Raw genomic sequence first — 72,089 nt, forward strand, 5'->3', positions numbered from 1 at the left:
TGACTTCGGGAATAAGAATAATTTGACGAAGACATTAATTACGAATAATTATTATAATTATTAATATAAAACCCTAATTAGGTTTTAATTAAATAATTATTTTAGTTTTTATTAATATTTTGTTTAATTAGTTTAATTAATTTGTAAAATTAGTAAGTTTTAATAAATAAATAATATAAAAATAATATTTTTATAAAAATTGTACTTTTTACAACTTTTTATATATTTTTATATTTTGTCCCTTTTCAATCATTTTAACGTAATATTTGTATTTTTAGCTCATATTTAGTTTTAAACTTAGTTTTTGCCATAGTTATTTTTACTTCTAGATTTTTAGGCTTTGCCGTAAAATCCCTTAAGTGCTTTTTATTTAGACTAAGATTTAGGTGCTTTAGAATTTTGCGACGCCTTTTTAAGTTTTAGTTTCTTTTTAAGTTATTTCCATTTGGGATATAGTTTTTCCTGTAAGCTTTAATATTTTTAGACACCTTTTACTATGTATCAATTATCATTCCAATTAGTAATCTCAATTTGCGATTATAATTTTAAGTTAGTTGTAGTAATAAGGTTAGGTTAGTCAAGTATTTTTAAGTTTTATAAGTTTCTTTTATTTTTCCGTCACCTTTTATTTTTCAACCATTTTTCTTTTTCGATATTTTTCCGACGAACTCTTTTTCTTTCTTATTTCTCGCTATTCTAGTTTTTAAGACATAGATTTTTATTCTACTTCTTATCTAATTTTCTTAAAATTACGAAAATTTATTTTAAGTGGTTAAATTGATAGACATCAAAATTTTCTGGTTCGTAGTAATAGTTGGATTTGTACGTGGACCGGGTTATTGGAGCCAAACAGTCCTCAATTATATTGAGACCAAACAAATCCTGCCCCTCTGCTGCATCTTTTGGCTATTCGAAACGTGGGCAAAATCAGAAAAGTCTATTGATTGGATAACTTATTATAATTTTTCTTTCCTTTTAAAACTAATAGGATATTCAGTGAATGCACCGAGCAAGACGATCACCACCTTTTGTACGTTCACCACCTGTAACTAGATCAAGACATTTAGCAAATATTACCGCCATTGATTTCTCTTTAGAATCGTCATCCAGTCGACCAAGTACTTCAGTTTAAATTTCCGATAATCCATTTTTTGAACCCGACCTCACAATTGAGAATCCGGAGAATATTCAGGAACGGTTCGTAGATCCTGAACCACTAAACTTTCCCCCGGAACCACCAATCATTCAAACAGAGATTGTTGAGGAACGAACCACTAAATCATAATCCTCTAGTGATTCCGATTCAACAAATTCAATTATGGAGAATCTGGAACCTTTAAGTATGGAAGACCGAATGAGAGCTAAACGCACTGGCCAAGGTCACGCAATTACTCATCCAGACATTAATGCGCCAGATTATGAAATCAAAGGACAAATTCTACACATGGTGACTAATCAATGCCAATTTAGTGGTGCGCCGAAGGAAGATCCAAATGAACATCTACGTACCTTTAATAGAATCTGCACACTATTTAAAATCCGAGAAGTGGAGGATGAACAGATATATCTCATGTTATTTCCCTGGAATTTAAAGGGAGAAGCCAAAGATTGGTTGGAATCGTTACCTGAAGGGGCGATTGATACATGGGATGTTTTAGTTGACAAATTTCTTAAACAATTCTTTCCTGTATCTAAAGCCGTAAGACTTCAAGCAGAAATTGTTACGTTTACACAGAAACCGAATGAAACTCTATATGAGGCATGGACTAGATATGGAAAGTTGTTAAGAGGATGTCCGCAACATGGTTTAGACACCTGTCAAATAGTACAAATATTCTACCAAGGATGTGACATCACTACAAGGAAAGACATAGATATAGCAGCTGGTGGTTCTATTATGAAGAAAACCGAAACTGATGCTTACAAAATTATTGATAACACTGCTTCCCACTCACATGAGTGGCACCAAGAAAAAGATATCGTTAGATCATCTAAAGCAGCTAGAGCCGATTCTAGCCATGACTTAGATTCCATTTCCGCAAAGATAGATGCTGTGGAGAGACGAATGGAAAAGATGACTAAAGATATTCACTCAATACGAATTAGTTGTGAGCAGTGTGGAGGACCACATTTGACAAAAGATTGTCTCGGTATTGAATTAACAATGGAACAAAGAGAGAATATTTCATACATAAACCAAAGGCCTGGAAATAATTATCAGAATAATTATCAACCGCCAAGACCGATTTACAATCAAAACCAGAGTTATAACAGAAATATTCCATACAACAACCAACAAGGTCCTAGCAATCAACAAGTATCCAATAATACTTACAATCAGCAAAGACCTAATTTTCAAAACAAACCACCACAACAAACCGATGATAAAAAGCCGAATTTAGAAGATATGATGACAAAGCTAGTTGAAACTCAAACACAGTTTTTCACATCTCAAAAACAAACCAATGAACAAAATGCTCAAGCATTTAGAAATCAACAAGCTTCTATTCAAAATCTGGAACAAGAAGTAAGTAACCTAGCAAGGTTAATAGGTGAAAGAAAACCGGAAAGTCTACCTAGTGATACAAATGCTAACCCCCGAAATGAAACAGCTAAAGCCATTACCACAAGAAGTGGTACAACACTTAAACCACCTGAAATACCTGTAACTTCTGATGAAGCTATTCCTACTCCACAAGAACCACAACCTAATCAAGATAAGGAAAAAGAACCGGTAGTTGAGAAGGTTAATGAAGATAACACAGCTAAGGATAAACCTTATGTTAAACCATACCAACCACCACTTCCTTACCCGAGTAAAATGAAGAAAGAGAAACTTGAAGCCGAGCAATCCAAATTCTTGGATATGTTTAAACAGATAAATGTAAATCTTCCTTTCATTGATGTGATTTCAGGAATGCCTAGATATGCTAAATTCTTGAAAGATCTAATCTCAAATAGAAAGAAAATGGAAGAACTCTCGGCTGTTACTATGAATGCTAATTGTTCAGCAGTGCTATTGAATAAGATACCAGAAAAATTATCTGATCCAGGAAGTTTCACAATTCCATGTTTTCTGGGTAGTCTTAGTTCAATAGAAGCATTGGCAGACTTAGGTGCTAGTATAAATTTAATGCCGTATTCACTATACACTAAACTAGACCTTGGAGAATTGAAACCAACCAGAATAAGCATACAACTAGCCGATAGATCAATAAAATATCCTAGAGGGATAATGGAGAACATGCTAGTTAAAGTTGGTACTTTAGTATTTCCAGTAGATTTTGTTGTTTTGGACATGGAAGAAGATTCTCAAGTTCCTCTCATATTAGGAAGACCATTCTTAAACACGGCTAAAGCAATGATAGACGTGTTCGGTAAGAAACTGACCCTAAGTATAGAGGATGAGAGTGTTACCTTTTCAGTTGATAGAGCAATGCAACAACCACAATCTGCAGATGATACATGTTATTATATTCAAACTATAGATGCACATGCAGAATTATTAGAAGAATTTCCAGAATTACAAGGAACAGGAGAATGTTCTTAAGGAGAAGGTAACGAACCAATTGATGAAGCTGAAATGTTAGCTACACTTATAGCTAATGGATATGAACCAACAACAGAAGAAATTCAAATGCTAAAAGAAGAAGACAAATATCGATACAAATCATCGATAGAAGAACCTCCGAAATTAGAGTTAAAGCCACTTCCAAACCATTTGGAATACGCTTATTTACATGGTGAATCTGAATTACTTGTAATAATATCGTCTTTTCTTACTGAAAATGAGAAATCACAACTCATTTCTGTGTTGAAAGCTCATAAACCAGCCATTGCATGGAAGATTCATGATATTAAAGGAATAAGTCCTTCGTATTGCACACATAAAATCCTTATGGAAGAAGGTCATAAAACGTATGTGCAACGCCAACGAAGACTAAATCCTAATATGCAAGATGTAGTTAAGAAAGAGATTATTAAACTGCTAGATGCAGGTCTAATTTATCCAATCTCTGATAGTCCATGGGTAAGCCCAGTTCATTGCGTGCCTAAGAAGGGTGGCATGACTGTCATTACAAATGAGAAAAATGAGCTTATTCCTACTAGAACCGTAACAGGATGGCGTGTGTGTATTGATTATAGAAAATTAAATGACGCCACCAGAAAAGATCACTTTCCCTTACCTTTCATAGATCAAATGTTGGAAAGATTAGCCGGAAATAGTTACTATTGTTTTCTAGATGGATTTTCCGAATATTTTCAAATTCCAATAGCCCCCGAAGATCAAGAGAAAACCACATTCACGTGCCCTTATGGTACTTTTGCTTACAAACGCATGCCATTTGGACTTTGCAACGCCCCTGCAACCTTTCAAAGGTGTATGATGGCGATTTTTCACGACATGATAGAAGAATGCATGGAAGTTTTCATGGATGACTTTTCAGTCTTCGGTGATACATTTGAATCATGTCTAGTTAATCTTGAACGAATGCTCATTAGATGCGAACAATCAAATCTAGTTCTTAATTGGGAGAAATGTCATTTCATGGTTAAAGAAGGCATCGTTCTTGGACATAAAATTTCAAAAGAAGGAATTGAAGTGGATAGAGCTAAAGTAGATATAATTGCTAAACTTCCACATCCCACCAATGTTAGAGGAGTTAGGAGTTTTCTAGGGCATGCCGGTTTTTACCGACGTTTCATAAAAGACTTTTCTAAAATTGTCACTCCTATGAATAAACTCCTAGAAAAGGATGCTCCATTCATCTTTTCAGATGAGTGTATCAAATCTTTTAATATTCTTAAAGAGAAACTCACTAATGCGCCGATCATGATAACACCAAATTGGAATCTACCATTTGAACTAATGTGTGATGCAAGTGATTTTGCAATGGGAGCCGTTTTAGGACAAAGGATTGAAAAACGATTTCAACCTATATATTATGCTAGTAAGACGTTACAAGGAGCACAAACGAACTATACAACTACTGAAAAAGAACTCCTTGCTATTGTCTTTGCTTTTGACAAATTTCGATCATATCTCGTTCTAGCAAAAACGGTGGTCTATACCGACCATTCTGCTCTTAGATACCTATTTTCAAAACAAGATGCTAAACCAAGATTAATCCGTTGGATCTTACTCTTACAAGAGTTTGATATTGAAATCCAAGATAAAAGAGGAGCAGAAAATCTCGCCGCTGATCATCTTTCTCGTCTTGAAAATCCCGAATTAGAAGTTCTAAATGAATCGGCCATACAAGACAACTTTCCTGATGAATATCTATTGAAGATAGATTATAAAGAAATACCATGGTTTGCAGACTATGCAAACTATTTAGTTTGTGGATTCCTTGAAAAAGGATTATCGTACTAAAGACGAAAGAAATTCTTCAGTGATAAAAAACACTATTTTTGGGAAGATCCACATCTGTTTAAAAGTTGTCCCGATGGAATAATACGCCGATGTATATTTGGAGATGAAGCTAGTAAAATTTTAAACCATTGTCACACAGGACCAACAGGAGGGCATTATGGGCCTCAACTAACAGCAAGAAAAGTTTATGATGCTGGATTCTATTGGCCTACAATTTACAAAGACGCACACCTTCTTTGCAAATCCTGTGATGCTTGTCAAAGGGCCGGAAAAATAAGTCAACGTAATGAAATGCCACAAAATGTCATCCAAGTATGTGAAGTATTTGACATTTGGGGTATTGACTTTATGGGTCCATTTCCAAAATCTCATAATAATCTATATATACTCGTAGCCATTGATTATGTATCTAAATGGGCGGAAGCACAAGCTCTCCCAAACTAACGATGCACGAGTTGTAGTCAACTTTTTAAAACGTCTTTTTGCAAGGTTTGGAACACCGAAAGCTTTAATAAGTGATCGGGGTACTCATTTCTGTAATAATCAACTTGAGAAAGTTCTTAAAAGATATGGAGTAACTCATAAAATCTCCACCGCATATCATCCACAAACAAGTGGACAAGTTGAAAATACCAACCGAGCTTTAAAACGTATTCTAGAGAAAACCGTAGGATCAAATCCGAAGGAATGGTCCATTAAATTGGAGGATGTACTCTGGGCTTTTAGAACAGCCTACAAAACTCCAATTGGAACCACACCTTTTAGACTTGTTTATGGAAAAGCATGTCATCTTCCAGTAGAAATTGAACACAAAGCATTTTGGGCTTTGAAAATATGTAATCTTGATTTACATGAAGCTGGACGTCTACGATTAAGTCAACTAAATGAATTAGAAGAATTAAGACATGAAGCATACAAAAATTCGTTAATCTATAAAGAAAGAACGAAGAAATGGCATGATAAAAGAATCAGAAGTTCAAAAGAATTTAAAGAAGGAGACAGAGTTCTTCTTTTCAATTCACGATTCAAGCTATTTCCTGGAAAATTGAAATCAAGATGGTCTGGACCATTCATAGTTAAAAGAGTTTTCCCATACGGAACAGTAGAATTGATAAATTCAAATGGGATTGAATTTAAAGTTAATGGTCACAGAGTTAAACACTACATACATAGTCCGATGGAAGTCGACAACGAAGTTAATCACAATTTCGACACCACAGCTAACTAAGTGTGGGGAGAATCATGTCTTTAAAGGATAATATGTATTTCTGTTAGAGTTAGATTGTCTGTTTTCGTGTAGTTCTCGAAAATGGAACCCGAATGGTCTTTCCCTAGCAGACCCTAAAGAACTAGTCTTCTCCCCCCATTCTGAATTTTTATTTTATTTTTAGGTTTTTACAAAATGAAGACTGCCTGTGAACTAAACCATGGTCTAATGCTACACGCTTTGACACTAAACGTAATAATGACATACTACCGAGTGAATTAGTATCAGTAATCAGAGAAAGAATGGACGGAGTTAGAAAAGAATCCAGATGCGAAGATAATAAGTTACAATTTGGTAAAGGAAAATCAAAATCCACAGCAAAAAGAAGAGCACGACACCTAGAAAGATGTCACAAATGCGGAAAATGGTCACATGGAGGTAAATGTTCAAATAATCAAACCTATTCAAATACCGAATTTGTTACTTTATGCAGAGACGGACCATTCGTATGTTTAGAAGAAAAGACACTGAATGCTCGAGGTTACGCCTATGTAGCTATGGAAAACCAATTAAACCGACTATCTTATGAATGGGATAGATCATATAACTAAGAAATCTATTTCACAGGTATGTTTGTACAGTTTTTATTTTATTTTATTTTTTATTTTTAACCTTTTGATAATAAACGCTAATTTGTTCGCTAAAAAGTATTAAATTGGTATTGAATAAAATTAGGTTTGGCGACCGAAATTATTGATATCATTCAAAAATTTATTACATCACTGCGAAATTTAACGTTTATTCTTAAGGTATAAATATCTTTAAACAATCAACCCAAAATATTTCAAAAATTCGTCATGAGTTAAATTAGGTTTTGAAACCGAAATTACTTTACCGAAAAGAGGGGCACATATTTTTGATAATATTTGATTGATTAAAGTGGGATAAAAAGCAAAAAAGATTTTTAATTTTATTTTTACCATGTTTTTAAAATTAATATATAAATCTTAAATTAATATTGTAAACTTTGTAAAAATAATATATTTAAAATTGTAAATATTTGAAAAATTAATATAAGTTTGGAGTGAATTTATAATATGAATTTTTAAATTAAGTTTGGTGTGAATTTTTAATTATTAAAATATAAATTTTAATTTTATGCATTTTAAATTATAAGTTTGGTGTGAATTTTTAATATTAATTTTGAATTTTATATTTAAATTGTGTGAATTTAAAAACAAAAATTTACTTTATCTCATTAAGTTAAAAATATGATTTTTAAAATTCGTCGTAAGTTGAAGACTAGGTCTTTGAACCGAAATTGCTTTACCCAAGGGAGGGACGAGAACTTTTATTATCATTATTTTTAATCTTATTGATTTAAAGTATGCCAAAAACATTAAAAAAACCCAAAAATCTTAGCTTTTAAAACAATCGCTACAAAAAGATAAATTTTAAAATTTGGTCGAGGGACGGACTAGGACATCGATCCGAAACGACCTCGTCCTAAATAACAAGGGAAACAAAATTTTAAAATTAAGTACTTAATTGTTTTATAAGTTAATGATTATATAAAAAAAAAAAAAAAGCAAACTCCGCGACTCGCGGAGTTTGAAGGGTAATTCACTGCGAGTCGCGGAGGGACGAAAAATCAGAAAAAATAAAATCGAGCAGAACAGCTCAGAACACACACAAAACTAAAAAAAATACTGCGAAAACTGTCGAAAAAACACCCAAAAACACCCCCAAAATCACAATTTTTAACCGTTAATCACCAAATCTTTTACTAAAATCATGTTAAGAAGGATGCTATCTAGGAATTACTCAAGAAAAACGGTAAATTTCTACATCTAAACACCATTTAATCCGAAATTAGTGTTCTTGAGCAATTTTTTTCCCCAATTTGATTTTGATGCTTTTTAGTGTAATTAGGCTTAAATTGTTTATGTATTATGCTTGTATAACCTAGATTGATGCTGTTTAACATGATTAGAAGCCTTAAACTTCAAATTTTGAGTAATCTAGGGTTTGTGTTCTTGAGCAAATTTGGGGCTTTTTGATATAAACAGGTTATGGCCGATTTTTGTCATGAATTGTTGCTAAATTAAGTAGTGTAACATGTTTAGGTAGTTAAAAGATCCAAACTTTGAACATAAACATGATTTTGAGAATTAAAGTGGACTTTTTCAAGTCTAAAATTCATGAACTTGATTTTTGAAAGATAATGCCATTTGAAACTTGTTTAATTGCTAGTAATGATTATTTTGACATGTTATTTGAGTTGAATGCTTATGAACTTGGCAAACATTTTCGTATATGCTTATTTGAAAAAGTGTAGATTTGATGAAAATATGAAAATAAGCTTAAGTTTGATATAAATTGATTATGTCATTGTAATTATTTTGATTGATGATTTTGCTGACACTAATGCATATTTGGATGCACAAAAATTGTGTTTGATGTGTTTTGCAGACTGAAAGGGGTGAATCTTCATCCCAAGCTCGCAATGCTCCTGCTGAGAATGCGGAACAACAGGAGGTGGATAACTACTACAAGCAGGATATACCTCATCCGGTCATGACATTTTCTGATATGCACTTGGAAGAGTTGCACCCGAACCTGAGATTTGACAGACTTTGGATAGATTATCCAAAATATCAAAGGGGTTTGCATACTCTTCATTCTAAGGTTGTTGAGGTACCGAGGGTTATAGAATGGGGACCCTTAGAAGCTGTAGAATTGGCCGGGCCAATTAGGGAATTACTTGTACAGAGGTATGGTAATTCTACTTTTAATGACTGGGTACGTTTATTCACCATGCGTAGACCTGTATATAAAGTATGGTGTGAAGAATTGTTGTGTAGTATAGAGTTGAATGATCGGGTAGCTAGTTTAACCGATCGTTCTTTCATTAGATTTTTGTTAGGCGGTTCGATGCGCCACATGTCTTTACTGGACATGGCTCAGGCTTTATGTATATATACGCCTGAGGAGTTAGCATCTGCCGATTGTAGAGGGTTGATACTAAACGGTAGAAAGATAGATGAAAATTTTGATACACACGGTGTGTGGAGTCAAATGACAAGCCACCACCATTTCAAAGGGGGAAATTACTCTTATTTGGATATAGATAGAGCCGAATTAAGAGTGATTCATAGGTTTTTAGCTAATTCGATTACACAAAGGGGTAAGAACAAGGAAAAGGTAAATGAACAGGATTTGTTTTCCCATATGTGTATTCGAGACCCACAAAGCGCTGTAAGTATACCGTATTGTGTGGGTTATTATTTATCAGCTATGGTTCGGGGGATGAGACCGCATAGCATAATAGGAGGTGGTATTTTTATTACTTTGATTGGTGAATATCTCGGTGTGGATATAAGTCGGGGGGGATTATTAGTAGAAGAACCAGAACCCCGCGATACTATAGGTTTAAATGTATACCATGGTGCGAAAGTTTTGAAGAGGCGAAATAACGCCGCAGTACCATATCATGGTAGACATCCACAGGTTAAGAGAAACCAACAGCAAGGTAATGTAGGAGGGGGAAATGAGATGCAAGAAATGCAAAGGTTTATAGCTTCACAGGAGTACGAAAATGCTAGACAGAGAGCATTTGAAGATTGGAAAGTTCATCAGAACCAAATCATAGCTCATTGCCAACATATAGGTAGAAACTATATTCCTACACCGAAACCCATCTTCCCTCCCTGGTCTATAGAAATGAAAACACCGTATCCTACGTATAACCCTGCCGAAGCATTCTATAGCACCTATGGTTATGCCTGGAACCCCTATTGGTACCAGTATCATCTCTAGTATACTTAGTTTTATTTATTTTGTAATTTGTAATGATTGATACGTTTAATACTTTTGTTAATATTGTAATAGTTTTTATAATTGTCTAACTTTTATTCTTAGATTTTAATAATTTTTGAATGTGGGGTAATATACCAAACTTCAAAAATATATATATATGTTTGCAGTTTATCTTATGTACACAACAGGGTAAAACAACGCATTTTCAAAGACTGGCATTAAGTTCAGCAAAAGCAACTAATTTTGACGACAAGATGCAAAATATATGTGAAATAACAACAAGACGGAATAAACAAATGATGTGCACCATTTATCATTCAGCAAACAAACGCCAATATATTTGGAAACTTTGGTAAAAATTTAATCATTTTCACACAAATCACCCTCAATAATTTAAATTATTACTGATTTCTTGCAAATGAGGGCATTGCAAGATCTTAAGTGTGGGAAGGGGTTAAATTCTTTCGGATTTTAAAATTTTTTACTTTATACACTTGGTTACTATTAAAAATACTAGTAAAGCAGTAGTTGTATTAGAATCTAGTGCTCTCTGATAAAAAAAAGAACAGCCCTAGTCTTATATACTGACTACCCAATTCTAGTAAAAATTTTCAAAATTTTCAATTAAATGAACTCAAAATCATGTTTATACATATTTATGAACGATAAAACTAGGTTTTAACACCGAAATTATTGTTACCTCGGAAAGGACATAAATTGAGAAACAAACCAAAATGTTAAAATTCATTTAAAATGGAATATAGGACGATAAAAAGGAAAATAAAAGCCAAGTGTGGGAAAATTTACCAAGTTATTTTAAACATATGTCACATATATCTGTAACAAATAACTGAAAATACTTTTTCTTTGGACTAAACTAAACTGTTTTACCCGATGAAAGAAAAGAAGAGATGGATCTACATGATGAATCAATTCCATCATTAAAAGGAAGTAAAGTCTTCCGAAAAAGAAACGCGCTTCTTGATTTAGGTCATGAAGTTGTCGTCCAGACCAGCTGTAGGTTGACGAAAAATCCAGAAAAGTCATCACTAAAATCAGCAGGAAATCCACGGACCTCAGCATTAAACAGGGTCGCCAAGTGGTCAGATTTATCCTAACCATGAGAAGGATTTATCTTGTACAATGGGGGGGCACCATGCAAATTAGCTGGATAAGACTAATGAATCAGATCCCCAGAAAGGATAATCTCCTTAAAGATTAAAAATCAGCTTTTAAGACTGATATTACTCAATCCTTGAGATTGACCTTAAAGATTGAGAATTACAAACTCATGGAATTCAATGATATCTAAACTCGAGCTTGAACGAGAAAATATTTTGATCAAAAATTACAAACCGATTTGTTTTCTGAAAACCCTATTTTCAATGCGTTCATTACCATTGAACGTAAAATCCTAGAAATTCACCTGGAATTCATTAGGTCACCTGAACTAAATCGGGTGTCAACCGTAAGAACGGTGGTTGCATAGTGGTCAAAGACAGGACCTTGTGCCATACCGAAAAATTATAAGGGTGAGCTTTACTATTGCTCCTACCAAGGATAGTAATTGCGTCCGACACGTTATAGACCATAATTAAAAGCATGTCAGGGGACATTGCCTTAACAGTTGCTTGTTCAACGCTTTCCTTTACAACCGGACGGTAGTTTACCGAAAGGTAATATACGGGACAAGTAAACTGGACGTGTTGCTTTCCAAATACAAGGTTAGCAAGTGGGTAACACAAAACCATAAGTTTTGAGCTAAAATTTTCAAATCTGAAACCCACCAAACCCACAAAAATATTTTGCAAACACCGGTAAAGGGTTATTCCGGAAAACTTATCTAGGGTAAAAACTAGATTTAATTTTCAAAAGATCAAATGTTTTCATAAAGATCCAGTTTCCTTAATGGATCTAAATTTTTATAGTCATGTGGGACTGTAAACCATATCGTTACTACCATTGTTTATACCGCCGTAAAGAAATCACTGATGTACAAAGTGTGAAGAATAAAGAAGTGATTCTAGTATTTCAAGACGATATTGCTTGAGGACAAGCAACGCTCAAGTGTGGGAATATTTGATAATGCTAAAAACGAACATATATTTCATAGCATTATTCCTCAAGAAAGACAAGCTTTTAGTTGCAATTGTTCTATTTACAAGTGATATTCGTTTAAATAATAAAAGGTGAAGACAAAAGACAGATTCGACGAATTGAAGACGCAAACGACCAAAAAGCTCAAAAGTACAAAATACAATCAAAGAGGTTCCAATTATTGATAAGAAACGTCTCGAAATTACAAGAGTACAAGATTCAAAACGCAAAGTACAAGATATTAAATTGTACGCAAGGACGTTCGAAAATCCGGAACCGGGACCAGAGTCAACTCTTAACGCTCGACGCAACGGACTAAAAATTACATGTTAACTATGTATATAAATATAATATAATATATAATTAATTATATTAATTATATATATATTATATATATAAAATAAATCGTCGGCAAGAAAGACTCCAAACATGGGTGAGCTGTAAAAGTAAACTCCGCGACTCGCGGAGTTTGAAGGCCAAAAAGGCCGCAAGTCGCGGAGCCCCAATTTCAGAAAATCCCTATAAAGCTCGCGCATTCTGATCGTAATCATCATCTTTTTCTTCTTCTCCTCATTCATACGTAAAATATATATATATATATTTATAATTTATATTTTAATTTTAATTATAATTCTAATAATAAGGGTATCTTAGCGAATGTTGTAAGGGTGTAAGTTGAAATTCTGTCCGTGTAACGCTACGCTATTTTTAATCATTGTAAGTTATGTTCAACCTTTTTATATTAATGTCTCGTAGCTAAGTTATTATTATGCTTATTTAATCCGAAGTAATCATGATGTTGGGCTAATTACTAAAATTGGGTAATTGGGCTTTGTACCATAATTGGGGTTTGGACAAAAGAACGACACTTGTGGAAATTAGACTATGGGCTATTAATGGGTTTTATATTAACTAAACAATACCTTGTTAATTTAATATACAAACTTATAATTCGACGTATTTATATATAACCACATACGCTTGACTGGGTACGGTGGGCGGGATATCTATAAATACCAATAATTATTCATTTTACCGGATACGGAACTGGATTAATAGTTAATAGACTTGTTGAAACAGGGGTGAATTACATTCAAGGGTAATTGGTGTAATTGTTAACAAAGTAGTAAAACCTTGGTTTACACGCAGTCGATAACCTGGTGTATTCATTAAACAAAGTATTAAAACCTTGTTACAATTCGAATCCCCAATTAGTTGGAATATTTGACTTCGGGAATAAGAATAATTTGACGAAGGCTTTCGCTCTTTATATTTATGACTGATGGACTATTATGGACAAATCCGTATGGACATATTAAATAATCCAGGACAAAGGACAATTAACCCATGGGCATAAAACTAAAATCAACACGTCAAACATCATGATTACGAAAGTTTAAATAAGCATAATTCTTTTATTTCATATTTAATTTCCTTTATTTTATATTTAATTGCACTTCTAATTATCGCATTTTTATTGTTATTGTATTTAATTGCACTTTTAATTATCGTACTTTTTAATTATCGCAAGTTTATTTTATCGCACTTTTATTATTCGCAATTTCATTATCGTTATTTACTTTATGCTTTAATTTAAGTCTTGTATTTATTTTTACATTTGGTTTTAACTGCGACTAAAGTTTTAAAATCGACAAACCGGTCATTAAACGATAAAAACCCCCCTTTATAATAATAATATTACTTATATATATATTTGTATTTTTATAAAAGTAAACTAATATAGCGTTAAGCTTTGTTTAAAAAGATTCCCCGTGGAACGAACCGGACTTACTAAAAACTACACTACTGTACGATTAGGTACACTGCCTATAAGTGTTGTAGCAAGGTTTAAGTATATCCATTCTATAAATAAATAAATATCTTGTGTAAAATTGTATCGTATTTAATAGTATTTTCTGTAAAAATATAAGCTATTTTATATACTACTCTGCTAAAACATCAATTATACTTATTAAGAATTATAAGTTGTACAAGTATCTATATGATTGATCTTAGAATAACTATCTCTTGCTATGTGAGTATTACTTACTACTTGCTAATATGCTTAATACTCATAAACTTGTCAACTTAATATGTTTGTCATGTGCTCATTAGTTAGAATTTAAGTAACTAACTTACTCCAATAGATTAAGTGTAAAATGGTTCACAATAGTTAATTGTCTATTTGGTCTAGTCTAAGTAACTAAGTATGATTGCTTGTTCAATAATAACTTAACCTTAATATCTCTACATACTTCATGATTATTCTATAGAGACATTATTCAATTAATCCCTAACTAAACTCAAATAAAACATGACTTGAGATTAATTGGAACTAGGAAGTTAATGATATAGTGACTAGCCTTTAGAATTGAACCAAGAGCATTAAAGTGACTAACTAAGTCTTGACCAATCTGAAATTTCCCTAAATATCAATCAAGACACTTCTTCAAGAATGTTGGGTTTGCCACTTTTGGAATGATTAGTCACTTTCATGCAATAAGACCAAATCTCACACACTTAATGCATATAGTACTTGTATAGGATGTTTGATTTCTTTTGCAGGTGCTAGAAGGAGTAAAGGTGCCAAAAAGTGGTGTTCAAATCTGAGTCAAACGGCTATACAGCGGATACCAATTTTGGACTGGAGCATGCACGGTCGCACCACGGTCGACCGTACTGGGAACCGTGTGTCAACGGTTATTTTTTGAATCTTACTATAAAAGGCAAACATTTGAGTTCATTTGAAGCTGCCCCTCTTGCACATTTAAAAGGCATATCTCCAGTGATCACAAGTGCATCAATTACTACTCAAATGTGATCAAGCAAGAGAAGATTCTATGATCTTATAGATATAGAATTGGGTTGTTGTAAACTTACTAATCAAATTCATTTATCTTGTGAGTTTACTTAATGTAATGTATGTCCTAGTATTGTGTTAGGATCATCATTGCAGAGTGTATAAGTCTTGTAACTTCAATTAATGGAAGCATAGGCTAGCTTAGTGATCTACTTCCTTAAAGGGACTTAGGAAGTTGATTAATCTTATTTGGAGATTAATACTTGTCCAAGGTGAAGACAAGTTGATCTAGGTTAGAGTTGATCTTTCGAAGGGATAGAAAGATTAGGTTTGTTGTCTACTAAAGAAGATTGAAGACTTGTAAATCGGATCTCCACCGGGTTTGGAGAAAAGTGCTTAGTGAAGCAACAAATCCCGATTAGTGTAATCGGGGAGTGGATTAAGGTGGATTAGTTAACATCCACCCGAACCACTATAAATCCTTGTGTCTATGTTCTTTACATTACTTCATTTATCATTTTCAATATATACACCACACACATCAAGTTTGAGTTGAATTGGTTGATCAAAGTAAAATCGAATTTGGTGATCAATCGAAAAAATGTTAAAAACATATTAAGTAACTATTCACCCCCATCTAGTTACTTACAGTATGTGTCGAAGTAACTAGCACCACAGTTAAGGTAGGGTGAGGTTGTCAAACCTAACAGATCTGCTCTAGTGATTCGCGCTTACAAGTCACTATAATTAATACTACCGAGTTAAGGGCTTTTTAGCATAAAACTCACATATAACAAACTTCGAAATGCATAAAGTGTTATTTAATAATAAGAATGTTTATAAACAAACTTTATAAATAAAGCGTAATAAAACAGTACGCATGTTTTGAAAAACATAAAACATGTCTTAAAACATTAAGCATGATTCTCAGCCCAAAATATTGAAAAAGGGAATTAATGAAACTCACTATTGATGCAACATGGTGCGAAGCTCGGAAAGTGCGTTTTTAAATGTTTCGCGGTGATCCGGGATCGAGACCTAAATATATGAAATAAGGTCAAAGGTCATACTATATTTAATATAGTATTTTATTTAGTTTATAAACTAATTTCATGAGTTTTAAGTATTCGTTTCGGTTTCTCGATTTCTTAGTTTACTTAAACTTTATAGTTTTGATTCTTAAATATTCTGATTTGAAACACCAATTTCTCATAACCATAAATCATTGAGTTTTTACTTAAATCAGTTGGTTCTACTTCTCAAAGTCAATTTTATGAGTTCTCTAAACTACCATATAAGTTTGTTACCTTAACTCTAAGTAAAAGTTGATTAAAATGATCATTTTTCACGAGTGTGCAAAACAGTCATGTTTTGCACTATAAACTCTTAGCCAAGTTTATAAATAGCAAAACTCGATTTTATTCTTTGATATTTTTACAGAGGACTCTTATAACATCAATAAGAGCACGTGCAAAAGGAATTTCTTCAAGGTTGCTTGTAAAATACTTTTTATTGATGATCTTTTTGACTCAAATCTGATTATAAAAAATCTTGTGTCAACTTGTTGGGACTATTTCTCAATGATTAATTAACGGTTTTTGGTGTTTCAACTTTCCATGTCTTCCTTATTATGTCTAGTTTCCAAATACAAAGTCTATATTTCCAGATCTATCTTATAATTTGATTTTTCCATGATCTTTTGAATCTTGGTCAGATTGCTTCAAATCTGGACCTTGAGTCACAAAATAAAAATGAAAAATGACTTTTTCTTTGAAATAATTCATCAAAACTTTACTGGAAGTCATGAACATATATATATGAACATCATACTAAAATATGAGTTCCTGATACCAAGCATAAGTTGGTTTTTAAGTCATGAACTTCAAGTAGAAATTTTGGACAGATTCAAGATAAAACTGTTCTATGTGTTTTAACCATTTTAGTACTTAGTTTAGGTTCATTTTAGGTTATAATACATGTATAAAACATGTATCTAGTCACTTAATATCAAGATAAATGTTAGTCATGTAATCATCATTGAGTGTATACATACCCTAGATCATGCTTTTACACCTTAAGATATCTTGAAAATGACTAGATAGGTTGATAGAAGTGGAGATAGAGTCTATACCTTGAAGTAAATGGATAATGTGCTAGAGAAGATGAATAAAAGAGAAGAGAATCTCTACAATTAGGGAGTGGAGAAGTGTAGAGGAAGAGTAAAATGGTAGAAGAGGAGAATTTTTTTTGGGGGGGGGGGATAATATATAGAGTGGAGGGTGGCGATGTGGCAAAAGAAGAGGGATGGAGGAGATGACTCATTAGTCTTCCATTAATGTCCATGCAAATGGTGATGATTATGTTCATGCATGGAAGAACAACTAAGATATTTTGCATGGTTAATTGTGAGTGTTGTGAGTGCATGGCTTAAGGAGAAAGTTTGCATTGTTTATGATGATGATGATGATATGGATGATGATGATGGATGTCGAATTAGATGATGATGATGATTATGGAAGATATTTTGTTGATTTTTGGCATTTAAATGTACATGTACTTGTGTAGTTTAATCTAATGTATAATCTAAGGTATTAAATTGTATGGTTAAGGTTTAGAAAGTACGCGTGTATTAGGTCTTAATCAAGATAGATTAAGGTTGGCTAAATGGAAGTTATGGCTAAGTAAAAGTTGATCAAGTCTAGGTGTAAGAGTGACTAAGTGTAGAAATATGTTAACTTATGATCTAATGTCAAAGTGAATTAGTTACAAGTATTTTAATCTAAGTACTTAATTAATAAGTTTACTTATTAATAATTATATATAAGGGTATAGATTACAAGTCTAAAGTTTATGGTGATAAGCTAGGATTTCAAGACATTGTGTGAATAGTTGTGATAACTTAGGATTGTTAAGTCCTAATTATGAGATTGTAGACAAACCTTAACATGAAACTACTTTCAAAAGTCATGTGAATTAAGCCGGAAATTTCTAGCTCAGAAAAGTTAGGTTAAATAACCTAGTTGAAAAAGTCCAGGGTGTGACAACTTAGAGTCTTAGACCACTCTCATCAATGACATACTTACTTACTAGAACTACCACATCAACATTTTCTCCCAACTTACTACCCAAGACATGAACACCCAAAACATCTTTCATCACCATCACATGAACTCACTTAAATAATCCAATATACCAATTTAAAGTATTGAAGCTTGTAACTATATACTCGAGTTTTTTTTTTCAGCGGAAAGGAATGGAAAAGAAAGGGGATGAGAATGTTTTACTATCAAATCCGTCCAAATATGGGCGGAGAGTGTCGTTAACAAAATATTAATGTACTATCTGATCAAGCATAGAATAAATGTGTCGGTCTCGGTCCATGCTTGACATCGATCAAAGGGGATTTAAGGGTCAATTGAGTTTAACTCTCCGGTCCGGAGTACCGTGAATAACCCTTACGAGATGAGGATCTCAGCAAGGGTGGTTAAATGCAGACCCACCATCGACGGGTTACCCAGTTAGAGATGGCTCGCGCTAGGCTTTAGGGTTTGTGTTCATAGAACGTTACCTGTAGATCCAGGGTGAGTCTAGTGATATGCCGTGAGTCCGGTAGCGCGGGTAGATTCGCGCCGTTAGGGGGCGCTATTGTTCAAGGTACTAAAAATAATATATGTGTAAGGGTGAAATGAATGTTCAGCCTCTTTTGCTGTGGATTGAGTCCTTTATTTATAGCGTGAGCCTTTTTGCCTTCTATTGCCACATAATAGAGTTAAAGGGTCACGGCCTGCCAATAATACTTCCTTGTGTGACCTGACCCAAAAAAGTAAAAAGGTGTTTTGTCGGACCTTATTCTTGTCTACCATGTGTGCCTCTGCTAGCTACAACGTCGCCTGACATGCACACCTACTTTTAGCGCTAGAACAGGATTCAAGCTAGGTTCGCGACCGAGCGCATGTTCCTTTTAGTGCGCAATATGCGTGGCTCATATGGTGATGATGTTTGATGCGCTACACGAGCTAATCGGGTATGCGTATCATTACTATCCTTTCTAATCTTCTACTCTCATCTCTTTTCCGCTTAAAATAAAAACTTGAGAATCATTATTATTTTTTAATCCGTCTATTTCCTTTCCTTTCCATTTAAAGATTTTCGAGAATAAAAGTAAAAACAATTAAATCATAAACATCCGTGCTCAAATGTGTTATGTGAGGAAAGTTTGTAGGGTGAGAAAGGTGAGGGCTAGTGAGGGTGGAATATAGCATCTTTGCTAATATTGGTGTTGTGAAGGGCTAAAGTGAAGGCGGCTTGAGAAAGTCAATCGATATTAGTGGTTTTACTGTCATTTAATTATTAATCAATTCACAAATTCACTTCTCTTTCAAGTTCCAATAAGATTGTCATGCCTCATGGTGACTTCTCAGTTAGAAATTCTCATTGCTGGTTACAGGACTAGGGCCCTACTAGCCTCACCGACCGATGTCTGTCGTATCGCGATTCTTGCATTTATGGACCGAAGGTAAATAACTCCAATCCTTCTTCAGGGCAACATGTTATATTATACTTATCTTGGTCATTTATTTATTAATCAATTCATATCATAAGAATAGTAAACAAATATTTTCATTCTCTTGTTATTCCATATCACCCATTCCTATCTATATCCGTATGAAAATTAATGAAAAAAAAAGTAAACACAACAACAACAATATCTCCTTATGTGTTTGGTGCGAAGAAGAACCGAAACGATAGAGCATCTCCTTCTTCATTGTTCGTGGACCTTCAAAATTTGGTCCGCCCTTTTTCAATGGTGGAATATTAAGTGGGTCATTCCGGGTTCAATTTTACGTTTCTCGGCCGATTGGTATTATGATATGAGTATTGGCGACAACAAATTTTGGAGACTTATTGGGCCGACCACCCTTTGGGCCACATGGTTAGCAATGAATGATTTCATCTTTAATGGCAATTACATTTGTTGGGCCTCCATTGTCCACCAAATCAAACTCAAAGTGTTCGTATGGGCCACTACTTTCAAATTGTGCTTTAGTCATCAATCTTATGTTTGGGAGATAAATCCTGGACTTTGTGTCGTTCGGCCTAAATCTCTTTGTAATTTTGTTAGTTTGAAGGCCGTTACACTTTACTTTTGTAGTACTTTTGTAATGGTTGTATTCATCGTTTTGATGAAAGACCAATATTCATATCAATGATAATCTTCTTTTTCGCCGAAAAAAAAAAAAAAAAAAAAAAAAAACATTCCTCCAGCCACTCCATATTAAAATTAATTATTATTATCCTTTTTTTCAAATCAAGCAAAAAGAATGGCAACCTCAACCCATCATTCCATCTGGTCTATCCAGCTATTTTCATACCCACACAGTACATACCTTTATCAAATACATCCCTATACTTGTTGTGTTACATAGTGATAATGTTACTTCCAACTTGGATAGTTGTATGATTTAACCCATATACTAAATACTAATGTCCACTTATATCTACTACATTTCAGGTGATTATAGTTTGAAAAAATCTATTTCAAGATCTGGGTTTTGCAACAACATTGTAGATAATTCAGAATCAAAATCAAGAAACATAATTCAATACCAGAAGAATAACTGTAAGTCCATTGCTGACATTAATTAAATTAAATTCTTAATATAAAGTTGTATATAAATATAAATAATCAGGAAACATAATTCAAGAAGTTGGATATGATGAAAAAACATTGCAGATAAATCATATTCAAGAAGGGAAATGAAATTTGGGAGGAATAATTGTATTAAAGGTTCAGATAGTAATCTTGAAACAGTAGGAAAACTGTATTTGGGGATGGATTTTGGTACATCTGGAGCAAGGTATGCAATTATTGATAAGGAAGGGATAATACATTCAGAAGGAAAAAAAGAGTACCCTATGTTTATGGTAAGATTTATTTATGTCATCTGGCTTTCATAATCATGGTTTTAGTTACAAATTAATGAAATAAATCATCTCCCTGTGTTTCGAGTGCACATTCGAGAGTGCGTTTTAGCTTATTTAAGAGGGAAAACGCACTTACTTTATACTTTGTGGAGAAATGTTTATTTTGAATGCAATAAGCATTTATATTTAAGCTTGCCCAAACACCTTATAGGAAGATCTTAGGAAATAAAATTTTTAAAAACAACATCTGGCGTCTTGACTGCCGTTTAGAGCCTAAATTGAATTTCAGGCGGGATTTAAAACCCATGGAAATTTGATTCTACCATTTTGATGGCGTCTCAATTTTATTTTTAGTTTTATTTTACTATTTTTTTTAAAAAAAATTCCTACTTATTGGCCGAAGGTCCACTCGGAAGCAATCTCTTTATCCGTCGAATAGAGAGAGGGATGACTTTCTCTACTTTTGAGAGTGTTTTCAGGTGGAGAAATGACTTGTTTTTATTCTCGGATAGGGGAAGAATTGTCTATATCTCACCTTCCCCATACACCACTCATGTGGTATTCGGTTTTGTTGTTGTTGTCATGGTTGCAAAACTCGGGCTACTCGGCCGATTTCTCGGCGATTAGTCGGCAAGATTGTCTCAGCGAGAAATCGGCAGTCAACTCGGCTAGTAACTCGGTCAACTGCCAGTCAACGGCAGTCAAACGACGTTCAACGGCGGTCAACGGCAACCAAGCCTGAATAATTGATAGATCTGTAAACAAGATGACAGTAGTTGAGAAAATTAAAGATGGAAGATGTAAAGACGTGGCTCCGGTGAGGATTTGGAAAGAAAAAGATGAAGATGGTGCACATAAAAAAGAGAGAGCGTATGTTGGGAGGAGAGAAAAAGTGACAGGTTGGAGAGAAAAACATGTGGACTTAATTCTCTCTATTTTTTGGGATATAGGAGTATTAATATTAATATTTTACTCCAATATTAATATTTAATTCTGTCCACTTGAAAAAGTGACAGGCTGGAGCATTACAACATATATTATATATTTTGAAAAGGTACTTGGTGTAATACGGAGTAAAGTCTAAGATAAAATTTACATTTAATATATCTAATCTAATTAATATATATAAAATAAACATATATATTTATATTTATAAGTGTATTATTTATACATATAAATAATTATTATATATTTATATCTAATTAATAATAGGAACAAACTTGATATCCACTCTTAAACTTTTTATTAATTGATATCAAACTCCCTCATATTACAAATACATTGAGAATTCGGTCCTTAAATTTTAATTTACCAAGTTAAAACATAAAACATTATTAGTTTGAGATATAATTAATTAGTTTTTATTTAAGAAGTTTAATATTTAACATATATATATGAGAATATATATATTTATCTTAAAAAGTCAACGAAAGTCAACATCCGATTACTCCCCCGAGTACTCCCCGAGTCGCCGATTACTCCTCAAAAACCTCCTGCCGAGTACTCCCCGAGTCGCGAGTTTTACAACCTTGGTTGTTGTAACATTTGGTGTTATTTTTGAAATTATTTGATATTTTTGAAGTTATTATTAAACGCCTTGTGAAGTTTCAATGAGCGTTAAAGAGGTTTTTAAGTACCTAATGAGATTCTAGTTTGTTGTCTAGGAAGAATGGTGATGCAGTCGATTGGGTGCGTTCATGGAAAACGACACTTTTTTCTCTTCTTGAAGATATACCGAGTACTACACGTTCATTAATCACTTCCATCTCTATAGATGGGACTTCTGCAACTACTCTGATTTTAGACAGGTACTAAAATATCTTTTTCATATATTCAAATGTATTCCGAAAGCTTATATGTTAAATTTTTAAAGGACTTACTTTTGTTGTAGATTATATGATTATTAATGATTTACTAAAATAAGAAATTTTTTAAGCGTTTAATAATCAAACACGAATGTGAAAACTGAATCGCGAAACTGAAAATTGAAACATGAAATTAAAAACTGAAATACAAAACAAAAATTCGAAAACTGAAATGCACATCTGAATGCTGAGAATGGGTCTTGACCCAACCCGATCAAGAATATTTTTATGAAAAATAGGTCTCGACCAAACCAGACTTGGGTCTTGACCCAAACCCATTCGACCTATATAAAAACTGACCCATTTCGATCCGAACCCGTTTGATCCGTGACACAACCGACCCAAATCAACCCGTTTTCCATGTCTAATAAGAACCTCAGTAATCAGTATACATGTGTGAAGATGTCAAGAACAGGTTTTAATGGTTAATACTAGTCTATTTGACTTTGAAGTCAAATTATGTACTTTTTCTTATATATCTGCAGCAAAACAGGAGAACCTTTAACAAGGCCGTTACTATATAACGAGAGTTGTCCTGATGTGTTACCTGTAGTAACATCCATTGCACCTCCAAATCACACCGTATGCTCGGGTTCTTCGACTTTATGCAAACTCGTTTCATGGTGGACATCTACTGATTCAAGCAAAGATTCAGCAGTGTTAATGCACCAAGCTGATTGGCTTTTGTGGCTTCTGCATGGTAAGATTGGAGTGTCTGACTACAATAACGCCTTAAAGGTATGATTCTTTTACTTTGCATAGGTGCAGTTTGAATTCTTATAAAATATACCACCACTGCTTCATTGTTTGTCTAATTATGATGTTAAATGTAGTTTCAGATTTTTACTTAATGACTCCATATCAAGTTAATATTTCCAAATAATAAGTAGTATGTTTGACCTAAAGGTGTGAAATGGATTTGAGATCAAACGAAATATTTTGACTTCTTGAAATGGATTTCACAACAATTAAACGAACACATTTATTCTTTTGTTGTATTTGTTATGAAATTAAGTGTCATCACCATGAACTTTTAATACTTAATATCCAAGATGAGAGGTGAATGTTTTTTATCTGATCTTCTAAATGGTTTTACTATCTTTTATTATTATTATAATTTTTTTTGAGTAGGTTGGTTATGATCCCGAACTTGAGTCATATCCACCATGGCTGAAATCCCAACCGTATTCACAAGTTTTACCATCCGTCCAAGCTCCAGGAACTATCATCCGTACCCTTAAAGAGGACATAAGAACAAATCTTGGTATACATTTTATTTACTCTCTATATAATACATATTTCTCCGTTCCAAAATTACTGTAACGCTTTGACTTTTTGAGTCTTTCTTCTACAACTTTGAGTTTAAATATTTTTGTTTGTGTTATATAATATTTGTTGAAAGTTATACCAGTGAAAACACATTTTAAAACCAATCCATATATGTAAATTTTATCAAATATTATATAGCATAAATAAAATTATTTAAAGTCAAAATTTAAGAAAAAAGACTTTGAAAAGTCCAACGGGACAATAATTTTGGGACGGAGTTTTTTTTTAATGACCCCTGTGTTACCTAGTTGAATATTGTCATTAAAAGGTTAATTGTCAATGTAGTTTATGTTCCAATCATCTTGTGTCAAAATATTTTATATGAGAAATATATTGCATCTCTGGTGTCACAAAAAAATTTCAAGAGTTCTCGTTTTAGATATCTTGAGAAATTGAAGAGATAAATAAAATCTAAAAAACCACCTTTTTTTGGATTGTTGTTATAAAAAAATTTACTAATTCTTGATGCTATTGCTTTTGGTTTACAATGTTCTTTGTTGAATTCAAACATTGATCTAAAACCAGTAAACCACATAGAACTAATAAAAATGTATCACACGCATCTACAGGTTTTTGTGAGGATTGTGTAGTGTGCACGGGAACCACAGATAGTATAGCTGCATTTCTTGCAGCCCGAGCTACACAACCGGGGAAGGCGGTAATTTTTTTAAAAATATAATCACCATTTTTTTTGTGTGTGGGTCATCATGTTTTTTATGTTGTTAGAACATGACCCACACATTATTGTTTAACATAACTTTTTTCTTGACTGATCTCTGAAAGCTTACACACAGGTGACATCATTGGGTTCAACACTGGCGATAAAACTATTGAGTACCACAAGGATTGAAGATGCACGATTTGGGGTGTACAGTCATCGTCTTGATGACAAATGGCTTGTTGGAGGTGCCTCAAACACTGGTGGAGCAGTTCTCCGACAACTTTTTTCAGACGATGAATTGGAGAATTTGAGTTTGAAGATAAATCCAATGGAAGCTTCAACGTTGGATTATTATCCGTTACCTGCACAGGGTGAGAGGTTTCCAATAGCTGATTCTAAGATGGCGCCAAGGTATGATTGTAAAATCACATTCAAAGTGCAGATCCCAATTATCCAAAAAACCACCATTAACTAGAAATGTGCATGATTTACTCACTTTTCAAAAAAAAAAAAAAAAAAAACACTTGTGTAGGTGATCGTAGGAGTGTTCGTTGGTTTGTTTTGTTCGTTGCAAAACTGAAAACCGAACGAAAAATCGAATTTGATTCGGTTTTGGTTAAAATTGGAAAACCCAAAAACTCATAATTTAACCAAACTAATCATAACAAATCGATTATAAATTCGACATTTGATTTCAAAATTGGTTTTTCGTTTAAATTATTATTGATAATCTAATATATGATTATATATGATTAGTTGAATTATGATTTAGGTTAAACTAAAAACCGAATTCAAATTCGGTTTGATTTTTTTAGTTTTTATATTCGGTTTGATTTTATAGTTAATTGGTTTGAAACTAAAATACTAAATATTAAACCCGACAACACGCTGATATCGTGTTTGACATTATAGGTTGGGTCCTCGACCAGAATGTGACGTAGCGTACTTGCATGGAGTTCTTGAATCCATAGCGCGCATTGAGGTAGAAAACTCTTAACAAAATATTGTCTACTGATTTTTTTTTTTTTAAATTTGTTTTTTTTTTTTTTTTTTTTTTTTTTTAGCTTTTTAGCTAATAAAATACTTGTGTTTTTTAGGCAAAAGGGTATGCATTATTGAAGGATTTAGGAGCAACTGAAGCCGACGAAGTGTTTACAGCGGGTGGTGGATCAAAAAATGACAAATGGACAAAGATTCGAGAGAGGGTACTTGGTTTACCCGTGAGTCGAGCATCTCAAACAGAAGCGGCTTACGGGGCTGCTTTATTGGCGTTGAAGGGAACCCAAAAGCGATAATGCGACTTGCAGCTAGTATTTTTCCCACTATAACTGTTACATAATCATACATGAATACATACATGTACCCTTATTTTTTCTAGTACTGTAAAAATAAAATTAACTGATAAACGGATAAGGTTCTTTATGTTCAGGCCAAGGGTTTGTGATTATACCGTGAAAAAGTATAACCATAAGCATGAGATGCATCATTTGATGAATTGTATTCTTATACTCTTGGTTCTTATATATATTCATTCTTATATTCTAACATGTATGAAACCATTTGTTTACACATTCAAATTCTTGACTAGATGATCATCAAAACTATAAACCATGAAATCCAAAGATGGAAATATAGTTTTAGCGATCCGGGTCAACTATTCGGGTTTAGATGAACAAATAGTTATTATTGCACATCAAGTGTTTGATGTTTTGTCTCAGTGACGTTAACTATCAGGGCATGTTGATGACTTGATGGTTGAGGATCAAACAAAAACAAATGTAAATAATAATATGAATAAACGAACCAAGATAATGTAGACGATAAAACACGCGATATAACATGGTTGGGCTTTGATATATGTGAATCCACGGCCGAACCTGAGATTATATTATATACCTTTGTGGGGTTATTATTTGCCGTTTCAAAAACCAAATAATCATCTCCATAACCAATATCTCCAGATCTTCATGTTATCATCGTATCATCACCATCTTATTCATACATAAGACAAACCACACACGCTGTTCATATACATGTACATCAGATATACACGAATTCATCAATTTTGAAGTTTACATTTCACACGAAGTATTTTTATTACTTGTTCGTCACATTAGTAATGCTCGATATATGAGTCGATAATTTTGTTTCTGAGGATGTTGAACCTGCACGGGAGAATATGTTTAACATATAAATATAGTTTAATTAGTAGTTTTTGAGATATATAAACTTACCAATTATGTTCAGTCGTCGATTGAGGGATCCCCGTGCGTAAAGGATTGTGACTGTAACAAATCGATTTGAATGATCATCAGGGCCAGGTATGTTGTTGATAGGTGACAGTTTCGTTATAAAAAACAATACTCGTACTTGGTACAAACTAATTAAATAATTAATACTAATTATACATCTATTTTGAGCGCGCACACATATATATGATGAGAATCCACAACAACTTATTTAACGACAGTGGTGTAAGTTAAACTTTTTCTTAAATTAGAGTTGAGTAGTAAATAGTATTAGTATGCCCTTTTTACACATAGATACAAGTGTACAATATCAAAGAAGAAAAGCGTTACCAAAGCTTGGTTGTGGCTTGACTGACTCTGAATAATGTAAGATTTCCTGATCATAGAAAGAGAACAATGAAATACACAAATATCATGGTAATAGAGAATATTAACAAAATTAATCAAACATTTTGTATTAACATTGACATACCATTTGATTAAGGTTCCCGAGTCCCTGCAAAGTTTCTGAACTGCTTCTATCCTGCTAATTGTTGTTTCGGCATTCGGATCATTCATATCAACCTATAAGAATTAACACATACGCTACACATTATGGCCCTTTAGATTCCCTACATATTACGGAGTATATAACTTAGCAGAAAAATAAATTTAATACCTTGGACCTAAGGATGGAAGAAAAATCATATAAAGCCCCGTAGACATCTTCCATAGTTTTAGTCTGAACAAACACTTTTGCCATAAGACCTGTACAATATTAATTTGTTAATATATACAAATAAATTTGCCTTTTCGGAAAAAGTTGTATGAATTATAGATGGAAGATTCAATTTAGATATATTAGGACTTTTAAGGACGCCCTTATTAATTAGTAGGTCGCCCACACCATAATAAAAGACGTCTGATCAATGTCTTACATAGATCCTGGTGGACTAGTAAGGCCAACATGTGGTCACATAAAGCGACGTAGTTTTCAGGTAATTTAAACCGATCGCGATATTCTATAGAGAGAAGACTAGTCTATTTTACGAACGAGGATATATTTTCTATACTAAAACATATTTTTTTGAATGTAAACTAAAGGATAATTAGTGTAATAGTACTTTTAATCATTTTTCAACTTGTATAGATACCACATATATATAACACATAACCAAAAAAGCAAAATACATCAATAGCGATATATTTGAGTTTTCAAGTTATGTTAGTATAGGGTTTGAGCTAAAGTTATGTGCATTCTCATGTAGTAATCTCTTAAATGAACGTGCAAGGAAATTGTGTAAAAGTGTATATATATGCCATATTTAAATACAATCATCCTATTTTCTAATAATAATAACCAACTTGAATTAGAAATGGAGCATTTGTGTATACGGGCGATCTACTTTTTGATAGATGTTCGTGGAATGCAAAGACGTAAGTCTGGTTGTTTGTCTTGTGTTGGGGTTCAACATGCGTGGAACGTTTGCTAAGGTGTGATAAATTGTTAGTATCAAATAGATCTTTAGATATTGTAAAATAGATTAAATAGAGTATGAAGAAATTTATATCCCAAGTAAATCTTATAATTTATTCTAATTTATTTTTTTACTTAAATAAATATAAAAAAATTAGTAGCATAAATTAAAGCCAGACAACTTACCTTCTGATGTTTTTATTCCCGTTCTAAAAACCTGGATGTTATTGTAGCATAAAGCAAGATCTCCAAATGTAACAACCTGATTAAGAATTGGTCATCATGATCGTAATGTTGAAGTAATACGCGAGTAAGATTTTTTTAAGTAGTTTGTAGATATGTATATACAATAAAATGTGTAAAAGAACAGATTTTTTTTTTCTTCCCAGTTATGTATTTAATAGATCACTCTTCCATTCTTATAGAGGGTCGGTTACTCGGTTTACTATATATTTTTTTTCTTTTTTATTTTATATTACTAGCCGCCACAGGTATCTGGAAGCAAGTCTCGCTCTTGAGTAGTGGGAAGATGACTTTTTCTAACCGAGGGTAGAGAACAATTTCTCTTCCCGGGATGGAGAAATTGCTTCCCTTTTGTTTATAGGGTATAGTAGGAGCAGACTTATGAAGGGGAAGGGTGGAGCGCTCGCCCTCAGTGGATTTGCAATTTTTAGTATAAATTTTTTTCATTTTTCAATTTTGACCTCGGTGAATTTTTTGCCCCAAAACCTTCGTATTTTGCCCCAAAACTTTCGTATTTTGCTCAAAAACCTTTAAATTTTGCCCCAAAACCTCCATATTTTGTCAAAAAAATCCCTAAGTTTTTTAAAAAAAATTCGTATCCGGTAAAAAAATTTCCTGGCTCCGCCACTAAAGTATAGGAAAGAGACTGTCTACACTTTACCACCCTCTACCTCACTTTCGTGGGATTAGGTATTGTTGTTGTTTAACAATTGTTAATTGACCGCAACCAATTAATGTATTTACTGTACCTGCAAAATGGCAAAAAACCTGAATGTCGAGGGATTACGGAATCGAGACAGAAATTCTACACAATCACCAACGTATGCTAAAGCATTCGTCACCATCTCATTTAAACAACGAATCGCATTCTCCGAATTCTCTTCATAAGTCAAATCCTAGAGTGAAACATTCAAATTATATAGCATTACAATTGTAATTGCAGTTGTAATTGATGATGTAGCGTGAGGGTACGAAATAGTATTATCTTTACTAGGAAATACTACAAAATATGACACAAGTTTTATTAATTTACGGATTGGGATATACCTAAACCTTGCTACAACACTATAGGCAGTGTACCTAATCGTAGAGTAGTGTAGTTTTTAGTAAGTCCGGTTCGTTCCACAGGGAGCTGGTGATACTTACTATATTTTTAACAACTATATTTATACAAAATATATATAATTATATAAGTAGTAATATATTATAAAAGGGGAGTTTTACCGTTTAATGACCGGTTTGTCGATTCTATATTTTAAGCGCAAAGATAAATGACGATAATTAAAGTGCGTAAAATAATGACAATAAATAAAATGACAGTAAATAAAATTGCGAGTAATAAAATGACAGTAAATAAAGATACGATGAGAAATACAATAAAAGAATTATGCTTATTTAAACTTCCGTAATCATGATGTTTAACGTTTTGATTTTAATTAATTGTTACTCGGGTTAATTGTCCTTTGTCATGGTTTATTTGATACCTATCTGGTTTTTGTCCATAATAGTCCATCGGTCATAAATATAAAGTGCGAGTGTCCTCGTCAAATTACCCTTATACCCGAAGTCAAATATTCCAACTAATTAAGGATTTAAACTGTGACGCAGTTATCACTTCTGTCAACAATTACACCAGTTATCACTGTATGTAATCCACCCCTGTTTTGATTAGATATGAATATTAATTTACCCACTTGATCAGTTTGAATAATCAATTACCCAACCCGAATAATTAATTAAATGATTATAATAGGACAACGTCACTAAATAGGACAACCATAATCATTATTAATTATTAGGTTAATTAATTTGAAGATAGGTTCGACAGAATCCAATGAGTTGTCACTCAATTAGACAATACCCCCCATCTATTAATAGTCAATAGTCCAATTTCCACAAGTGTCGGTCTTTTGCCCAAACCTTAATTATGGTACAAAATTCAATAACCCCGTCTTAATATTTTAGCCCAACATCACGATTACTTCGGCTCAAATAATCATAATAATAACTTAGTTACGAGACATTAAATTAAAAAGGAAGAACATAGCTTACAGTGATGATTAATCGCGTAGTGTTACACGGACAGAGTTCTGACTTAAATCCTTACAATATTCGCTAACATACCATTATTATTATTATCTAAAATTAAAATTAAAATTATAATATATATAAATATGTTTACAGAAAGATAGAAAGAGAGAATTTGGAATAGATCTATAATCGATATTCGTTCTTTTATAGACGAATTTTGAATTCAAACTTTCACTTATGACCCCTTAACTATGCTCAATTAACAACTTTTTATTATTTATTATTATTCTTATTATGAATTATTTAAATATTATATTTTATTCTTGTGCATAGTTGACTCGTAATTTTTACACCGTTGCGTCGAGCGTTGAGAGTTGACTCATGTCCCGGTTCCGGATTTTGACTCATAAATATGTATAAACATGATTTTGACTTCATTTAATTGAAAATTTTTCAAATTTTCACAAAATTTGGCAAATAAACCAAGTATAAACCTGAGAGAATTTATAACCCTTCCCCACACTTAAGATCATGCAATGCCCTCATTTGCATGAAATCAGACTATAATTTAAATTCATGAGGGTGATTAGCGTAGAAAAGTGATTAAAAATACCGAGTTTGTAATTACAAAGCTCGTCGAATGATAGATGGCGCCTCATCGTTCATTCCTTCATTTGTTATATCATATTTGTTGTTTTGCATCTTGTCGTCAAAATTAGTACCTTTTGCTGAACTTTAATGACAGTCTTTGAAAGTGCATTGTTTTACCCTGTTTTGTACATAAGATAAAATACAAACATATTTATATATATATTTTTGAAGTTTGGTTTATAACCCCACTTTTCAAAAATTTATAAAGTATAATATTTTTGGCATACTTTAAATCAATAAAATTAAAAATAATGATAACAAAATTTGTCGCCCCGCCCTCGGGTAAAGTAATTTCGGCTTAATGACCTAGTCTTCAACTCACGACGAATTTTAGAAATCATTTTTTCAACTTAATGAATTAAAGTAAATTTTGTTTTTTAAAAACTTAAATTAAAATGCATATTAATTTCATAAAAAAAACCTACAAAACAAAAATTCAGAATGGAGGGAGAAAACTAGTTCTTTAGTGTCTGCTAGCGGAAAAGACCAATCGGATTCCATTCTCGGAACTACACGAGAACAGAACAACTAACTCCAAACAGCATTTTCTTTTTAGAATATTTGAATCTCCTCACACTTAGGTAGCCGTGGTGTCAAAATTGTGATTAACTTCATCGTTAATTTCTCTTGGTCCATAATCAACTTGCATATCCGTGACTTTTTCTTTAAGCCATTGGTCGGATTCCTGTGTAATATCCACAATTTCAACTAGTTTCTCCTTTTCTTTAGGTGATAGATTGGATACTAACCGGTTACATAACTTAAAGTTCCCCTTGGTTTTAGCATCGCGAATCCGTTTAATAAGTTTCTTCATTGAACTATTAATAACGGGATCATTTAATTTCGTATCAACAACGGGGTTCTTTGTTATCATGTCATCATTAGGTGTTACTTCATTTTCCCCACACTTAGGCGTTTCATTATTGCTAAGTATTACCGTTGGAGTTGGTAAAACAACATGGTTCTTACCAATCGTTTTTGCTGGTTCAACGGTTTTGGTTGGTGGAGATTTAGTCTTTCGAATCATAAAGGTGATCGATTTGTCACCACTACCAAGTGTCATTCTACCATTTCCTACATCAAATAACGCCTTGGTGGACGCTAAGAATGGTCGACCTAAAATTAGATGAATGTTTGGGTCCTCTTCTATGTTAATGACAATGAATTCGACTAGAAAGGTTAAATTGCCTACTTGAACGGGTAGGTTGTCAACAATTCCAACTGGGTGTTTAATGGTTTGATCAAAGAGTCGAACACTCATATCCGTTGGACTTAACTTACCTACTCCTAATCTCTTATATAATGAAAGAGGCATAACACTTACACTTGTACCTAAATCTGCTAGTGCATCATACATGACACAATCACTAAGTAGACAAGGAACAATAAATTCACCCGGATCACCTATCCTAGGAGGAGGTTTTGGTGGAACTGTCTTCACCGGGTTTACTTCTACGGCTTTTGTTTCTTGTACTTTCTTATTCTTTTTCTTCTTCTTCTTTCCAGAGGTATCACAATCTTTATTACCTATCACTTGCTCATACTCAACTCCTTTTCTTGGAAACGGGATGGGTGGTTTGTATGGTGCCACCACTGACTTTACATACTCGGGTGGTGGTGGTGTAACTTCTTCATTGTTACTCTCATCTAAAACCTTCCCATCTTCTGATGCTGGTTTTTCAGAATTTGTTGAAACCATATTAACATTTTCATTCCGAGGATTTACTTCAGTATTACTCGGTAGCTTTCCTTGTTTCCTTTCACTCATCAATCTAACAAGAGTACCTACTTGTTTTTCTAGATTCAAAATAGAAGCTTGTTGAGTTCTAAATGACTGATCAAACCTCTCATTCGTTTGAGTTTGAGTTTCAATAAATTGTGTTTGAGATTCAACTAGCTTAAATACCACTTCTTCCAGATTTGACTTTTTCTCTTCGGTTTGTTGTGGTGGTTTATACAAGCCAGGTCTTTGTTGATTGACAGTGTTGTTTTGAGTTGGTTGGTTATTCGGATCTTGTTGGTTATACGAGTTATTGTCGGGTCCTTTTGGATTGTAAAGAATGTTTTGATTTCGATTGAAGTTTGGCCTTGGCGGTTGATAATTATTCTGATAACTATTTTCCAGCCTTTGGTTCATGTAGACAACATTCTCACGTTGTTCCATCGTTTGTTCAATGTGACAGTCTTTCATTAAGTGTGGTCCACCGCATTGCTCACAACTGATTCGTATTGCGTGAATATCTTTATTCATCTTTTCCATTCGTCTCTCGAAAGCATCTATTTTTGCGGAAACGGAATCAAAGTTATGGCTAGAATCGGCTCTAGCCGCTTTAGATGAACAATATATATCTTTCTCTTGGTGCCACTCATGAGAGTGGGAGGCTGTGTTATCAATAATTTTGTAAGCTTCAGTTGCGGTTTTCTTCATAATGGAACCACCAGCTGTTATGTCGATGTCTTTTCGTGTAGCAACGTTGACACCTTGGTAGAATATTTTTACTATTTGATAAGTGTCTAAACCGTGTTGAGGACATCCTCTCAACAACTTTCCAAATCTTGTCCACGCCTCATATAGAGTTTCATTTGACTTTTGTGTGAACCTAACAATTTCTCCTTGAAGTCTCACGGCTTTAGATGCCGGAAAGAATCTTTTAAGAAATTTCTCAACTAAAACATCCCATGTGTCAATCGCCCCTTCAGGTAACGATTCTAACCAATCTTTGGCTTCTCCCTTTAAAGTCCAGGGAAACAACATGAGATAGATCTGTTCATCCTCAACTTCTCGGATTTTAAATAGTGTACAGATCCTATTAAACGTACGAAGATGTTCGTTTGGATCTTCCTTCGGCGCACCACTATATTGGCACTGATTAGTTACCATGTGTAGGATTTGTCCTTTGATTTCATAATCTGGCGCATTAATGTCTGGCTTAATAATGGCGTGACCTTGGCCCGTGCGTGTGGCTCTCATTCGGTCTTCCATACTTAGAGGTTCCAGATTTTCCATAATTGAATTTGTTGAATACGAATCACTAGAAGATTCTGATTTAATGGTTTGTGGTTCAGGAGGAATGATTAGTGGTTCTGGATCTTGGAATTGTCCCTGAATATTCTCCGGATTCTCAATTGTGAGGTCGGGTTCAAAAGATGGATTATCGGAAATTTGAGTTGGAGTTCTTGGTCGACTAGATGATGATTCTAAAGAAAAATCAACGGCGACAATATTGGCTAGATGTCTTGATCGAGTTATAGGTGGTGAACGTATGAAAGGTGGTGAACGTTTTACTCGGTGCATTCACTGAATATCCTATTAGTTTTTAAAAGGAAAGAAAAATTATATAAGTTATCCAATTAATAGACTTTTCTGATTTTGCCCACGTTTCGAATAGCAGAGGGGCAGGATTCGTTTGGTCTCAATATAATTGAGTACTGTTTGGCTCCAATAACCCGGTCCACGTACAAATCCAACTATTACTACGAACCAGAAAATTTTGATGTCTATCAATTTAACCACTTAAAATAAATTTTCGTAATTTTAAGAAATTTAGATAAGAAGTAGAATAAAAATCTTATCCTAAAACTAGAATAGCGAGAAATAAGAAAGAAAAAAAAAACGCGTCGAAAAAGGTCGAAAAATAAAAGGTCGAAAAATAGGCGTCGAAAAATAAAAATAAGAAAGTAGCGCGAAAAATGGCGTCGCAAAATTCTAAAGCACATAAATCTTAGTCTAAGGAATAAGCACTTAAGGGATTTTACGGCAAACCTAAAAATTCTAGAAATAAAAATAACTATGGCAAAACTAAACTTAATACTAAAAATTGTAACTAGAGTCTAAAAATCTAAAGGTAATAAAAAAAAAACTTGTTTTTTAATTTTTTTTTATTTCGTTTTTTAAGGATTTTAAATTTTTTTTTTTAAAAAAATTTTTTTTTTGTTATATAAATTTTTTTTTAAAACTTTTTTTTTTTTTTTTAAAAAAACGATTTTTTTTTTACAATTTTTTTTTAAAACGAATTTTTTTTTCTTTAAAAAAAAACGATTTTTTTTTTACACAAATTTTTTTTTTTTTTTTTAAAAAAAAACGAAATTTTTTTTTCTTAAAAAAAACGATTTTTTTTTTTTAAAAACGATTTTTTTTTTAAAAAACGATTTTTTTCTTAAAAAAACGATTTTTTTTTACAAATTAATAATTTTTTTATAATTATAATTTTTTTTCAAAACTTTTTTTTTTTAATTCATTTACTATTCATGAATAGTAAATGAAAATAAATTAATTAATTTACTATTCACATGAAAGCGACATGATAGAAATTATTAATTATAAGTTACATAATATACCCCTGAAGTATTTAATAAATACGACTTTTTAAAATTTACGTATGATTCTAAAATATTATTATATTATTATATTCTATTTCAATATTATTATATTATTATATTCTATTTCAATATTATTATATTATTATATTTTATTTCAATATTATTATAATTAAAAATATAGCGTTTTAGCGCTCCCCGGCAGCGGCGCCAAAAACTTGATGATGTAGCGTGAGGGTACGAAATAGTATTATTTTTACTAGGAAATACTACAAAATATGACACAAGTTTTATTAATTTACGGATTGGGATATACCTAAACCTTGCTACAACACTATAGGCAGTGTACCTAATCGTAGAGTAGTGTAGTTTTTAGTAAGTCCGGTTCGTTCCACAGGGAGCTGGTGATACTTACTATATTTTTAACAACTATATTTATACAAAATATATATAATTATATAAGTAGTAATATATTATAAAAGGGGAGTTTTACCGTTTAATGACCGGTTTGTCGATTCTATATTTTAAGCGCAAAGATAAATGACGATAATTAAAGTGCGTAAAATAATGACAATAAATAAAATGACAGTAAATAAAATTGCGAGTAATAAAATGGCAGTAAATAAAGATACGATGAGAAATACAATAAAAGAATTATGCTTATTTAAACTTCCGTAATCATGATGTTTAACGTTTTGATTTTAATTGATTGTTACTCGGGTTAATTGTCCTTTGTCATGGTTTATTTGATACCTATCTGGTTTTTGTCCATAATAGTCCATCGGTCATAAATATAAAGTGCGAGTGTCCTCGTCAAATTACCCTTATACCCGAAGTCAAATATTCCAACTAATTAAGGATTTAAACTGTGACGCAGTTATCACTTCTGTCAACAATTACACCAGTTATCACTGTATGTAATCCACCCCTGTTTTGATTAGATATGAATATTAATTTACCACTTGATCAGTTTGAATAATCAATTACCCAACCCGAATAATTAATTAAATGATTATAATAGAACAACGTCACTAAATAGGACAACCATAATCATTATTAATTATTAGGTTAATTAATTTGAAGATAGGTTCGACAGACTCCAATGAGTTGTCACTCAATTAGACAATACCCCCCATCTATTAATAGTCAATAGTCCAATTTTCACAAGTGTCGGTCTTTTGCCCAAACCTTAATTATGGTACAAAATTCAATAACCCCGTTTTAATATTTTAGCCCAACATCACGATTACTTCGGCTCAAATAAGCATAATAATAACTTAGTTACGAGACATTAAATTAAAAAGGAAGAACATAGCTTACAGTGATGATTAATCGCGTAGTGTTACACGGACAGAGTTCTGACTTAAATTCTTACAATATTCGCTAACATACCATTATTATTATTATCTAAAATTAAAATTAAAATTATAATATTGTTATAATAATAATAATAATATAGATATGGATAGTCAATTTTGGTGTATACATATAGTCAATTTTGGTACACAAAGTATGTATTTTTATATTGAGATTTTAGGCTATAAATACTCATGAATGCAAGCATTAAACTTGCACCATTTCTCACACTTACAAAGTGTTTCTTTCTTTCTCTCCATTATCATCTTTGTTCTTACACTTCATTATTAGTATTCTAAATCAAGAATCAAACCACTAAAGGTAGTTATAAGCCTACTGAATTATAACATCAAGAATCAAACCACTAAAGGTAGTTATAAGCCTACTGAATTATAACACGTTATCAGCACGATAATCTTAATACTAAATATGGTTGGCTCTGCCACCAAAATGATATATGGTCGGTTATACCACCAAAATGATATATGGTCGGTTATACCACCAAAATGATATATGGTCGGTTATACCACCAGAATGATATAGGTCGGTTATACCACCTGAAAAAATATATGGTCGACACTGTCGCCAAATTTTCATTTATGTTTACTAATATTTATATTTTTGTTATATAACATTTATTTATGATTACTTACACATGGTCGACACTGTCACCTACTTATCATTTATGTTATATTAAATTTATGTTTAATGTTTATATACTTATGAATATAAATTGACTCTAATTTATCATGATGTTTGTTTTAATTTTTGATAATAGAAAATGTCGAATCTGGAAAAGCTTAAATTTACTCCTTTAGAATCAACTGGAAACAACTACATGCCATGGGTTATAAAAGTAAAAATGCATCTTAAATCAATGGGCATTCTTGAAACCATAAATGAAAACAACACTTGTTCTGAAAAAGAACAAGCTACGGCATGTTGCTTTATTCATCAACATATTGATGAATGCTTACAAAATAATTATGTGACTGTAGAAGATCCCCATGTTTTATGGGAAGGTCTCAAAAGCAGATTCAATAATCAAAGAGAAATTTTACTTCCAGCTGCAATGGAACAATGGAGAACATTAAGGTTCCAAGACTTTAAGAAAGTAAATGAATACAGCTCAGCTCTGTATAATACATGTTCACAACTTAAATTCTGTGGACATGAAATTAGTGATGCAGACATGATGGAGAAAACTTTCTCCACAATGAATGCTGCAAACATCACAGTGCAAAGAAATTTGAGAATGCTAAAGTTCAAAACATATCCTGAACTTAATTCATATCTCTTAGTTGCAGAGCAAAATGATGAGCTATTAATGAAAAATCAGCAATCCCGTCCTACTGGTACACTTGCAATCCCTGAAGCAAATACTGCAAATAATTATAAACAGGGACAAGGACGCGGGCAAGGTCGTGGTTATAATAACCATCACCATCATCATGCCAAAAGCCATAACTATGGTAGAAACCATCCTTATGGTAATGGTAATGGGCGTGGACGTGGTCGTGGTCGTGGCCGTGGTGGTCAAAGAAATAGTAATCCACGAAAATATAAATATCAACCACAAAACAAGCCCATTAAACAAGATGTTGAAGAAAATTCTTCTAAAAATTCTGAAGAATCTTGCTACAGATGTGGTAGAATGGGCCACTGGGCTAATACTTGCCGAACATCTAAACATCTTGTTAAGATGTATCAGGATTCGCTGAAAGGTAAAGAAAAGGAAGTAAATTTTGTGGATAATATTGATCCAACAGTCACTGAGAAACCATCTGATTTATATGAAGATTTCTTGAATGTTTAAGTTGTGTGTTTTTTGAAAAATAAACGATTTAATATCGTCTGTCTTTGTCATTATGTTTGCTAAATGTTTCAGTACTATCTATTTGCGTTTAAAATATTGTGTAATATTAATGTACTCACTATTTATTTCTTATATATGAAGTTCAATATGAATTTTGCTGGAATACAACATCAATCAAGTGGTGGAGATCTCTGTATAGCAGACAGTGGAACTACACACACTATACTTAAATCCGAGAAATATTTTATTGATCTAAAACCAACGGAAGGAACTATACATACAATATCAGGACCTGCTAACTTGATAAAAGGGATAGGAAAGGAAAATTTCATACTACCAAATGGTACAAAATTTTTAATAAATGATGCCTTATTTTCTCCCAAGTCAAGCAGAAATTTATTGAGTTTCTCCGACATATACCTTAACGGGTATGATTATCAGTCAGTGACAACAGAAAATGAGAAATATTTAAGTATCACTGACAAGAGTCATGTGGTTGAAAAACTGCCAAGACTTAGTTCTGGATTACATTATACACATATAAATGTACCAGAAATACATATGGTAGTTAACGAAAAATATATTGATCCTGGTGTATTCAGTTTATGGCATAACAGATTAGGCCATCCAGGATCAACAATGATGAAAAGGATTATTGAATGTACTCATGGACATCCACTAAAGGATAGAAAAATCCATCATGATACAATGGTTCCATGTACATCTTGCTCTCTTGGAAAATTGATAACTAGACCCTCACCACTTAAGGTTGAGAAAGAATCACCAATGTTTCTTGAAAGAATTCAAGGTGATATATGTGGACCAATTCATCCACCATGTGGACCATTTAGATATTTCATGGTTCTAATAGACGCATCTAGCAGATGGTCTCATGTTTGTCTGTTATCAAGCCGTAATGTGGCATTTGCAAAATTTCTTGCCCAAATTATTAAATTGAGAGCTCATTTTCCTGATTACACCATTAAAAGGGTGAGACTTGATAATGCTGGTGAATTTACATCTCAAGCATTTAATGACTATTGCATGTCTATAGGAATTGTTGTTGAACATTCTGTTGCTCATGTGCATACACAAAATGGTTTAGCCGAGTCATTGATTAAACGTTTACAGTTAATCGCTAGACCATTGATAATGAGAACAAAACTCCCTGTATCTATATGGGGTCATGCAATTTTACATGCTGCTGCATTGATTCGCATCAGACCAAGTGCAAGTCATAAATATTCCCCCCTACAACTTGCTTTTGGTCAAGAGCCAAATATTTCCCATCTTAGAACATTTGGTTGTGCAGTGTATGTTCCAATTGCGACACCACAACGTACAAAAATGGGTCCTCAAAGGAGGTTGGGAATATATGTTGGATATGAAACATCTTCAATATTAAGGTATATTGAACCTATGACAGGTGACGTTTTTACAGCACGTTTTGCTGATTGTCATTTTAATGAAACATTGTTCCCTAGATTAGGGGGAGAAATGAAAAATAAAGAAAATGATGTTTCATGGTGTGAACCTCAATTAAAGTATCTTGATCCTCGCACAAAAGAATGCGAGACAGAAGTTCAAAAGATAATGCATATACAAGAACTTGCAAATCAATTGCCTGATGCATTTACAGATACAAAAACGGTGACAAAATCATATATACCAGCAGTAAATACTCCAGCTCGAATTGAAATTCCAAAAGCTGGCAATAACGTCACTCATGAATCTTTGCCACGTCAGAAACGTGGAAGACCAATCGGTTCAAAGGATAAAAATCCTCGAAAAAGAAAATCAGCTGATAATGAAGTAAAAGAAAGTGTTCAAGAAGAACCACAAATCAGTACTCCTACTGCAGAGGAGATTGATGATGTCAATACAGAAATTGCAATCAATTATGCATATTCAAAAATATTATGGAACCGAAATGAAATGAAAAATCTTGATGAGAAATTTTCATTTAATGTTGCATATGACATCATGAATAATGATGATGATCCAGAACCAACATCTATGGTTGAATGTCAAAATAGACATGATTGGGCTCAATGGAAAGAAGCAATACGAGCTGAATTAGAATCACTCAATAAAAGAAAAGTTTTCGGATCCATCATTCTCACTCCTAAAGATGTGAAACCTGTAGGATACAGATGGATTTTTGTCCGAAAAAGAAATGAGAAAAATGAAGTTACAAGGTATAAAGCTAGACTTGTAGCTCAAGGTTTTTCTCAAAGACCGGGAATTGATTATGAAGAAACTTATTCTCCTGTTATGGATGCAATTACTTTTAGGTACTTAATCAGTCTGGCAGTTTCTAAAAATTTAGAAATGCATCTCATGGATGTTGTGACTGCTTATCTATATGGATCACTTGATAGTGATATATATATGAAGATACCTGAAGGATTTAAGGTACCAGAAGCATCAAATGCAAAACCCAAAGAAATGTATTCGATTAAATTACAAAGATCTTTATATGGGTTAAAACAATCGGGACGTATGTGGTATAACCGATTAAGTGATTACTTGATAAGCAAAGGGTATACAAATAATCTTACTTGCCCTTGTGTTTTCATTAAGAAAACAACATCCGGATATGTGATCATAGCTGTTTATGTTGATGATCTTAACATCATAGGTACAAATAAAGAGATCCATGAAGCCATTCAACTTCTAAAGAAAGAATTTGAAATGAAAGATCTCGGAAAAACCAAGTATTGCCTTGGTTTACAAATTGAGCATATGCCTAATGGTTTACTTGTACATCAAACAACATATACTGAAAAGATTTTGAAACGTTTCAATATGGACAAGGCAAAACCATTAAGTACTCCTATGGTTGTTAGATCACTCAATGTTGAAGCTGATCCATTTCGTCCATGTGAAGATCAAGAAGACATTCTTGGACCAGAAGTACCATATCTTAGTGCAATTGGAGCTCTTATGTATCTTACAAATTGTACAAGACCTGACATTTCTTTTGCAGTTAATTTGTTGGCAAGGTTCAGCTCTGCTCCTACCAAAAGACACTGGAATGGGATCAAACACATATTTCGATACCTTCGAGGAACTACTGATTTAGGATTATTTTATTCTAACGAATCAAAACAAGATTTGGTTGGTTATGCAGATGCAGGTTATTTATCTGATCCACATAAAGCTAAATCTCAAACTGGATATGTATTCCTAAATGGAGGTACTGCAATATCATGGCGTTCTAAAAAACAAACACTTGTTGCTACATCGTCAAATCATGCCGAAGTGATTGCATTACATGAAGCTACTCGAGAATGTTTTTGGTTGAGATCAATGACACAACTCATTACTGATTCTTGTGGACTAGAACGCGATAAAAGTCCAACAACTATCTATGAAGATAATGCAGCTTGCATAGCACAGATGAAAGAAGGGTATATCAAAAGTGACCGAACAAAACACATACCACCTAGATTCTTCTCATACACTCAAAATCTCATTAAGGACAACCAGATTGAAATGAGATATGTGCAATCTAGCAAAAACTCTGCTGATCTTTTCACGAAAGCACTTCCAACTGCTATTTTCAGAACACACGTTCATAACATTGGCATGAGACATGTTCAAATGATGTAACAGCTGAAGCGATGTCTACTTGAGGGGGAGTCAACTCCATGCTGCACTCTTTTTCCCTTAGCTAAAGTTTTTTTCCCACTGGGTTTTCTTTAGCAAGGTTTTTAACGAGGCAGTAATTTATAGTTGATCTTCAACAAAATAAAATTGCTATCCAAGGGGGAGTGTTATAATAATAATAATAATATAGATATGGATAGTCAATTTTGGTGTATACATATAGTCAATTTTGGTACACAAAGTATGTATTTTTATATTGAGATTTTAGGCTATAAATACTCATGAATGCAAGCATTAAACTTGCACCATTTCTCACACTTACAAAGTGTTTCTTTCTTTCTCTCCATTATCATCTTTGTTCTTACACTTCATTATTAGTATTCTAAATCAAGAATCAAACCACTAAAGGTAGTTATAAGCCTACTGAATTATAACATCAAGAATCAAACCACTAAAGGTAGTTATAAGCCTACTGAATTATAACAAATATATATAAATATGTTTACAGAAAGATAGAAAGAGAGAATTTGGAATAGATCTATAATCGATATTAAAAGACGAATTTTGAATTCAAACTTTCACTTATGACCCCTTAACTATGCTCAATTAACAACTTTTTATTATTTATTATTATTCTTATTATGAATTATTTAAATATTATATTTTATTCTTGTGCATAGTTGACTCGTAATTTTTACACCGTTGCGTCGAGCGTTGAGAGTTGACTCATGTCCCGGTTCCGGATTTTCGAACGTCCTTGCGTACTATTTTATATCGTGTACTTTGCGTTTTGTAACTTGTACTCTTGTCATTTTTAGACGTTCCTCATCAATAATTTGAACCTTTTTAATTGTATGTTGTACTTTTGAGCTTTTTGGACCTTTGTGTCTTCAATTCGTCGTTTTCGCCTTTTGTCTTCGCACTTATTTAATATAAACGAATATTACTTGAAAATGGAACAATTGCAACTAAAATCTTGTCTTTCTTGGGGGATAATGCTATGAAATATATGTTCCTTTTTAGCCTTATCAGTAATTAACCAACAACCAGGTTATAATATCATGAAAAAAAGTAGTACCTTGAGATTATTAGCATATTTACTCCAGATCTCATCTGGCCAAAATATGAGTGATTTGGGGGTTTCATTTATGTCCAACCAAAAATCTCTAATGACGTCTCCTTGCTACATTAATGCATAAATGATACATTATTGATGAAGTAAATAATATTTTCTTATAATAATGTGAAAAGTTAAGTTAATCTTGTTAAATATTAAAAATCAGTGTCGTCTTAGTATTTTATTGGTCATGTTAGAGACATAAAATATGGACCTATATAAACGTTAACTTTGTATTAGATATAAAAAGATATATAGTACTAAAAAATCATCAATAGAAAAGAAATCAATCTACTATTATATTATATGATAAATGAATTTTTATGATTTGATTATGAAAAAAATATAAATGAATTTATTATTATATAGCTTTGCACATGTTACCTAGACGACTATGTCTAAAATGTTACCTGAAGAAATAATCCAAATGGAGTTGTGAGAGTATCTGGAAACAACATTTCTTCGCCAGAGATGTGAAAGAGTTTTGCAAACGCCTCAACAAAAATTGAACTGACCGCGTAGCAATACTCATCGTCATTAATTGTCTCAATCTGTAGATATAGTTTACAACGATGGCAAATGATATATAAGATTACTTTGCATATCCATTAACTTTTTTTTTTTTGTTAGATTGTGCCTTTTTTGACGGATTGTCTTGGCTAGGCGTTTCTATTGTTTAGCTTTCTTGTACTTTATCTGTATATATTTTTATTAAATAAATTCACCGGATAATTACCCATTACCAAAAATGAAATGTGTGGAGTGATCCGGGAGAAAGAGGGAATAGGAGAAACAACTTAATATCACTCATCACCAGCGTAATAATATTTATCACACATATGATGAATGTTTCGTCACGCTGCTTCCCCTCTTCATTTTTTTGCTTCTCCCTTGATTGAGCTCATTGCGAAAGCTCCGTACCGTTTAGCTCCGTCTGAGATTCGTGAGATGATGTCTCAGATTCAAGAATTGTTAGATCGTGGATTTATACCGAGTTCTTCACCGTGGGGTGCTCCGGTATTGTTTGTTAAAAAGAATATGGTACAATGCGTATGTGTATCGATTATTGCAAGTTGAACAAAAGAACAATGAAGAATAAGTATCTGTTACCTCGAATAGACGATTTGTTTGATCAGTTACAGGGTGCTTCGTATTTCTCAAAGATAGACCTAAGGTCTGGGTATCATCAGTTTCGTGTTGCTGAATCAGATATACCGAAAATAGCATTCAGAACGAGGTATGGTCATTACGAGTTTTTTTTTCATACCGTTTGGGTTGACGAATGCGCTGACAATCTTCATGGATTTGATGAATAGAATGTGTCATCCCTTTTTAGACAAGTTTGTGATTATGTTTATAGACGACATACTGGTGTATTACAAGACATAGGCTGAACATGTGGAACATTTGAGATAGGTTTTGGATCTGTTGAAACGTCAACAGTTGTTTGCTAAATTTTCAAAGTGTGAGTTCTGGTTAAGAGAAGTTCAGTTTTTGGGTCATGTTATCGGTGTCGAGGAGTGGATCCATCTAAAATAGAAGCGGCAATGAATTGGAATTACCCGAGGACTCTGTTGACTAAGTTGACTAAGCAAACATATCAAAGATTTCTCGAAAATAGCGGGTCCGTTGACTAAGTTGACTCGAAAAGACGTAGCCTTTCGATGGAGTAATAAACAAGAAAAGGCTTTTCAAACGTTGAAAAAGTTGTTGTGTCAGGCACCAGTGTTAGCATTACAAGAGGGTTTAAATGATTTTGTGGTATACTATGATGCTTCATTAGTCGGGTTAGGTTGTGTATTAATGCAGAGGGACATAGTAATTGCCTACGCCTCGCGTCAGTTGAAAATTCATGAGAAGATTTACCTAGTGCATGATCTTGAAATGGCTGCAGTAGTGTTTGCTTTGAAACTGTGGAGACACTAATTGCATGGAACCCATTGTGTTATATGTACAGATCACAAGAGTTTGAAGTATATCTTCTCACAGAATGAACTGAATATGCATCAGAGACGGTGGCAAGAATTGATTAAAGATTATGATTGTAAAATTAAATACCATCCGGGTAAAGCAAATGTAGTTGCAGATGCGTTAAGTCGTAAAAAGTCTAGTGAGAATGTGAAATTTCTGCGTTTGAGTATAACTTCTGATTTAATCGACCAATTGAAAACTGTTCAAGCCGTTGCTTTGGAGGATGAACATGCTAAATCTGAACTTATGACTAAACGTAAATTTGACCTAACTGATGACTCACGAGGACTTAAGACCTCTCATGACCATCTTTGGGTGAATATGCTTGTAGACTTGAGGGATTTGATGTTGACAGAAGCGCATAAATCCAGACTGACATTACATCCAGGCAGAAATAAAATGTATCATGTATCATGACTTGAAATATGTGTATTGGTGGCCTACTATAAAAACAGACGTCGCTCATTTTGTTGAAAAATGTCATATTTGTGCACAAGTGAAAGCAGAACATCAGAAACCGTATGGGTCATTACGCCAATTAGAAATTCTCGAGTGAAAATGGGAACATATTACGATGGATTTTGTGACAAAATTACCTAGAACTCAGAAAAGACAAGACATGATTTGGATAATAGTTGACCGTGTGACCAAAAGTGCTCACTTTCTAGCTACCCGTGAAACAGTGTCATTAAGTAAACTCGCCGAGCTGTAAGTGAAAGAAATAGTCAGTCGACATGGTGTGCCGTTATCGATTGTGTCAGACAGAGATTCTAGATTTGTGTCAAACATCTAGAGCAGTCTACAACAGAATTTGGCTACACGTGTGAATTTGAGTACAGCTTATCATCCTCAAACAAACGGTCAAAGTGAAAGAACCACACAAACCTTAGAGGATATGTTAAGGGCTTGTGTGCTAGAATACAATGGGTCGTGGGATAAACATCTATTGTTGTTTGAATTCGCGTATAGCAACTCATATCATTCGAGTATAGGGATGCCGCCTTATGAATTATTGTACGGTCGTCATTGCAGAACTCCGACTTATTGGTTAGAAGCCGGGGAGAAACACTTTACACGTCCTGAAATTGTTCAAATGATAGCCGAAAAAGTTGCTATTGCGAAAGAAAAGTTGAAAGCCGCTAGCGGCAGGCAGAAAATGTATGTTGATCCGCGTAGACGTCCGGTAACCTTCAGTGTGGGGGATCGTGTTTATCTGAAAGTTTCACCATGAAAAGGAGTTATCAGATTCGGTAAACGTGGCATGCTTTCGCCTACGTTTATTAGGTCGTTTCCGATCAGTGAGATTTTGAATGATCAGAACGTGGTTTTGGATCTTCCGCCAGAATTAGCCGGTATTCAAAATACTTTCAATGTGTGTTATCTATGAAAGTGTAAGGTAGATGATGAAACACAACTTTTACCATTGAAAGATTTAAAGGTTGATTTGAATAAGAAGTTAGTGAAAAAGCCGATTCGGATATTCGATCGTAAAATAACTAAGCTGAGAAAGAAAACATATTCCAATGGTGTTGATAGAGTGGAAGCACAGTTTGGATCTAACCTTATGTAGGAGATAGAAGAGTTGATGAAGACTCATTACCCTCATTTGTTTGACTTAGACCAGATTCCGAGGACAGAATCTCTTTAAGGGGGTGGATTTGTAATAGACTGAAATTCGAGCTAGTTATAAGTGGACTATATTGCCCTTAGGATTTTAGTTTTATCTTAAGTGCTTTTATTTTAATTATATGTTTAGTGTTATTTTATTATTTGGTTGAGACCAGTTTGTGACAGGGGTCACAAGACATGTTTGTTTATTTAATTTAGACTCTATTAGAGCTGCCTAACGAGGTATGAAAGATATCAGATAACTGGTAAATACTCGTGTATTGTAGGGTATGGGGTTTTAACCCAAATAAGTGTCTATTATTTGAACCTTTCTCTCATTTTCCAGAAAATTCTCAAATCACTTCACGCACCTAACTTTTTCATCTCTCTAACCCTAATCACTCAATATCAATTTAGTTCTTGAATTGTGTTAAGAAATTGATTCCTTATGTCGTTGTGAATCTATCAAGGTAAGATTTGTTGAATTTCATGTCCAAATCAGTGTCAAATTGGGTGTTTTGGTTAGGTTTTTGTTAAAAGTGATTTTGGTGTAAAAGTGCTCAAATTGGTGTTGTTTTGGTTCAAAACTTGTGGGTTTATGTTTCTAAATGTTTTGTGTACAAGAAATGGTCGGTTTTGAAGTCAAAAACAGGTCCAAGATCGAGATTTGGTGATTTTTACTCGAAACACGTCACTTTGCTGCTGCTGCAGCTGATGAACTACCTTCGATCGATGGTCGTTGACTTTCGATCGATGGTGATTGACAACCGGCCGATGGTCATTGACCATCCACCGATGGTGGAAGTCCTTCGGATTGTGAATTTTTATTAGAAGTTTGGCCGGTAGGTTAGACCCTCACCCGTTGGTGTGGCAACGGTCAACCGTTTATCTTGGACAGTCGGTAGAAGGACTTTGGCAGTGAAAATTTTACTAAGTGTTGTGTACTATCTATTATGTTGTCCGTGTGTCTAATTTTATTAGAACACTTACTGACTTGGTTTATATTATTCTCAGGAGATAAGAACAGGAGGAAGCTCAAAGTTAGATAACTGAGCTGTAGCTGGTAATTGGTGAGTAGGTCTATCTCCGGATAGAGTTTAATTAGCATGCCATGCTACTGTGATTAATTCTTTTACCATGCTTCGATTTAGTGATATTGTCATGTTTAGATGATGGTTGTCATTCTAGTTAGATGATTGCATGCTTATCGTGATTATGTGATATTATGTGCGCACTATGTTTGGCACCAGCCAGGCCAGAGGAGGCTGGGGACTCATAACTAGGCCCGAGAAGGTTAGAGTCTGTATGAGGTCAACCAGGCCGAGGAGGTTAGGTTCATTTTTGTTTTCTGTGTTTTGATTCAGCAGGAAAGGACTATCAGTAGACACTAGGTGTCGTATGCTCGTAAAAGCCGTCAATCCTCGTATTGTCTTTATTTGTATGCTAGTTGGTGGTTAGCATGTGTATAATGTGTAGGGTATAGCTTGTGTGATGCTTAAGCTATGTCTGTTAGATATTATCCATTCACTTAACGGTGGGCTAACCCCCCACCCCACCCCCACATTTACTCCCCTGCAGGTTAGATACTGCTAGTTGGATGGGTGTTACAGATGGTTTGGAATACATGTTTGACAAGACCCAACTCTGATGTTTTCTTACTTCGCTGTGACTAGAGTAAGTTACTGATGTCATGTAACACCGTTTTGTGTAATGATAGATTTAATAAGGGTTTGTAATAATTATGGATTAACTTTGAATTGTGTCCTTTTATAAATTTTAATCTGGATACTTTTGGTATTTGTTTTGATTCTAACAATCAAGTCTTCCGCTTTCTATATATAAAAAAAATGGTCGGTTAATGCGGTTTTTTGCTCACCCCTAACTAATATATCATCCACATTAGCTAAAAAACAACTCTAAGCTTCTTTTTATAAATCAAAAACACCACCTGCTCCCTTCCTTTACAACGGAGACTCTATATATGGTTCAGTGCCACCGGCTTCTTGCAATTCGCCAAAGTTTCAGTTTTCACCTCCTTCCTCTACCTTTTCACTTTTAAGTATCTTGCTCCTTCCTTCTCCATGTTCTCTCGCTTAGATCCGTTTCATTCTCTCTAAGGTGGAAGAGAGCATATCCGACGATCATATCCCTTATCCACCACCATTCTCGTGCTGAGTATGGCTATGGTATATCGGGTATTTTTACCACTCCGGCAGGTGTGGACTGTTTTGTGGCGAACATGGCCTATCTTAACGGCCATTCTCGTGGTGGCTCTGTCCATAGTTGCTTCGAACCCCTCTTTCTATTGTAACGGGTTTTCTGACAGCTTTGTTTCTTATCCTTTTGGTTCCGGAGGGTTAATTCGGTGTTAGATCTTTTCTCTAGTCGATTCTAGAGCCTTGCTGGGTTTTTGATTTCACCAAAAATCGTTCAAGGAGCGGATTATGGTGTTGACCACCAGTTGCATAATTCTCGTGGGTGGTTTCTCCTTTCCTCTCTTGTATTTTTTGCTAATTTGGTGCTTGTGTGTTTGGTGCGTCACCATGTCGTTGGTGACGGCCACCGATGATTGCTGGTAGTGGTAGTTGCACAGGTTTACCCCGTAAGTTGGTCTGGTGGGTCTATAACCTTGTTGGTAGTGGATATCCGTCGCTAATGAGTGGTGGTAAAAGGTGGATGGTCGCGGGTTTCGGTCACCGGTTAGTTGCTTTCTGCAATGGTTTACTTGTTGGGTCTTTTCTTTTTTGTTTGTGTCTTCGGGGTCGAACTAGGCAACGATCTCCTTGTTCGGTGATATGGGTTCTGCCACAGGTGGGACTGGTTTTTTTGCAGATAAGATCCTATTTGGGGCGCTTGAAAAAGTTTTCGAGGCAGACGACGTTATATGATTTTTGCTGATGCATTGGTTGTTGGCGTTCTCCTGATGGTTCTTTTTTTTTTTTTACTGAAAATGGTTATGGGTACTTCTGGTATATGGGTTTAGATTTTAGTTTTGGTTTTTTTTTTTTTTTTTTGTTGTATCAACTTGGCTTGTTAGTGCCTATTGCAGTTTGTTTTATGCTAGTTATATGCTTCGTATTGAATTGGTCTGACTTTGTATTTTGTTGGTCTTCGATTAAAACCATTTCAATTTTTAGAATTCGTGGATATGTTTTGTAGAAGCTTCTATTCTATTATTGCAAGAGAAGAAGATCAAATACGATGAACGATGTTGGATATGTGCCAAAAAATTGTTGATCCAGTTAATGAATTTCTACATATTTCATCTGCGCCAGAGAATAAAAGTAAAATGAAAAAAAAACAATGAACAGTACCAAATTTACTTAATTTGATAGTTTGAAGGTAATCGTGAAATTATGAAGTTATCGTAATATATATATATATATATATATATATATATATATATATATATATATATATATATATATATATATATATATATATATATATATATATATATGTGTGTGTGTGTGTGTGTGTGTGTATATTGATCAAGAGATAATTTTTTGAAATAACCGAGAGTACTTCTCTTTATTTGTGTAAGTCCGTGTTCGGGTGTAAGAGGTGTTCAATATTTTGTTATAAACCGCTTAAACTAAAAAACATATTGAATGAAAATTGGGAAAAGTCAAGACGGAATTGAATTCGGTTTTCAATTTAACTTTTTTTTTTTTTTAGAATTTTGTTAAACTGAAATCTGAATTAGAAATATCATTAAATATCGGGAAAATGGCCCAAGGTTACTTATATTGTCAAGAAAGATAATATCACTTTTTCAGATTCTCAAAAAGGTAACGTGTATTTCAGTTATTATTCAAAAAGGATTACAATTTAAAATTTTGTCAAATTGGGATAATAATTTTCAATTGGCCCCCACAAAATCGTCATGTATATGCCACGAAGAAGCCACATTATCTTCCTTTTTTGGCAATTTTAAAAATTACAGTACGTTTCTTCGTTATTTTGTTACGTTTTTAGGATCTTGGACCATTAAGCAATTATATATTTATAATTATGATCGAAATCCTCTTATTGAATTTAAATTGATATTTATGTGAAATACGGGTCCAAATAACAATGTATTAAGAGTTTGATTGTGAATATTGAGTATCCAAATCAAACTGGTGATGTACTTACAATCACCTAAATTGGAATATTAATTCACAATCGGACTCGTATCACACATAAGTCGAAATGATAAGTTACACTAAGTTTCAATATAAATTCAATCAGAGATTTCAATCAAAATAAAAAGCGTATATATCTTTAATTGTCAAAGTGCCAAAAAGGTATCATTATATACGAAAATAATTACGAAAGGTAATGTGATTTTTATTATTGCCAAAGGATGATGACGTGACGTCTACATGACTCCTACATGGCGATTATGTAGGTGCCAGCTGGACAATATTACCTCAATTTGACACATTTTTAAATTGTAATCCCTTTTGAGAAAAATTGAAAACACATTACGTTTTTGGACATCTAAAAAAGTGATATTATCTTCATTGAAAATTTAGGTAATTTGTATGACCCTTTTGTACCATTTTCTCTTAAATATATATTTTAACTAAACTCGTTTTCGACTTTGCTTTTAATTTTTTTTAAATCAAACCGAATAAACCAAAAACATTGAAAGAATCGTTGAATAACCGTAGTAGTTATTTCTAAGTGGATCTTCACCCTTTATATACATTAATATATAAATTTTGCAGGATGTATACATATAAATATAAATTTTGCAAGATGACAGATGATTTACGTAGAAAAGCATAATGTTACTAAAACACACCTAAGGGGATGTGATGTGTAAAATAGTTTTGAACGAGTTGTGTGCCTTCGCGTTGCAGCGGGGAATTATTGTAAAATTCGATAGATAAGAAAAAGGAAAAGAAAACAAATTGAAATATAGGTATCATCCTAAATGTGAAACTCAAAAGATAATTAATTTATGCTTTGCGGATGACTTATTCCTGTTTTTGCACGCTGACATGATTTTGGTTAAAGTTATTTTTGACGTGTTAGATGAGTTTAAAAGGTATTATGGCCTTAATTCTAGAATTCCTAAAAGCACGGGTTATTTTGCTAATGTGTCGATCTCGATTAAGCAAACTATTCTTGGTTTAATGCCTTTTGAAGAGGGAAAGTTACCGGTTAAGTATCTTGGAGTGCCACTTATGTCTTCAAGATTACTTAATCAGGACTGCAAACAACTTGTTGAGATGGTGAAAAATCGTATATACGATTGGAAAAGAAAATTTCTTTCTTTTGCAGGTAGAGTGCAACTTATTTCATATGTGTTGGTGTCTATGCAAGTCTATTGGTATTCGGTATTCATTGTGCCCGATACAATTGTGCATGAGATTGAAAAATTGCTGGGAGGCTTCTTGTGGTGTCAAGGGGAATTGAAACAAGGTATAGCTAAATTTAAATGGGACATTGTATGTCTTCCAAAACAGGAAGGAGGCCTTGGCATCAAGCGCTTAAAGTTGTGGAATGTGGCGTTACTTTCTGCTTAGGTTTGGAGATTACTTGAAAACATGTAATCTCTTTAGGTTAAGTGGATTCACTCTTATCTCCTTGTGGATCGCAACTTTTGGGATGTAATGATGCCTTCAAATGCGACTTGGAGTTGGCGTAAACTGCTCCAGATTCGCACCTGAATTCGGGATCATTTTATGCATACTATTTGCAATGGAAAAATCACATAAGCATGGTATGATTTTTGGTCTGATTCAGGGCGTCTAGTAGATGTTGTGTCTAGAAGGAACATTACGCGAGCTGACTACAATGGAAATGAAATGGTTTGTGACATTATTGTTGATAATGCTTGGAATTGGCCTCCATCTTGGTCCATAGAGCACCCTTCAATCCAAAACTGGAATCATCCTACTTTATCAATTGAGTCAAATGTTGTGCGATGGATCGATCTTGATGGTGCTGTGTCAGACTTCTCAGTTGCTAAAGTGTGGGAGTGTATTAGACCTCGTGCCCCTCGTGTTAATTGGTTCAATATTGTGTGGTTCGGCTAATGTATTTCGCGCCATGCATTCTTGGTTTGGTTACTTATGGGGAATCACTTGAAGACACAAGACAGGTTGAAAGTGTGGGAACTAAATCCTAATGCTACCACTTTATGATCGCTTTATAAAAGGCAACAAGATTTCGCACGGCCATCTATTTTTTGAGTGCTCTTTCTTAGCGCAATTGTGTATGAAGTTTCCCCATATTAACCAGTCCCCAAATTGGTGTTGTTCGTGGAAGGGTATTCGCAATTCTCTTATTCCATTTGCTGCTAGAAAGGTGACAAGAAGTGTTATCTCTAAGCTTGTTTTGCCTGCGTTGGTTTATTTCGTTTGGCAATAGACGATTAATAGGTTGTTTAGTGGTAAGGAACGCTCAGTGGATCAATTGTATGAAGTGATATTTACTAATGTCAGGTTGAAGCTTCTCTCCATCAAGTTTAAAGATTCTCAGCAGGTCACGGTCATGAAGGAAAATTGGAGAGTACCTGAATGGTTGTTTGTTTTCTGTTATTTTAGGCCTAGGCTTTTGCGAGTTGTAATAGTCTAGTTGGTTAGTCTTTCGGTTGCAAGATTCACTTGCAACGTTGAACTTTATTTGTATTCATTCTTTTAATATTTTTATTAATAATATTCACTGGGGTAACCCTTTACCTAAAAAATAAACAAATTGAAATGGGTAAGAAAACACACTGTTTCAAAAAAACAAAAACAAAATTGTGAATAGTACCTAAGGATAGTATTTAGTTGTGTTTGTGTTTTAGTATATATTTTAATTTTAATTTTGATTTAATTTAATTTAATGATATGTGACATGTAATTATAGTAATTTAAGTACCTTTTTGGTTATGAATTTTGCCATTCCTGCTCCCATTTTCATGACAGCATTCTCAATTACTTCTTGGTAACTGCAAAATAGCTTGTGTATTGTAAATCAACTTTCAGTCATGAGTAACATTATTCTAATTCATGCTTTTCTTTAAATTTATTCTATCTTCCTTCCCTTTATTTTCCGTATGATATCTTTCATCCTCGTTTCTTCACACTAAAAGAATATGCGTACAATTACAAAAATCTATCTAAACATCTAAACATCTAAACATCTAAACATAAATCGCTAACATTAATCCAACGTGGCATCTCCAAATTACATCTTAACCCTTACTGCTGATGTGGATTATTGTTAATGAATCACAATTAACACTAATTAACCATGAAAATTTCCATGCTGGCATAAAAATACCACTACTATCCTACGCCCCAACCACAATCCTTTTGCTACAAACCCTAATTCATCTTTGATGTCGATTGCATCCAATCCGGTAACATCATCTCCTTTCCAGTTTAAATGGCTACTTTCACAACCGTCATGTAATTGTGATCCAAGAACATCAGCGTGAATAGGGCTTAAAAAAACTAAAGTAACTGTTCTCTCGCAGTAGTCAATTCTTCATTAATCTTGCTCTGGTATGTTGTTTACCCATTAATTTATGGGAATAAATCAACAATCATGAGTCTTTGAATATTAATATTCATATATCACGGTTTCATATAGCTAATGTTTTTATTTTGTTGATATAACAGTTTAGGGTTTCAAAAAAGTTCTTTGATGGTACACCATTAACATAACGGTCACTTGAACAACCATCGCTAGCAACATCAGTTTCCGTGGTGGTGGGTCGTTAATGTTAAGGATAAGATCAAATCTCCTTTTAGTTACTATAGATACAATTAAATCTCCTATAGTTGGACTTTATTATTGTATTCAATGTGTACATATCTTTTTCTATTACTAACAAAGGTTGATTAAGTTTATGTATTCCTTCGTATATTTGAATTGTTTAGTTTAATTTGTTCATATTTTTCATCGAATTGCAATCTAAATTATTTTATCCTTTATATGGATTTTTCATTCCATCACGTCTTTGAGGCTTTTTATTGAATTGTGTTTGTTAATATGGGAATGGTTAATTTATTATTTTATTGTTGTGTTCTCTTTTTGGATATTCATTCTTGATCATTTTAACTGTAGCGTATAAATTGTAGAATGGAAATGTTATCTTCTTGCTGTGTTGTCGAGCTGCAAATGTTAACTGAAGATAATTCATATTCAGACATTTTCAGCAAACCATATAAGATAATTGCTCACAATTAAGTAATTTACCTTAAGTTATTATCATCTCTTTTCTCTAGCTACCTTTAATCACAATGTTTTCTAACAAATTGGTCTTTATACTGGGATATTATGTTTAAAATCAAGTTGGTTATGATAATATGGGCACCAACTAAACACTACAAGAAATTCGTTCTTTTGCCACGAAATCATTTGTGGCGACATAAATATCGCCGCAAACAACCCGCTAAACGACAAAAAATTCCTACTTTTTGACTTGTTGAGTCAAACTTAACTTTTGTGTCGACATGTCGCCAAGAAAGTCGCCGCAAATTTAATTTTACATTTCTTTTCCATTTTTCTTAATAAAAACCTGGTCAAAGGTTGAAATTTTTTAATTGTGGCGACATGTCGCCACTAAAAGTTGTCGCAATTGTTATTTTTTATTTTTATTTCATTTACTTTTTTTCTCTCCAAATTGCAAAAATTATTAAGTGGAGGGAAAATTTCCCGCCATACCTATTGTGGCGACTTGTCGCCACTAATGTCGCTGCAAAAATTGCCACAAATTTAATTTTACATTTCCTTTCCATTTAATTATGTAAGACGGTGGTGTGGTGGTGATTTAAGACAACAAGATGTGACGATGTTGTAACAATGGGGAATGTAGTGGTGATTTGAGTCGGTGAAATGAGGAGGTGATGTAAGATGGCGGAATGTGACGATTATTAAGACGGTGGAATGTAGTGAAATGCGGTGATGATATGCGACGTTAGTAAAATGAGTCGGTGATGTAAAATGGTGGAATTAGAAAGTAATGTAAATTGGTGGAATGTGGTGATGTAAGATGGTAGTATGATATGGTAATCTAAAACGGTAAATTCTGGTGGTGATATAAGTCGGTGGAGTGTGGTGGCCATGTACGATGGTGGAATGAGGTAGTGATGTAAAACGATGGAATGTGGTGAAAATGTAAGATGGTGAAATGTGATGGTTATGTATGACAATGAATTGTGTTGGTGATGTATGACGATGGAATGTGGTGGTGTATGACGGTGGAATGAGGTGCTAATCTAAGAAGGTGGAATGAGGTGGTGATGTAAGACGATGAAATGCGGTGGAAATGTAAGACGATGAAATGTGATTGTTATGTAAGAAGGCAGAGTTTGACGGTGATGTATGACGGTGAAAAACAAATCAAGAACCTCTGCAGTGATACAAATCAAGAACCTCTAAAGAGTTACATCTTGTCAATTCACGTACCGCATCACTAATAATAGGTGGTGATGTAAGGCTGTTGAATGAGATGATGATGTAAGACGATGGATGTGGTGTTTATTTAAGACAACGAAATGCGATGATAATGTAACACTGTGAAATGTAATAGTGATGTAAGTGGATGAAATGGGAAGGTGATGTAAGTCGGTAAAATGAGGCAGTGGTGTAGGACGGTGGAATTAGAAAGTAATGTTAGACGGTGGAATACGGTGATGACATAAAGTCGGTGGAATGTGGTGGTGATGTACGATGGTGGAATGATGTGGTGATGTAAGGTGGTTTAATGCGGTTGTTATATATGACGATGGAATGTGGTAATATGATGCGGTAATCCAAAACGGTGGAATGTGGTGATGATATAAGACGATACAATATGATAGTTATGCAAAAAAAGTAAGGTGGTGATGTATAATTGTGGAATGAGAGGGTGAAATGTGTGGTGATGTAAGACGGAGTAATGTGGTTGTATAGTACGTATGACGTTAGAGTGAGTTGTTGATGTAAGAATGTTAAATGAGGCAGTGTTGTAAGACGGTGAAATGATACGATGGTGTAATACGGTAGAATGTGGCAATTATACAAGACAGTTAAAGGTGACGATGTAAGACGGAGGAATGTGGTGTTGATGTAAAACGATGAAATGTGACTGTTATGTAAGAAGGTGGAGTTTGGCACTGATGTATGACGGTCTAATGTGGTGGTGATGTACGATAACGAGAATCTGGACGAGAACGACCAATAGAACGATAAGGAGGACGGAGACGAGAACAAGGACACGACGAGGACGAGAATATATAATATATTCTATTAAATGTATTTTTTTATAATATAGTGAATATATATGTTATATTATATATTTAATTTATATCAAAATATATTGAATATATTATAAGTATTATTTATTAAATATATACGTATATGTATTATATTTAATAAGTAGATTGTGGCGATATCTTTCTATTGTGACCAATATTGTCACCACAATTAAATTTTCACCAATTTCACTTGAAAATTTTCATTTGGCGCTGGAGGGAATTTTTCATTGTAGCGACTGTTTGTGGCGACATGTCGCCGAAATCAGTAGCTGGTATATAAACAAACAGCAGCTTTTTTTATTTCTTTAACCCTAATTCTTCTTCTCCTCTCAAAACCCTTTGCGGTTTTCAAGTTAAAATGCGAATCTAACCAAGATCCAACCATACAATCTTGTATAAGGTAAACATGTAACCTCTAATTTCTCAAAAGTTTCAATTTATAAAATAGATGAATTGTATGTTTAAACTCCGGATTTGTATGAATTGTATGAAATTAATTCTTGAACTAGTTTTATAACTAGAGTCTTGAATTTTCTACCTCACGATTTTTATGCATCTATGTTTTTATCTTAAATAAATTATGTTTAGTACTTTTGGCTCTGAATTTGAATTACTATTATCAAATCAATGTGCTTGACTTGCTCATTTAAGTGAGTCGTATATTGATATTTGTATGAGGTACATCCAAATTTTTAGTCAAGGAATTGGTTAAAATCAAGATTTGATGCTACTGCTTGTTTTGGGTGAACTTTGCTACTGTTGATTTTTTTTTTAGTTGGGCTGTAAAATCTTGTGAGCTAGGTAGGAGTCTAAAATTTCAGTTCAACCCTAACTCTGCTATTATTTCAAAACCAGAATAATGAAGTAAAGTAGCTGATAAAAGGGAATTTCTTGTCATGTTCAGTTAAAACCTAACTCTGCTATTTCAAACCTTAACCTACACACACACCTTTATTATAAGGTGTTCGTGTCAACTCAATTACAATTGCAATCTCAACTAAAACAAAAGAAGGTCCAAGATAGTTGATAGAAGGTGAGTAAGAGTATTTTAGAAGCATATTTATATTTATATTATGATTATAAGGCATAAACATAAGCAACCGTAATAAACTTGGAAGGTACACCTAAATGTAATTAGCGAAAAAATAATAATCAGAAGATGGAAATGAACTAGCAATCTTCATTCTAAACATTTTAATTGTGCTTTCAAACAGGTTGGTAAAGTGACGAAAGGATGGGAAGCTTAACTAACCCAACTCGTTGATTAAAACAGGTTGGTGTTGTCAACCCAATTACTGCCCTGGCCCATTTGGCTCAACCTTAACCTGTTCAGCTTGTTGTCATGTCAGGAATACCACCACTCTACTACCAAGTGAAAATGTTTATTATGTGAAAATGTTTTCTATCTAAAAATACATTACCTTTGATCCATGCTCGATTTCGTTTGTATTTTTTAACAGATGGCTGATGTAGCACGTTCTTACGGCGGTGGTAGCGGTGATCCTCCTGAGGGTGGTGGTCGTGGTCAGAGTCTACCTTCTAAGGCCAAACGTATAAATATATTATGTTGTTTTATTTAAATATAATTTATTTATGTGCATTTACGATGTGTATGTAAATTTGTAGCACCGAGACAACCACGGGGAAAAACTCTATGATGCGGTAGGTAAAGGAAAAGAGCCCTACTTGTATGTTGATTCCGAGGACAATGAGGACGATTGTGGTGATAATGATGAAGACGACGGATGTGGCGATAGTGATGAAGACGATGGATGTGGTGATAGTGGCGATGGTGCATAGGGATCTTTAGCGTGACTTTAGTGTTTAGACTTTAGTTTGTAATTCGGATGTTGAAGAATTTGATATTTTGAACAATTTGCTTTGTAAATCGTATGTTAAACTATTGTAATTTGTGTTATTAGAAATCGTTTAGTTTGTACTGGATTTGTTTGTTGATTGGCATGTTATAAAACGAGCAATAACAGGTTTTGTATGCGGGAAGAAAACCAGGTATTTTCGCGTGGGAAGCAGAAAAAGCAGCTGCCTCCTGTGCAGATTTTCGTATTTTGTGGCGACTTGTCGCCACAACAAGTCGCCGCTAATAATAGATGACGTCATAATAGATTTTAATTTTCTTTTTATTTGAAAAATAAATGTCGCCGCAATTTGTCGCCAAAAACTATATTTTAGAATTTCTTTTTTCCTTTTCTTTTACCGTTTGTGGGCCCCACATGTGTCGCCACAAAAGACGCCGCATAATATCAAAGGTGACGCATCTATTGCGTCGACCGTTTTGTGACGTATTTGTCGCCGCAAATCAGTCTATTGTGGCGACATGTGTGCCTAATGTGGTGACGTAGTGTCGCCGTATTAGACCAAAATTGTGGTAGTGAAAGCTGATGCAATGATGGCCAATCCCCATCATACGGTAACTACTTGAGTTTAGTAATAATTTAAGAACCATGATTCGTTTCTAACAAGTGACTATGTTACCTAATGTCTTCTACTTTTAATATGTTGTGTATAATAAACCAGTATATATTTTAACTTCGAAATAGAGCTTTAAAATGGGTTGGTCGAGCTACTTAGGTAATAGGTCAAAACTTAATGTTAGGAAAGAGGTTAAAGGCGTATGTGTTCGTTTTCACTGTAAACATTTACAATGTATGTTTTTTATATGTAAATATTGAAGAATACATTTGTGTCAGTATATTTGTTTGTGATCATATTGATCAAGTTTTGTAATAGTATTAATCACTTATTTCTTAGTATTTAGGCGTTGACCCATTTGTATATGCTCATTGTATAGTCACAAATTGATTAATTAAAACAAAACTTTAAGATCTTTTCATTGCCTGATATTACGTTGTTTATATTAATGAATCTGTTAATAAGTCGTATATAACGAACCACTATATACTTTAACTTTGAAAATATAGCTTTAAAATGGGTTGGTTGGGCTACTTAGAGGCTATGTAGGTCAGAATTACTACATAAAGGTTATATGGGTCTGTTTATACATATTTCGAAGTTAAAGTATACACTGGTTCATTATATACCACATATTAAAAGTAGAAGACATTTGGTAACATAGTAACTTGTAAAAAACAAATCATGGTTCTTAAATTATTAAAAGTAGAAGAAACTAAAAGTAGAAGACATTAAAATTATAAGATATGATTTACTTAATGTTGGGAAACAGGTTAAAGGCGTATGTGCTCAGTTTCACTATAAACAACTTTTGTCGAGAATTATAAATTATAGATTACTCACGTGATTGCTATATTTGTGTTATCTCAATAATATCTTATATTCCAACTCTATGAATCGAATAAGACAAAAGTTAGTTATGTGAGAGTAGTTTTCCCAACTGTACGTGGTATTGTTTTGTTTAAATTTATTGTTGAATTTGTGACCTTTGTTGATTATTAGTTTTCATGAGTTGTAAGTAGGATAAAGTACACTTCAGAAATGTACATTTATATGCAATTGGAGTGTCACTTTAATACCTAATTTGCATCTGATATGTAAGAATAAATGTATCAATAATAAGAGAGAATATAATTATGTATGAATAAAGGTATCAATAATAAGAGAGAATATAAATATTTATTTGCAGAGAAGCTGTATGACTGGTGTGTTTTTCATATTTTCAATACACAAATTTAGGATTATAAAAAGCATGCTTTTTCGTGTTCGACATAAAATGGTTCTCCATTCACAAGGAGGATATCATAATTGTATATAAATTGTAATTTTCGAACAAGCTTCGTGACTTGATGTAGTGATTGTTACACACTAAAATGTTTCTAGAAATTATGTTATTTATGCTATACTAGAAGTATTGAATTGAATGTAATTTAATTGCGTTGTTGTTATGTGCATAGGATGTTATGTTTGGGAGTTTATGAAGGTATCTTTTAGCTGGTGATACATTATTTGCGTCTTTCTTGGAACGAAGCAGTATAAGTACGTGGTTAACACTTGATGTTACTATGTTGTTTTTATGACTTAAATAAATAGTATGTATTTATTTATCAGTGTTGGTATATATACTAGGGATATGATGGCTGATGTGAATATACTTCAAGTTGCTTTATTTCATGATGATGTCATAGAATATAAGATACAGATGAAATATTAACAAAAAGTTCGTTTGAATGTGATGGTGGTAAAAAGACGGATCCGCCTATGATGTGACGGATGGGCGGCACACCTTCAGTTAGGTAGGAGGTCTTACATATGAGCATTTCTTGATATTATCCAAGTGTTTCTTCGCGGTACTTTCCTGAATGGGTAAGGTACAGACGGTTCATATGTCCGTTCATAATATTTTGTAGAGGTTACCGGGCGACCAACGTATTTGGCTGAGCAGGAGACCTTTATGTGAAAATGTGATTCTCAATCTCTCGGTGCTTTATATCCTGATGCACCCCGAACGGAGTCTTATACATAAGATATCCAGGTGAGTGGTGTCGGATATCCAGCACACTTTTCCTGGTAGGATGGGCTTACGTGAAGGTACAGCCGGATTCTATCCGGGATATTTCTTCCCGGATAGTCTTCTGACCGGTTTGTTTATATGGGACCGGGAGAAGGTATTTTCTCTTGGACCATTAGGTCGATTTAATTCCTGATGGGTTTTGTCAAACGGTAAGTCGTACTGAAAATATAACTTTTTTGATATGGATTCAGTATGCGTATCATCAACTCCCCACAGTTTGGTGATGCCAGCCGAAACGACTACGCTACCAAAATTAGAATATGTGCCCAAATAGCTGATTGGATGCACATTAAATGCGTCATGGATTCTGTCTAATCAAAGTACTCTTATCTGGATTTTCGCATTTCGAGGTACTCTAATCAAGGTAGACCATCTTGTATATATTCGCTTATCCGTATATGTTTTTATTTCATGTATTGATTGCTGGTTTTATTTTCATACAGGGCCTACAAATGTTGTTGCCGATCAGTCTCATGTGGTTACTCCTGCTCCACAATTGCTGTTGGAAGAAATTATCCATGAAGAAGAGTCGGTGCCGGTTAGTGACAGTGAACCAGTCAGGGAGCATCGTACCGGAAAAGAACCTGCTGTTGAACAGTCGGGTCTTCGTCCCCAATATACAGCACCGACGGGAGAGGATATTTATTTATTTCCAGAATTGAATGTAGAGCCTTTGCAGACACTTCTGCGGTGTGCCTTTTCTGACTATTCGGTATTCAAAGAGTACCTAGATGTGATGACTTTTCCTGCTTTGAAGCGACATTGGCTGCTCTTTCTCCAGCGCAGGCTCATCGTGTGCGTGCACAATTTGTTGTGTTTGCTCAGCATTTGGAAACGGATGAGCTAGACCATGATGACGCTGATGCTCGATGTATCCATGAGCATTGTTAGTTGCTTGGTAACGACAGCCGGCGCATCATAGAGTTATCGTCCGAAAATGCTCGGTTGGAGAGAGAGCTGGCTTTGGCAAAGGAGGCATTGGAAACCTCCAAGGCAGCTTTGGTCAGAGAATAAGATGTCATTAACGAGCTTGTTGATGTTAACAAAAGGTTGTCAGAGGTGGTTTCGGCTACTTTAGGTAACCTTACTCGTCTTCAGTTTGGCATTCCCGTTTTATTCGCACAGTTGTTGAAGTCTCCCCTCGTGCATCAACCGTTTGCGATGTTTGTTGAAGCCATAAAAAAGTTGACTACTTTTGAGGTTTTAAAACGCGTGTACCGCCATATGCTGGCATGAAATCCTGCCGAGAAGATGATGGAAGAACTAGGGCCCTCCAACTTGGAGGAGTGTCAATAGGCTCATGAAGCTCTTCGACAGATAAACTTTGATAGTCTAGATAGGGTTTGTAGTGATGAGGGCTCATCCGCGGAGGATATCGTAAACTTTCAACCTTAGGACTGTTGAATTTTTGTACTTGTTCTATGGTTGTATGTAAAGATGTAATGCTTTGTACCCGTTGGGTTTGAATGGAAACTAGTTTCTGTATTTTGTTTTATGTGGAATGTCATGACAATAACATAGATATCTAGAACACGTGTGAGAATGGTCGAGATGTTTATACGGTAAAACTGAACCAACAATAATTTGGCCGATCCCCCCTCATATATCCGAGATGGTTCTTAGAGAGGAGTCCTTGATATCGCTCAATTTATACATATTTTAAATCACGATACCGGTTCTTTATTGTCGTTTATTTGAGGAAATGTGAAGACTTTGGTGATTAATTGAGATAAAATAACGAATATAGCTCCAGAGGTCTTCGGGTTAATGTTTTGGTTGTTTCTTGCTAAGTATTGGTGATATTTGAGCTTAAAATATGTTTGGACGCGAAAAATTGAAGTTTTACTAAGTCTGAAGCTAATCCCGGTCGCAATAGGTGGAGTCCCGGCCATAATACATTGGCAGGGATTGACAGAAACCGAAAAGAGGTGAATCACGGCCGCGATAGACCGATCGTGGTCGCGATGGTGTTGGATGATCACGGTAGCGATGACCGTGTCGAGGTCGCGATGCGGGCCCGAATGTAGTGACCCGAACTTTTCCATGTTTATATATATTAATTGAGATTGATATTTACATGATTAAATGTTTCCAACATGTTAAGCAATCAAACTTGTTAAGACTTGATTAATTGAAATAGGTTTCATATAGACAATTGACCACCCAAGTTGACCGGTGATTCACGAACGTTAAAACTTGTAAAAAACTATATGATGACATATATATGGTTATATATATAGTTAACATGATATTATGATAAGTAAACATATCATTAATTATATTAACAATGAACTACATATGTAAAAACAAGACTACTAACTTAATGATTTTGAAACGAGACATATATGTAACGTTTATCGTTGTAACGACATTTAATGTATATATATCATATTAAGAGATATTCGTACATCATAATATCATGATAATATAATAATTTAAAATCTCTTTTGATATTATAAACATTGGGTTAACAACATTTAACAAGATCGTTAACCTAAAGGTTTCAAAACAACATTTACATGTAACGACTAACGATGACTTAACGACTCAGTTAAAATGTATATACATGTAGTGTTTTAATATGTATTCATACACTTTTGAAAGACTTCAAGACACTTATCAAAATACTTCTACTTAACAAAAATGCTTACAATTACATCCTCGTTCAGTTTCATCAACAATTCTACTCGTATGCACCCGTATTCGTACTCGTACAATACACAGCTTTTAGATGTATGTACTATTGGTATATACACTCCAATGATCAGCTCTTAGCAGCCCATGTGAGTCACCTAACACATGTGGGAACCATCATTTGGCAACTAGCATGAAATATCTCATAAAATTACAAAAATATGAGTAATCATTCATGACTTATTTACATGAAAACAAAATTACATATCCTTTATATCTAATCCATACACCAACGACCAAAAACACCTACAAACACTTTCATTCTTCAATTTTCTTCATCTAATTGATCTCTCTCAAGTTCTATCTTCAAGTTCTAAGTGTTCTTCATAAATTCCAAAAGTTCTAGTTTCATAAAATCAAGAATACTTTCAAGTTTGCTAGCTCACTTCCAATCTTGTAAGGTGATCATCCAACCTCAAGAAATCTTTGTTTCTTACAGTAGGTTATCATTCTAATACAAGGTAATAATCATATTCAAACTTTGGTTCAATTTCTATAACTATAACAATCTTATTTCAAGTGATGATCTTACTTGAACTTGTTTTCGTGTCATGATTCTGCTTCAAGAACTTCGAGCCATCCAAGGATCCATTGAAGCTAGATCCATTTTTCTCTTTTCCAGTAGGTTTATCCAAGGAACTTAAGGTAGTAATGATGTTCATAACATCATTCGATTCATACATATAAAGCTATCTTATTCGAAGGTTTAAACTTGTAATCACTAGAACATAGTTTAGTTAATTCTAAACTTGTTCGCAAACAAAAGTTAATCCTTCTAACTTGACTTTTAAAATCAACTAAACACATGTTCTATATCTATATGATATGCTAACTTAATGATTTAAAACCTGGAAACACGAAAAACACCGTAAAACCGGATTTACGCCGTCGTAGTAACACCGCGGGCTGTTTTGGGTTAGTTAATTAAAAACTATGATAAACTTTGATTTAAAAGTTGTTATTCTGAGAAAATGATTTTTATTATGAACATGAAACTATATCCAAAAATTATGGTTAAACTCAAAGTGGAAGTATATTTTCTAAAATGGTCATCTAGACGTCGTTCTTTCGACTGAAATGACTACCTTTACAAAAACGACTTGTAACTTATTTTTCCGACTATAAACCTATACTTTTTCTGTTTATATTCATAAAATAGAGTTCAATATGAAACCATAGCAATTTGATTCACTCAAAACGGATTTAAAATGAAGAAGTTATGGGTAAAACAAGATTGGATAATTTTTCTCATTTTAGCTACGTGAAAATTGGTAACAAATCTATTCCAACCATAACTTAATCAACTTGTATTGTATATTATGTAATCTTGAGATACCATAGACACGTATACAATGTTTCGACCTATCATGTCGACACATCTATATATATTTCGGAACAACCATAGACACTCTATATGTGAATGTTGGAGTTAGCTATACAGGGTTGAGGTTGATTCCAAAATATATATAGTTTGAGTTGTGATCAATACTGAGATACGTATACACTGGGTCGTGGATTGATTCAAGATAATATTTATCGATTTATTTCTGTACATCTAACTGTGGACAACTAGTTGTAGGTTACTAACGAGGACAACTGACTTAATAAACTTAAAACATCAAAATATATTAAAAGTGTTGTAAATATATTTTGAACATACTTTGATATATATGTATATATTGTTATAGGTTCGTGAATCAACCAGTGGCCAAGTCTTACTTCCCGACGAAGTAAAAATCTGTGAAAGTGAGTTATAGTCCCACTTTTAAAATCTAATATTTTTGGGATGAGAATACATGCAGGTTTTATAAATGATTTACAAAATAGACACAAGTACGTGAAACTGCATTCTATGGTTGAATTATCAAAATCGAATATGCCCCTTTTTATTAAGTCTGGTAATCTAAGAATTAGGGAACAGACACCCTAATTGACGCGAATCCTAAAGATAGATCTATTGGGCCTAACAAACCCCATCCAAAGTACCGGATGCTTTAGTACTTCGAAATTTATATCATATCCGAAGGGTGTCCCGGAATGATGGGGATATTCTTATATATGCATCTTGTTATTGTCGGTTACCAGGTGTTCACCATATGAATGATTTTTATCTCTATGTATGGGATGTGTATTGAAATATGAAATCTTGTGGTCTATTGTTACGATTTGATATATATAGGTTAAACCTATAACTCACCAACATTTTTGTTGACGTTTAAAGCATGTTTATTCTCAGGTGAATATTAAGAGCTTCCGCTGTTGCATACTAAAATAAGGACAAGATTTGGAGTCCATGTTTGTATGATATTGTGTAAAAACTGCATTCAAGAAACTGATTTCGATGTAACATATTTGTATTGTAAACCATTATGTAATGGTCGTGTGTAAACAGGATATTTTAGATTATCATTATTTGATAATCTACGTAAAGCTTTTTAAACCTTTATTTATGAAATAAAGGTTATGGTTTGTTTTAAAAATGAATGCAGTCTTTGAAAAACGTCTCATATAGAGGTCAAAACCTCGCAACGAAATCAATTAATATGGAACGTTTTTAATCAATAAGAACGGGACATTTCAGTTGGTATCCGAGCGTTGGTCTTAGAGAACCAGAAAATTTGCATTAGTGTGTCTTATCGAGTTTGTTAGGATGCATTAGTGAGTCTGGACTTCGACCGTGTTTTCTTTAAAAATGATTGCTTAACATTTTTGTTGGAAACTATATATTTTTAACATATGAATATTATGTGATATATTAATCTCTTAACGTGTTTGATATTATGTGATAGATGTCTACCTCTAGAACAAGTCCCATTGACTCACCTAATAATAATGAAGAGTCAAATGTAAATTGGAATGATTTGTGGACTGATTCACAAGTTCCCGAAGAGGAACCGGAAGAAGAGTCGGAACCGGAAGAAGAATCGGAACCGGAAGAAGAATCGGAACCGGATGAAGAAATAGAACCGGTGGGAGAAATAATAAAACGGTTAAGTAAAAGAAAATCCTCAACCAACCGACCAAAGTTAATTATGGTCAATGGTGTTTCAGCCAAGGAAGCAAAATATTGGGAGGATTACCAATTCTCCGATGAATTGGATTCCGACGAGAATTCCGATGATGTTATAGAAATTACCCCAACTGAATTTAAAAAGGCAAAAGAAAATAATAAGGGAAAGGGCATAAAAATAGAGAAATCTAATTCCAACCCCGATGAACTTTATATGTATCGTCAACCCCCGAAGTCCTTAAGTTGTAACAATGACCCGGGAACCTCTAAACCACCAGGTTTTTCTAAACCAATGTGGACAACGACGGCTCGTATTAGGGGAACATCATATATCCCTAGAAACTTGGCAAAACGAACCAAAACCGAAGAAGAAGAAATGAGCGAGTCGGAATAAGATAGTTGTATTCGTGTGGTGTAATATATGTAATATAGTGTTCTTATGATTTATGATATATGTAAAAATTGCTTGTATTAATAAGTATTTTTTTTATGAATCTAACTCTTGTCTATTTTACAGTTTAAAAACACAAAATGGATAGACAACCCAATATTTTAAGAGACCTATCCGGAGACATGATTAATGAAATCTTGTCTAGAGTCGGCCAGAATTCTTCGGCACAACTATTTAAGGCGAGATCAGTTTGTAAGACATTCGAAAAACGTTCCAAGAATGTCTTGGTTTATAAGAGACTTTCGTTTGAAAGATGGGGGATATCACATTGGGAAACCCATAAGTTACGATGTGTTTACTTTGACGCATATATTGCGGGGAACCCAAATGCTATTTTACGCAACGGGTTAAGAAATTATTTTGACTCAATATATCCGAATATTGGACTTCGTGATTTAGAAAAAGCGGCTAACATGCAACATAAAGAAGCATGTTATGCTTACGGATTAGTAATGTTCGCTTCTCACCAAAGTGAGAACAAGAACATCGGGCTACAACTATTAAATAAAACGTTTCCACAAGTGACGGAGTCGGTAATTGGGGTAAGAAATGAGGTTTTTAGATTATTACGGGACTGTTGGACATTACGTAACCCTCGTCCCTTTGATGACGTTACAACACGCTGTCTTATCAACGGCCATAACGGTTATGTTGCACAAGACCAAGGATGGGAAGTAGTCCTAGTAAAACCAGAATGCATGACTTGTTTCTGGACGTATGAATTACGTGTCTTTATTGCCTTTGCTGAACGACTTGTGTACTAGCTAGAATTGTCTTCACAACTATCTTGTATCAAAGTTATTGTGTGCTATATTTCATGCTTTATGTAAAATAAGCGGTATTGTAAGTTTGTAAAATATTGTATAAAAGTTTGAACGCGAAATATTATTATAATCAGTTTTTCATATAGAATTGTAGTAGTTGAATTGTATATTAGCTACTAAGTATGAACTTAACGGGTAGGTACTACCCGAATTTAAACTTATAAAACGCTAATATGAAGAAAAAGCTTTTATAAATGAGTTCATATTATGCTACGAAATACTATTAACTACTCTTAATATTCTGTATGATTAACTTGTTCCATTTAACTATTTTGAAGGAAATGGCACCGACTACACGACACACCGTGAATATGAATGAAGAGGAATTCCGTACTTTTCTAGCTTCAAACATAGCCGCAGTACAGGCTGCGCTACATACCAACAATAACCTTGGATCTAGCACTACAGGAAATCGTGTAGGATGCACCTACAAAGAATTCACTGCCTGCAAACCTTTGGAATTTTATGGAACCGAAGGACCGATCGGATTGAAACGGTGGACCGAGAAGGTTGAATCGGTGTTTGCCATAAGTAAGTGTACTGAAGAGGACAAAGTGAAGTACGCTACGCATACCTTCACAGGTTCTGCGTTAACATGGTGGAATACCTATCTAGAGCAAGTGGGACAAGATGATGCGTACGCACTACCGTGGTCAGCATTCAAGCACTTGATGAACGAGAAGTACCGTCCCAGAACCGAGGTCAATAAGCTCAAGACAGAACTTAGAGGGTTATGAACCCAAGGATTTGATATTACCACGTACGAAAGACGATTCACAGAATTGTGCCTATTGTGTCCGGGAGCATTCGAAGATGAGGAAGAGAAGATCGACGCGTTTGTGAAAGGATTACCGGAAAGAATCCAAGAAGATATAAGTTCACACGAGCCCGCCTCCATACAACAGGCATGTAGAATGGCTCACAAACTAGTGAACCAGATTGAAGAAAGAATTAAAGAACAGACTGCTGAAGAGGCCAATGTGAAGCAAGTCAAAAGAAAGTGGGAGGAAAATGGTGATAAGAATCACCAATACAACAACAACAACAATTACAACAATAATCGCAACAATTATCCCAACAATCGCAACATCAATCGCAACTACAACAAACGGCCCAACAACAACAACAACAACAACAACAACAACAACAACTACAACAATCATCCCAACAACAATAATAACCGCAACAACAACAACAATCAGAAGCAGCTATGCCAAAGGTGTGAAAAGAATCATTCGGGGTTCTGCACCAAATTTTGCAACAAGTGTAAAAGAAATGGTCATAGCGCGGAATAGTGTGAGGTCTACGGACCAGGGGTTAATAGAACGAAAGGAACAAATGGTGTCGGAATGAGTAATGGCGGAGCAAGTAGTGTCGGAGCAAGTTATGCCAATGTAGTTTGTTATAAATGTGGAAAACCAGGCCACATTATTAGAAATTGCCCGAACCAGGAGAACACGAATGTACAAGGCCGTGGAAGAGTTTTCAATATTAATGCGGTAGAGGCACAGGAAGACCCGGAGCTTGTTACGGGTACGTTTCTTATTGACAATAAATCTGCTTACGTTTTATTTGATTCGGGTGCGGATAGAAGCTATATGAGTAGAGATTTTTGTGCTAAATTAAGTTGTCCATTGACGCCTTTGGATAGTAAATTTTTACTCGAATTAGCAAATGGTAAATTAATTTCAGCAGATAATATATGTCGGAATCGAGAAATTAAACTGGTTAGCGAAACATTTAAGATTGATTTGATACCAGTAGAGTTAGGGAGTTTTGATGTGATAATCGGTATGGACTGGTTGAAAGAAGTGAAAGCAGAGATCGTTTGTTACAAAAATGCAATTCGCATTATACGAGAAAAAGGAAAACCCTTAATGGTGTACGGAGAAAAGGGCAACACGAAGCTACATCTTATTAGTAATTTGAAGGCACAAAAACTAATAAGAAAAGGTTGCTATGCTGTTCTAGCACACGTCGAGAAAGTACAAACTGAAGAAAAGAGCATCAATGATGTTCCCATTGCAAAAGAATTTCCCGATGTATTTCCGAAAGAATTACCGGGATTACCCCCACATCGATCCGTTGAATTTCAAATAGATCTTGTACCAGGAGCTGCACCAATAGCTCGTGCTCCTTACAGACTCGCACCCAGCGAGATGAAAGAACTGCAAAGCCAATTACAAGAACTTTTAGAGCGTGGTTTCATTCGACCAAGCACATCACCGTGGGGAGCTCCTGTTTTGTTTGTCAAGAAGAAAGATGGTACATTCAGGTTGTGTATCGACTACCGAGAGTTGAACAAACTTACCATCAAGAACCGCTACCCACTACCGAGAATCGACGACTTATTTGATCAACTACAAGGCTCGTCTGTTTATTCAAAGATTGACTTACGTTCCGGGTATCATCAAATGCGGGTGAAAGAAGATGATATTCCAAAGACTGCTTTCAGAACACGTTACGGTCATTACGAGTTTATGGTCATGCCGTTTGGTTTAACTAATGCACCAGCTGTGTTCATGGACCTTATGAACCGAGTGTGTGGACCATACCTTGACAAGTTTGTCATTGTTTTCATTGATGACATACTTATTTACTCAAAGAATGACCAAGAACACGGTGAACATTTGAGAAAGGTGTTAGAAGTATTGAGGAAGGAAAAATTGTACGCTAAGTTTTCAAAGTGTGCATTTTGGTTGGAAGAAGTTCAATTCCTCGGTCACATAGTGAACAAAGAAGGTATTAAGGTGGATCCGGCAAAGATAGAAACTGTTGAAAAGTGGGAAACCCCGAAAACTCCGAAACACATACGCCAGTTTTTAGGACTAGCTGGTTACTACAGAAGGTTCATCCAAGACTTTTCCAGA

At 34.0% G+C, this 72,089-nt stretch overlaps 2 protein-coding genes across 2 annotated transcripts; one reads left to right on the plus strand and one right to left on the minus strand.

Annotated features, from left to right (window-relative positions):
* The first annotated feature begins 20,568 nt into the window (after positions 1–20,568).
* Positions 20,569–26,620, plus strand: LOC139846958 (D-ribulose kinase). The gene is made up of 10 exons (XM_071836545.1): positions 20,569–20,679; positions 20,813–20,920; positions 21,035–21,225; positions 22,894–23,033; positions 23,576–23,828; positions 24,222–24,354; positions 24,989–25,077; positions 25,214–25,491; positions 25,993–26,062; positions 26,178–26,620. The coding sequence occupies exons 1-10, from the start codon at positions 20,622–20,624 to the stop codon at positions 26,373–26,375; spliced, it is 1,518 nt and encodes a 505-aa protein (XP_071692646.1). The 5' UTR covers positions 20,569–20,621; the 3' UTR covers positions 26,376–26,620.
* A 573-nt stretch (positions 26,621–27,193) lies between these two features.
* LOC139849524 (squalene synthase 1-like) lies at positions 27,194–44,804 on the minus strand. Its single transcript, XM_071839172.1, has 10 exons — positions 44,766–44,804; positions 44,339–44,479; positions 43,890–43,994; positions 29,778–29,924; positions 28,972–29,047; positions 27,988–28,076; positions 27,802–27,893; positions 27,628–27,705; positions 27,315–27,365; positions 27,194–27,245 (listed from the first exon to the last, which is right to left on the minus strand). The coding sequence occupies exons 1-10, from the start codon at positions 44,802–44,804 to the stop codon at positions 27,194–27,196; spliced, it is 870 nt and encodes a 289-aa protein (XP_071695273.1).
* Positions 44,805–72,089: the final 27,285 nt, after the last annotated feature.

The sequence above is a fragment of the Rutidosis leptorrhynchoides genome, chromosome 5 (genome assembly GCF_046630445.1).
Source record: "Rutidosis leptorrhynchoides isolate AG116_Rl617_1_P2 chromosome 5, CSIRO_AGI_Rlap_v1, whole genome shotgun sequence".
NCBI lineage: Eukaryota > Viridiplantae > Streptophyta > Magnoliopsida > Asterales > Asteraceae > Rutidosis > Rutidosis leptorrhynchoides.

What these genes read in the sequence shown, in the direction of transcription:
- LOC139846958 (XM_071836545.1), top strand. Translation starts at nt 20,622, where the DNA reads ATGGCAACCTCAACCCATCATTCCATCTGGTCTATCCAGCTATTTTCA. An exon ending in TCAATACCAGAAGAATAACT is followed by an intron (nt 20,921 to 21,034) that starts GTAAGTCCATTG and finishes AAAACATTGCAG; the next exon opens with ATAAATCATATTCAAGAAGG. An exon ending in AAGAGTACCCTATGTTTATG is followed by an intron (nt 21,226 to 22,893) that starts GTAAGATTTATT and finishes TTGTCTAGGAAG; the next exon opens with AATGGTGATGCAGTCGATTG.
- LOC139849524 (XM_071839172.1), bottom strand. Translation starts at nt 44,804, where the DNA reads ATGAAGAGGGGAAGCAGCGTGACGAAACATTCATCATAT. An exon ending in TCGGGAACCTTAATCAAATG is followed by an intron (nt 27,706 to 27,801) that starts GTATGTCAATGT and finishes TTCTATGATCAG; the next exon opens with GAAATCTTACATTATTCAGA. An exon ending in TCGACGACTGAACATAATTG is followed by an intron (nt 27,246 to 27,314) that starts GTAAGTTTATAT and finishes TCTCCCGTGCAG; the next exon opens with GTTCAACATCCTCAGAAACA.